Raw genomic sequence first — 72,089 nt, 5'->3', positions numbered from 1 at the left:
TCATGTTAATTTTTCTGTAGTCTAGGTTTTGCCTCCACTGCTTTTCACTGGTTTGAAAGGTAATACTGCTGATCATCAATATTCTGCCACTCCTTTCTATGTGACTTTTGAATAAGTTTGTGTTGATGTCCTTGGCTTCTTCCTTTCCCTCTATAGAAGAGAAATTAAGCATTTGCTAACTCAGGTGATTTCTGGGTTCTTTTGGCCTCTTCTTTGTGATGACTCATTTGCATTAGTTAAAATTCTGTAGGAAATAGTGGGCCTTTTTGATCAATATCTTCACGTTTTCCTTATCTTTTTCTGTTGCTTTGACAGCTCCTTTGAACAGGACAACTTAAATCAGTGTCTTCTCATCTTAACCTTTCTTCTAATTTGATGTTGATTTTAACCTTTGCTCTAATTAATTTACAACTTTATTTCACCCAGGCAGCTGCTTCTCATATGACTCCCACATTAGCAACTAATTTTGAATTTAAACACCAAAAAATTTTCATATACACAGCATAGCACAAAAGAAGATTGTATACGAAAGCATGAATATCCACGTTACACCACTTGCTTCCTTTTTTAAGAGTACACAATAAATTCCACACATGACTTTAAACACTGTTCTGCTTATCTGTGCATCCTTCTGAAGTTCCTTCAGTTCTCTTCTGCACATTTAAAAAATGTTTCAATAGCCCTTTTTTGGCCTTAGTATTGTGAAGTTTCTTTACTTCTCCCTAAGTTCCCCCACCACATTAAAAAAAAAACTGAGGGAAAGAAAAACAAAAAAACCTCTGTTACAAACAAGCATAATCAAGCAAAAGGAACCCACGCAGTGGCCATGCCCCAAAATGTTTATCTCTTTCTGTTCTTTGAGTCCATTAACTCTCTGTCAGAAGATAGGTAACATGCTTCATGATCAGTCCTCTGGAGATATGGTTGGTCATGATCAGAGTTCTTAAGTCTTTCAAAGTTGTTTTTCCTTTACAATGTTCTCTTTGTATAAATGGTTTTCATGATTCTGCTTACTTCACTTTGTACCAGTTCATACTACCCAGGATTCTCTGCAATCAGTAACTGGTTTTTAACTATCTATTTAGATATAGTCAATTCTAATTTTTGTTTAAATGTTGTTACAGTATTTTCCATGTACAGCATCTTCTGCCTAATTTTTGGAAGGAAATATTCAATATAGATAGATGAATGGATGGATAAATAGATATTGAGATTTTGAGTAACAAAAACCTTTTCTTAAACTTGGACCATCTTTCATCTGTATGTATATATATGCACATATATCCGTATATATATATATATATATATATATATATATATATATATATATATATATATATATATATATATACATCTATATCTCCATTCTCCCTTGTGCCCATCTTCCCACTGAGATCATCAACTATCAAAGCATATGCTCACTTGGTTTGGAGAGTCTAAATTCTTAACAAAATTTTCCACTTCATCATTCCAAACAGAAAATCTGCCATTATTTTCTCAGTGGTCTTTTTGTTTATACTTATCAAGAGCACTTGAAGACAAGATGACCAAGTCTCAATAAAATGATGCTTCCTGTCTTCGGCTACATGGTGAAACCAATTTTGTCAAACCCTTTGTTCCCTCAAAAGAAACTGGCGGTGCATTGAATAGAGTGCTGGGCCCAGAGTCAGGAAGACCTGAATTCAAATCCAGCTTCAGACACTTACTAGTTGTGTGACCCTGGCCAAGTCACTTAACTTCTGCTTGCCTCAGTTTCCTCAGTGTAATATGGGGGAAATGATAGCACCTATCTCCAGGGTTGTTGTCAGGATCAGATGAGATAATATTTTAAAAAGCACATAGTTGTTACCATATAAGTGGTTATTCCTTTCCCCCAAAGGAAGTCTTCCTTTTGTTTTCTGGTTATATTTATTATGGATAAGGATAGGGACTAGATCTGTGATTTCGTTAGTAGGAGAAACTCTTCTGTCAATAGAGAACTCTCCAACTTAGGGTCTCATAGAGTTGCCTATAGCATTGAGCATATAAGTGATTTGCTGAATATCACACAATTAGTATGTGTCAAAGATAGGACTAGAATTTTGAAGCCACTTGTCTATCCATTGTGCAATGCTGTTTCTCATTTGTGATGATAACAATGATGCAAATGAAGCTCAATTCATATAATAATATGCCAATTCACTGGTCATTGGGCAAAGATCTCCTATTTAGAATATCACACTTAAATTAATGATTAAGAAACATCTAAAAACTGTGATTCTTAACATTCTTTTAGCTACTCCACGAACATTGCTGTAGGAACAGAAATGGAGCCCTAGGACTAAGGGGCATTTAAGATTTTTATTTGTATAATGGGTTACCATGTTCAAAGAAAGCATTATTTAATAGTCAGCCTACTGGTGATATACTTCTCCATTTTATTTTAAAGCTAGACTGGTCATTGGGGAGCAAATGCACTCTCTTGCTAGGACTGTCCTTGAAGCTTTTTCAGCATGAGAATCTATCTGAGCTTGTTCTCTACTGCCATAACCTTAGAGAACTCTGGGTCATTTCCATGACATGGTAAAATATTGAAATAGAATTTTGTTGAAAGAAACCTTAAATCCTATACAATTGTGAGCCACTTTAGTTGAAAAGCAATCCTATATACTCAATAAATGGCCCCAGGTCAGCCCATTTCTTTCCCCTTCTCTCTATCTAATAAGACTTTCTAACTTTCTCCAAGTTCTCTGAGGCCTGAAATTAATTCCTATTATGCTAAAGTTTATAGACAAGACCGCCTAATATCCATCACCCCTATTTTGGCTTCACTTGCCTCCCTTCATAGTCTTGAACTCGTAATCAGTCATTTCATCAAGGTACTGTGCTCTACCCTTGAACCTCTGACTCTCATGTTCTTCCACTATTGCTGTCCTCCATTGCTGGGTGCCATCTACACCCAATGGTCCTATTCCTAAGTCACTGAATGTTGTTGGAGGATGTCAGAAGCCATGCTGCCTGGGCCTATTTCATTTTATGTTATTTAATTTCAATTGAACTCTCACTGCTGCACAACATTTTTATCATCTCTGATTAACTCCTATATCATTCTGTACAGTGGCTATTCCAAACCTTCTTCTGTCATCTGATTTTCTCCAACTTTATCCCCACCCTGTTGGCAGATGAATTTGTTCCCTCCTTTATCAAGAAAATTGGATCTATCCATTGTGAGTTCCTCTCCTCTATGCCTCAAAGCCTTGTTTTGTCTTTATTTATCTTTTTTTTACTCCCCTACAGAATTGCTGAATCTCAGAATAGGAAACAATAATCTAGGCTAGTCTAATCTGTAGCTGGGTAAGAATTCCCTCTAAAATCTTTGACAAGTAGTCATCTAGCTACTAATAACCTAGCATGCTATGGAGCTGTCCTTTGTACCTATCACAATCTACCTTGTAGCATACCTGTTTTTGTATGTCTTATACATAAGCTCCTCATATAATCTTACACATAAGCTTGAGGACAAATATTGTTCCCCTTTCATATTTGTATCCTCAACACCTAGCACAATGTCTTGTATACAGTAAGTATGTGATAATTATTTGTTGAATTGTTAAATGGAACCAGTGGTATTTAAATTTTTTTTAAAATTTTTAACTTGTTTTTAAAACTTTGGGTTACAAATTTTCTCCCTTCCTCCCTCCTCACGCACCCTCATTGAAAAGGCAAGCATCTCGATATAGGCTATAGATGTGTAGTCATGCAAAACACTTTCATAGTAGTCGTGTTGTGAAAAACTAAGTATATTTCCCTTCATCCTATCCTACCCCCAATTTATCCTGTTCTCTCTTTTGACCCTGTCCCTCCTCAGAAGTGTTTGCTTCTGATTATCTGCTTCCCCAATCTGCCCTCCTTTCTATCATCTGCCTGTTCTCTTGTCCCCTTCCCCCCTTATTCTCCCGTACGGTAAGATAGATTTCCATACCCCACTGTGTATGTTATTCCCTCCTTAAGCCAAATGAGAATAAGATTCACTCATTCTCTCTCACCTTCCCCCATTACCCCTCTACTGTAAAAGCCTTTTCTTGTCTGTTTCATGTGAGATAATTTACCTCATTCTACTTTTCCCTTTCTCCTTCTCCCAGTACAATCCTCTCTCACCCCTTAATGTTATTTTCCAGATATTACCCCTTCATCAACTCACTCTGTGCCATCTATCTATCATCTATCTATCTATCTATCTATCTATCTATCTATCTATCTATCTACATAATTTTTTCCCTACCACTACCCTAATACTGACAAAGGACTCATAAGTCACAAATATCCTCTTTCCATGCAGGAATGTAAACAATTCAACCTTAATAAGTCTCTTATGATTTCTCTTTCCTGTTTACCTCTTCCATGTTTCACTTGAATCTTGTATTTGAAAGTCAGATTTTCTATTCAGCTCTGGTCTTTTCCTCAGGAATGCTTCAAAGTCCCCTATTTCATTGACTGACCATTTTTTACCCTGAAGGATTATACTCAGTTTTGCTGGATAGGTGATTCTTGGTTGTAATCCTATCTCCTTTGCCTTTTGGAATATCATACTCCATGTCCTCCGGTCCCTTAATGTAGAAGCTGCTAAATCTTGTGTTATCCTGATTGTGTTTTCACAATACTTGAATTGTTTCTTTCTGGATGCTTGCAATATTTTCTCCTTGACCTGGGAAGTCTGGAATTTGGCTACAATATTTCTAGGAGTTTTCCTTTGGGGATCTCTTTCAGGAGGAGATTGGTGGATTCTTTCAATTTCTATTTTGCCCTCTGGTTCTAAAATAGGGCAGTTTTCCTTGATAATTTCTTGAAAAATGATGTCTAGGCTCTTTTTTTGATCATGGCTTTCAGATAGTCCAATAATTTTTAAATTCTCTCTCCTGGATCTATTTTCCAAGTCAGTTGTTTTTCCAATGAGATATTTCACATTCTTTTCTGTTTTTTCATTCTTTTGGATTAGTTTTACAGTGCCTCGATTTCTCATATAGTCACTAGCTTCCAATTGTTCCATTCTAATTTTTAAGGAAGTAATTTCTTCAGTAAGCTTTTGGACTTTCTTTTCCATCTGACCAATTTTGCTTTTTAGGGGATTTTTCTCCTCATTGGCTTTTTGGACCACTTTTGCCATTTGGGTTAGACTATTTTTAAGGTGTTATTTTCTTCAGTATTTTTTTGGGGTCTCTTTTAGCATCCCTCTCAGTTTTTCCTCCATTTCTCTTACTTGCTTCTCAAAATCCTTTTTGGGCTCTTCCATGGCCTGGGACCAATTCATATTTTCCTTGAAGGCTTTGGATGTAGAAGCTTTGGCTTCTTTGTCTTCTTTTGGTTGTATGTTTTAATCTTCTTTGTCACCAAAGTAAGATAATATAGTCTGACTCTTTTTGCTGCTTGCTCATGATCCCGGCCAATTACTTGAGTTATAAACTCTTTGTTGAGGTAAGGGTCTATTTCCAGTGTGGAGAACGTACTGTCCCAAGCTTCAGGGGTTTTATGCAGCTGTTTTCAGAGATACTTCTAGGGACCTGTAAATTTTCATTTCTTCCAAGGTGCTATGATCAAGGGCAAGGTGTTTACTCCTTTCTTGCCTGTGCTCTGCTCTATTAATGACCACAAGCACTCTTTTCTATCTTGGAACTGTGAGGAGGATTTTGTCTGTACAGCCACTACAAGCTCCACCACACCAGTGCTCCTCCTTGCCCTAGGATCACCACCCAGAACTGTGACCCAGACCCAAACGTGGGCAAAGTAAGAGAATCCTGCACCAGCAGAGAGGTCCCTGCAGTTTCCCTCTGATCAGCCACTTGATTCCCCCTCAGTCTGTGGTCTGGAAGCTCAGGAGGCAGCCGCCATCCTGGGGCCAAGCTTGGGGAACGGGGTTGGGACCCTGCACTTCTCTCTCACCACAGAAGCAGACTTTTCCCATTGACCTTCTAAGTTGTCTTTGGCATTCATGGGTTGAGAAGTCTGGAAACCACCACAGCTGCCCATTATTCAGTCCTCTGAGGCCTGCTCCAGGTTCACTGAGGCCTGTGCACCCAGGCCAAACTGTTCCTCTCCCAGCCTGGTGTGATACACCTTCCCAATCTACCATACAGGTTGTATTGGGCTGGAAATTTGTTTCACTTTGTCTTTTTGTGGGTTCTGCTGCCTTAGAATTTGCCCAGAGCCATTTTTTATACATATTTGGAGGGGCTTGGGGGAGAGCTCAAGCAAGTCATTGCTTTTACTCTGCCATTTTGGCTTTGTCCCCAACCAGTGGTATTTTTTTAAAGCACCACTGCTGTAAAGGAAACACCATGAGATCTGGAGCCAGAAGACCTGGGTTCGTGTCCTGAATATTCTGCTTATTGTCTATGACCTTGGGTAAGCAAGGTCACATAATCAGTCACCTCATGGCACTGCATCTCAATCTCCTCATCTGTAAAATCAATATAATCATTTTTGTTTTGCTTGCCTAATAGGATTGATTACTACTACCACTACTAGTAACCTTATTAATGTATTTTCTTTCTTACCTTCTTTTTTAACCTTCTTTCCTTTTCTTTCTTCTTTCATTCCATTCTTCCCTCCCTCTTCTCTCCCTCCCTTCTTCCCTCCATCCCTCTCTTCTTCCCTCCCTCCCTTCCCTTCCTTCCTTCCTTCCTTCCTTCCTTCCTTCCTTCCTTCCTCTCTTCATCCTCCATTCCTCCCTCCTTCTTTTCTCCTATACCTTGGAATATGATAAGATACCATCTTTCTTTCTAAGGTACCAGTGTTATGGCAGCCATCTCCATGTGGCTCTTCCTGAAGTGGTCCTTTTGGCCTCAGAGAGATGCACACCACTGCAGGGAATAGAAGATGTAGGAGAGGCTAGTCACTGAGCTTTCTTTTGGATAGGAATAAGCTTCTTTTTATGTCACCCAGGTTGGGCTGCTGGCTCTTAGCAGGAAGGCTCAGGGATGGAGATCTCTGTTAATCCTGCTCAGGGAGACGTCACATCACAAATCAAATAAACAATGGAACTAAGAGCAGCTGAAGGTAAATGTTCTCTAACTGGATAACGTGTCAGTTAAGGACTAAATGATTTTCCTTCTGTCACTTCTCTTTACCTGGATGGACTACATTATGGGCTGTTAGTGACAGAAAAGGGTAGGAGACGTACCCCTGGCCCTGGGATATGACAATTACCCAGGGAATGATCTATTTTGTGGAATGAACATGGAGAAGAAGAAGAGAAATTATTCTCCATGCCCCCTGTCTCTGAATATTCCCTTTCTACACACCCTTTGCCCCCAACCCCAGGCTAGGCAAGATGCCCAGAGAGAGAAACTTCAGCCAACTCAAGAAGAGGATATTTTTCTTCAGTTGGATGGTCCTTTTAAACTCTGTGGATTCTTTAGCCAGACCCCCCGATCTCACATAGGAGAATCACAATTTTATTTGTGAAATGTTCCTCAGGGTGGCCACTGAGAAGTGGTGCAACCCTATGCTCCCTCATCTTCATGCTCCTCTTCATCGCCATCCTTATTGTCATCTCCATGGTCCTCCCACCTCATGCTTTTGTTCATACTGTTATTTTTGCCTGCAATGTCCTCCTCTGAGAACCTGCTCTACCAATTTAATTCCTACTTGTTCTTCAGTCTTTACTTAAACACCAACCATCTCCAGGAATCCTTCCTTTATCTCCTCCTAAAAGAGAAGCAAACTTCTAAACTTCATAACACTTTGTACCTTTGTGCCTGTTTCCTTGTCTGTAAAATGCAGAAATATTCATACTCTCTACTTCACAGGGTTGTTGGGGAGGAAAGCACTTTGTAAACTTTAAGGTGCTATATAAAAATACTATTATTACTATTTTTAACACTCATTACCGTGTGCCTTGTCTTACAGTTGTTTGGATATATGCTTTATCTCCCTTACAAAACAGTAAGCTTTAGGAGGGCAGAGACTATCTTATTTACCTTTATATCCTCCTCAGTGCCTAACACAGAACACTGTGACACTGAATTGAATCAGAGTTGGAAGGTATTTCAGGAAATAGAATGTAAATTATTTGCCCTTCAACTTAAAAAAAATCAATCATTTTGATTTTATATTAGTTTCTTTTTAAAAAGTATACCTCGCTTCACTCCCCACTCAGCAAGCCATCTCTTGTAACAAGAAATCAGAAAGATGGGGAAAAAGCAGTTTAGCAAAAGAAACCAATATAGCAGCTTATTCAATGTTCCACACACTTGTATATCTCATCATTCAAAGAAAGGGGGGAAATTGCATTTTCTCATCTTTTCTTCAGGGGCAAACTTGATCATTACAATTATGCAGTATTCAGTTTTTCTTTTTTTTCCTTTTCATTCTTTCCACTTAAGTTACTATTCATTGTGCATGTCATTTTCCTGGTTCCTCTTACTAAACTTTGTTTCAGTTCAAATATCTTCCCATGTTTCTCTGAAAATTCCTCATATTTATTATTTCATATACTATCTGATTTCAGACTATTTTTCAACAACCTCTCTTCTTTGAAGTTCATAGTATCCTGTTATATTAAATTGTCTGGAGGCTTGTCTCTATCATCAATGAACTTCTTGGACTTTTCTACTTTTCACAATGATTTTCCCACCTAGATCCCACTATTTTATATTTCCACTGAGAATCGTCAGCCTCAGAGACAGAAAGTATCTTACAGACCATCTAGTCCTATATCTAGTGGCTAGACAAGGAAACTGAGGGCTTGAGAAAGTAAGCAATTTCCCAAGGTTAGAACCAGAATACAAAACCAGGTCTTAAGACCCTTGGCCTTGGTCCTTGGCTCTGCTACCATTTTCTGCTGCCTCTTTCCCTTACCATGATTCTCAAAGACTTCAATATCCATGTTGATAGCTAATCTAAAACTCTGTCACCATAGTTCCTTGAAATCCTATGATTACCATCTCTACCCTACTTAAACCAGCTATATGGGTGATCACACCTTAGTTTTTATCACTTAAAGCTATTCCACATCCAAAGACTTAAGCTGTGAAATCTCATGCTCTGAAAAAATGTTCTTGTCCTTCTCTCTTTTCCACTCCATTACACTTCTCATACCCGTTCTCCACGTTAATCATCACCTTCTGTCCCTTGATTTCTCCCCAGTCACCCAACTATTTACCCTGTTCTGGCCTCAATTCCCTCTTTCCCAGGTTTTGAACCATTTAGATAATTCCCTATTCTTCATCCCAGGATCATTTTCTCCTTTAATTAACCTTTCTCACTTCCCACCCAGCTATCATCTATCAACCTCTCCTCTCTCCCTCTGTTTGCTCTAAATATGTGCGTCTAGGTTTTGCACTATGCCCCACGTATAACAGGGATTTTTGCTGGGATCACCTATAGCAATTGTGGTGCAGGTGTGAGGGTGCTTGCTGATGCAAGGTGTTAACATGTTGAGCAAGATGAAAGTAACATCTCTATGGTGTTCTTGAGGACAAACACACCAAAACCCTGAATCTCAGTCTGCTACTTGATTTGTGACCTTATTAATTCTCTAATACAGATTTCAAAAGTAATCAAAGGATATGTCCTGATATTTCCTCATAAATTTTCCACAAATTAAAAGTTAGTTTATTAGAGAAGAGAATAAGCATTTATATACTACCTGCCATGCCCCAGGCACTGTGCTAAATGCTTTACAAATATTATCTCATTTGAACCTCACAACAATCTTTAGAGGTAGATGCTGTTATTATTTCAATTTTACAGCTGAGGAAGCTGAGACAAATGGAGGTTAAGTGACTTACCAGGGTCATATAACTAGTAAGTATCTGAGCCTAGATTTGAACTCAAGTCTTCCTCATGCCAGGGCCAGTGCCCTATCTGCTGTGCCACCTATCTGCCTTATTTGTTAATTTGCTTTGAATTCATATGAAAAGAATTTAGGTATTTTACCTAGCTGCAAACAATATGAGCCAACAGTTTATTATGACAACCAAAAAAGAGTAAGATTAAAGAGGCATGGTATCCAGAATAAGTGTCTCTGTACTTTGCCTTCATCAGACCATATTCAGGGGTATTGTTTTCAATTCTGGGCACTGTATTTTTTTTAAAAAAGATTTTCTTATTTTTATTTATGCCTTTTGTTATATCACATTTGTTTCTGAATACATATCTCAGTTCAGCAAACAAGCAACACATTCACTGTGTCTGACAATACAATCAGTATTCTATACTCAGAGTCCCCCCTCCCCCTTCCTTCCTCTGCAAATAAGGGAGGGAGGTGTATTTTCTCACTTCTCTCTGAGGCCAAGCTTTGTCATTATAATTTCATTACATCCAGTTTTGTTTTATGGTTCTTTTCATTTACATGGTTGTAGTCATCAAGCATAATGTTTCCCTGGTTCTGCTTATTTCATTCTGAATTAGTTCATATGTCTTCCCATGCTTCTCTGAATTTTCACATTCATCACTTCTTGCAGTGCAGTCATATTCCGTTACATTTAGGTACCACAATTTGTTTAGCCTTTCCCTAATGGATGGGCACCTACAAACAATTTCCATTCCTTTGCTACTGCTGACAGCACTGCTCTGAGTATTTTGGTGCAAATGGTGCCTGTCTTTCCTCTTTGGGATCATATGGTTACCAGTAGGATCTCAAGGTCAAAGGGTATGGACAACTGGGCATGTTATTAGATGAAGGGAATGGGGATGTTTAGCCTGGAGAAAGCTTAGGAGAAGAGATGAATGCTATTTTCAAGTACTTGAAAGGGTGTCTTGTGGAAGAGAGATTAGACTAATAATATTTGACCTCAGTGGATATAACAAAGAACAATGGGTCAGTGTTGTACAAAGGAAGATTTAAGATTTTGACTCCTGAAAAGGAAAAACTTCTTAACAATTAGAACTATTTCAGAATAGAATTCCCTGCCTTGGGATGTAGGAGGTTCATTTGTCCTGGCTCTCTTTCAAAGGAAAGTTGAATACCATTTTGTGATCTTTTATTCCTCTCTAGGATGCACTCCAGACTTTCTCTATCCTGCTCCAGAAACCTCTTCATTCTGGAAGCTCAATCCACCAGTCCTGGAATTCACATTTTGGAAATAACCCTCCAACCCTGCAGCCTCTCCCTCTGATTGGATGGCTGCTCTCAGAATTTCTATTGAAAAAGGGAACCCAAGTCAGCCATGTTTTCATTACTCTCCAGGCTATAATATGGACTTTCTCTACTATGTTCCCTCAGCAGGCACCTTCATCACTCTCTCCCCACCTTGCCTTTCAGTTTCTTTTTATGTGTTGTCTTCTCTCATTAGAGTTGTTGTTGTTTGTCCTTCCTTCTTGAAGAGGACCATGACATCAGGGAGGTGATGGGCAAGTGAATTGGATTTAAGTGAGGGAGGGGTGTGCAAAGTCACCAGCCCCTCCTTTCTCTTCTGAAGTCACCTGGGTTATAGATCTGGATGACTGGAGATGGCCCTGCCCCTCATTAGAGTATAATCTCCTTGAAGTCAAGGACTATCTTCTTTCTGCTTGTATTTATTTCCCTATACTTAGCAGGTGCCTAGAACATAGTAAGTGCTTAACAAATGCTTGTTGACTTACCACTTTGTGGACTCTGTTGCAGAGGGTACTTCTATTCAAGTATTGATGGGACTAAATGGTTTTTGAAGTCTTTTCCTACTCTGGTACTCTGTGATTCTGTAACCCAGCTTTTTATTTTCCTGAGATTGAACGTCTTAAAATCTCCTCTTCCACTCCTTTAAACCTCTTAATATTTTCACCTATTCTCTCTTTATTACCATCTTATTTTTAAATAGTATTTTTTTTCCAATTACATGTAAAGATAATTTTAACATTCTTTTTTATACATTTGGTTCCAAATTTTTCTCCCTCCATCTCTCTTCTCTCCTCTCCCTAAAATTGCAAACAGTTTGATATAGGTTATACATTTGCAATTATGTGAAACATATTTCCATAATAATCATGTTGTGAAAGAAGAAATAGACCAAAAGGAAAAAAAGCCATGAAAGAAATAAAATGAAAAATGGTATGCTTTGATCTGCATTCAGACTCCATTAGTTCTTTCACTGCATGTGGATAGCATTTTCCATCATGAGTCCTTGGAATGGTCTTGAATCATCGTATTGCTGAGAAGAGCTAAGTGGTTCATAGTTGACCCACACACAATGCTGCTGTTACTGTGTATGACATTCTCCTGGTTCTGTTCATTTTATTTTGCATCAGTTCATACATATCTTTCCAGGTTTTTCTGAAGCCACCTGCTCATCATTTCTTATAGCAAAATGATATTACATTACATTCATATACCAGAGCTTGTTCAGCCACTCCCTAATAGATGGGCATCCCCTCAACTTCCAGTTCTTTGACAAAAAGAACTGCTATATTTTTGTAGATGTGGGTCGTTTCCCCTTTTTTTATGATCTCATTGGGATACAGACTTAGTAGTGGTATTGCTAGATTAAAGGGTATGCGGTTTGGTCTCATCTCCAACTTCATAAGGAGGAAGGAGGAAGAAAAGAGCAAGAAAGGGCAAGAAAGAAGGCCATTCCCATAATCCTTCCATCTATACCTTTGATCACATCCCCTTCTATCCTGAGACCTTGATCAACCAATTATCCTCCCTCTGCCTCATGTACCATTAATGTCTGTCTCTTTAGCTTTGTCTCTGAGTTTCTCCATATTCCCCCTTTCTCCCTCATTTCTCTTGGCCTACAACATGTTCAAGTCTCCCATTATATTAAAAATCATATTACCTTGACTTTGCCACACCCAGAATTACTAGTTCTCACCTTCATTTATCATCAACCGCCTATAACTCATGCTTCCTCCATATTCTTATCACCACAATCACTGACCTACTTATCATCAAAATCTAATTTTCTGTCTTCGTTCTCTTTGACCTCTTTCCAACATTTGACTTGTTTGTTTATCCCCTTCTTCTAGGTAACTTTCTCTCCCTTGGCTACTGAAACACTGTTCTCTCATGGTTCTCCTGTGGTACTGACCTCTCATCATCAGTGCTGAATTCTCTTCTACCTCTTAGCCCTTGAAGTAGGATCTATCATCTTTCTTTTCTCTTTATACTTTCTTCACTGGTGAACACATTCACTTCAACTAAGCCATGGCTTCAATCATCATGTCTCTTCAAATGACTTTTTCATCTTCATCTCTACTTCCCTTTTCCTAGAATTTTAGTCCTTTATTTAAAATTGTGTGTTAGATATGTCTACCTGGATATACTATTGACACCTGAAACTCAACATGTGCCATAAAGAACTCATTATCTTATTGCAAAACTTACCCTTTACAGAGAACTGTAATTAGGGTGAGATAATTGGATATTTGCCCCAGGGAAAACATATATAGAGGATACTGATGATACCATCTCAAGAAGTGCTTTCCAGCTAAGTAACCTCATAAAGTCCTGAGGGAATGCTTCCTCCTTCCCCCCCTCACCCCAAATGAGTCAATTTCTCCATTCTAGGTGACCTTCTCACTCCCTACTTTGTTGCTTTGTTGTTCAGTTGTGGCAGACTCTTCATGGAGTTTTCATGGCAAAGATACTGGAGTGGTGTGCCATTTCTGTCTCTAGCTCATTTTATAGATCAGGAAACTGAGGCAAGCAGGGTTAAATGACTTGCCCAGGGATACATAGCTAGTAAGGATCCGAGGCCAGATTTGAACTCAGGTCTTCCTGACTCCAGGCCTGGCATTTATCCACTGTACCACCTTAGCTGCCCTTGCTTACACCTCCTACTTACTCCAAGTCAAAATAATGCTGAAATCATAATTCTGCTTTCCCCAAACTTCTCCTTGCCTGTTGATGGCACCCTTCTCTGTCAACTGGGCATATCACCTCACAATCATCTTTGACTCTTTTTCCTCAATTTTGAGATAAATCAGTTGCTGTCACAATGATTTTTTGCCTTGCCAATGTCTCTCACATCCACTCCATCCTTTCTGCTACCATTTCTACAACTCTAGTTCAAGGCTCTCTTTACCTCATGACTAACCACTTGTAATAGCTTCCTAACTGGACTTCCCACTTCCATTTTATCCCCTTCTCCAATCACTTATTCATACTGCCATTCAAGAAATCTTGTTAATATTCTCTTCCTATATACTTTGCTCCTCTATTCAGGAACCTTCCAATGCCTGCCCAGTGACTAATGAATAAAAGATAAATTCCTAAGTCTGTCAAAGAATTACAAATACGTAAAGTACCTTTGAAGTCACTGAGTCCAATCCTTTCATTTAATCGATGAGAAAACTGAGGTCTATGAGGGTTAAGTGACTTGCCCAAGGTGAGACAGGTAGAGCTGGTATAGGAATCCAGTCCTTTGACTCCTAGTCCAGAATTCTTTCCCCTGCACCACACTGTCTCCTCTATTTCATGTCTTTTACAATGTGTCCCAACTCACTTTTCAAACCTTAGCACATACTATTCCCCATCCAAATACTGTATGTTCTAGGCAAACTGGCCTGCTCTCATTCTATGTTCTACCATCTCTGAACTTCTATGCGACATATGCCTGAAATGGACAGTTTGGGGAAGGAACACTGGCCCTGGAATCACCAGTCTTGGCTCAAAATGCATCTCTGATGGTTACTATCCATCTGACATGGGGCAAGTCAAGTATCCTTCTTGCACCTCAGTTTCCTCATCTGCAAAATGAGACATAGAAGGCCTCTGAGGTCCCCTCCAGTCCTATGTCTATAATCTTATTATTTATGATTCCCCAGCCCAACCCCCTTACTGACTCTTGATTCTCTTGATTCAAGAATTCACCCACATGTCATCTCCAATCACTGACAACTGCACCCAGCTGAAAGTAATTTCTCTCTTTCTCTCTCTTATTGCTTATTGCAATTTTCCTGGACCTTTCTCATGTACATGTTATCCTTCCCCTTGTATCTCAGAAATTTATGTACATGCCTTTGCCCCATATTAAACATGAATTGCTGAATTGAAATTAATTTGAAGATAATCTTGGAGCCAGAAGAAGCCTTAGAGACTGTCTGGTTCAACCTCCTCACTTTTATAGTTGAGGGATTTGAAGCCTAGAAAAGGGGAATGAATGGTCCAAGGGCATCCGATGAGCTAGCTAGAACACAGTCTCCTGACTCTTTCTAGTGTACTGTGCTCATTCTCTTTTTGTTTCTCCAGAGATCCAAGGTGACACTGAGACCTCCATCCAGGCTTCACCAGAAGGTACAGAAGCATCTGGCCAAGTGCCAAGAAAGTCAAATCTATACCCTCTCCCAAATCAGCAAGCATTTATTAATTGTCTACTATGTACTAAGCACTCTGCTAGGAGCTAGGGGGGGGTTACAAAGCAACCTGAAACAATCCCTGATCTCCAGGAGATTACATTCTAACAGAGAAGCCCACACCTACATGTATAAATTCAGCTGCCTAGAAACCCAACCCCTGCTGCAGTCTTTGGTCTGACTTCACTTTTCCCATCTCAGTCAAACACTCAGGACTGCTCAGATCCCTCCCTCCTCCATGTTGATGGAGTAGAAATTATTCAAATCAATTTGGCAAATGAGGGACATGGCAGGAATGTTAAGCCTGTGCTAGGGCAGGCTCTAGTTGGCTCTAGCTCAACTCAACCACCCCAAACCCCATGACTGTCAACCTATAGGAGATATCACATCTCCTCTGTCCCAAGGGAAAGGAAGAGTGACAAGACCTTGTTTTCCTCCAGGAATAGGGGGGCATGACAATATAAAAATAAATAAAGACTAACCTTCCGGCCAATCGCAGTTTAGCTACCCTGCAATTAAACAAACCCACAAACCCGCAACACATATTTACATCTCATTAGCAGAAGCCAAATGCAACAACAGCATTAAAATTAAGAAATTAGGCACAATTATCCTGTCGGCAGCAGTTGGGGGAAGTTGTCAAGGGCTGGTTTATTCATTAGTTTGTACAGAAGTTCAGCGACTCCCTAATTGTGCGGTGCTATTTTTTCTCCCCTCCTCCTCTTTCCTTTTTAAAAAATCATTTGAGGTTTTCATATCTCCGCAGTGCAGCAGCCTGCCAGAGATAATGAGGCATGGCCCAGGGAAGGCTTTGGAGGGAGCCATGTGTCTCTCTGGATTCCTTTCCAGCCTGGACCCTCACACCAGGTCCTCCCACACTGACTTAAGGGCCAGCTGGTGCTTGGAAAAAGAACTAAGTTAACTCCTCAGCTGCTCTGCTCTCCTGCAGGTACTCCCTGAGGGCTTCATCTCTATCTTCACAACACCTCTCCCAACTCACTCAAATGAGGGGTCAGCCTAGAGGGTTTTGAGCCATATCTAACCTTGTTTCCTTGTAGTAAATTATGGACAGTAATACCCTCAAAGAAAACACCTTTACATTACTGCTAGCTTGAGAATTTAGAAAGGGATAGGCTACATGCAGGTAAACAATTGAAGTAGAGAGTAGATGAATATGACTTTAGAGGAAAATCACTACACTTAGAAATCTTTCTATTCATACTTACTAGCTGTGTGACCCTGGCCAAGTCACTTAACCCTGTTTGCTTCAGTTACCTCAACTGTAAAATGAGGTGGAAAAGAAAATGGTAAACCACTCCAATATATCTATCAAGAAAACCCCAAATGAGGTCACAAAGAGTGAGACACTATTGAAAATGTCTGAACAACAACTATTTCAGATGCTTTCTCTCTAGTCACTTGGGTCCTTCTCTCCCTGGTTCTCTAAATATGTTGTATTCTTTATTTTATTTTAATTATGAACTTAAAAATCAACAAATACGAACATTTAATATCCAAAGAAGAGTAGAAAATAGGGTTGTATGAGACACTATGGGCTACAATTATAAATAGTTTTTAAGTGAATATTAAATTTACTATCACAACAAAACTGACCTGCTTTTCTGTGTCCAACTCGAACTTCTGGCCTCTTCTCTCTCTCTCTCTCTCTCTCTCTCTCTCTCTCTCTCTCTCTTCTCTCTCTCTCTCTCTCTTTCTCTCCCTCTTTCTTTCCCTCTCTGTCTGTCTGTATGTGTGTGTATATATGCGCGCACACACACACATATATAGTGTTTCATTGATATACTTTCTTTCTTTGCTTCTTCTTCTTTTTTTGCATCAAGAAACTCTCACTAGATTCTATCATTACAACTAACTACCAACCTCCAACTCTCTGCCCTTTCTTTCTCAAACTCCTTTTAAAAGCCATCTACTCTTGCTATTTTAACTTCCTCTCTTCTCACTCTTTTCTAAACCCCTGCAATCTGTCTTTCCAGCTTATCAATCAATGCAAATTGGCCTCTCCAAAGTTACCAATGATGCCGTAACTGCCACATCTAATTGTCTCTTCTCAACCTTCATCCTCCTTGATCTATCTGTGGGATTTAACACTGTTGACTATCTTCTACTTCTGGATAGGCTCATTCTTCTATGTTTGTTTTTTGAACACTGCTTTCTCCTGGTTCTATTCTTATTTGTCCAAAGGCTCCTGCCTAGTCTCCTTTGTTGACTCAACATCCTTGTTGATAGCACTGTGGATGTCCTCTAATACTCCGTTCTTGGCACTTTTCTCTTTTTTTATCTATTCTCACTCTTTGTCTCTGTCTCTCTCTCTCTCTCTCTCTCTGTCTCTCTCTCTCACACACACACACACACCCACACACCACACACCCCACACCCACACCACACCCACACACACACACACCCCTCAACAGCTTCCTTGTGTTCAATTAGCATTTCTATGCAGATGATTCCCAGATCAGTGTATCCAGCCCTTGTATCTCTCTTCTCAACTGCAGTCATTTATTAAACACCTCAAATTGGATATTGGATATCCTGGAGTCATCTCAAACTCTTCATGTCCAAAAAAACCTCACTATCTCCCTTACCCCCAAACTCGTCTCTTTTTAAAAATTCCCAACTACTGTTGAGAATACCACTATTCTTCCATTTACCCATATTCTCACAATATTAGTATCATCCTCAATTCCTCGCTCTCATTCATCCCATACATCCAATAAATTGTGGAACTTTGTCTTTTCTATTTCCACAACATCCCTCGAATATGTTCCCTTCTCTCTATTTATGTGGCTACAACCCTAGATCAGGCACTCATCACCTCTTACCTAGACTATTTCAATTGTCTTCTAAATAGATTTCCTCCCTCAATCCTTTCCCCTCTCCAGTCCATCTTATACACAGTTGCCAAAGTGATAAATATTTTGCAAATTATTGGATATGTGGGGTGAGTGAGAGTGAGGGGTGAGGGGTAACACCAAAGTTTCAAAACTGGTATTATTTTTTATTATTAATATTCTTCATATTTATAATTTTTTACAATGTAGTAGTTAATTATTTTCATGTTGGCACCCACAAAGGATTTCTAATTCTTCAATACCACAAAAAAATCCTGCTATAATATGTCAATGTATTTGAGGTCTTTCTATCATTATCTTCCTTACAGTACTTGGCTAACACTGGGATCTCAAATGGTATAGAAACCAGGACACCCCATTTTAAGAAAAAACATTAATGAGCTGAATCACATTCACAGAACAATGACTAGGATGGTGAGGGACCTTGATATCATGCCATAGAGGAGTGAGTGAAGGAAGTGAAACTATTTAGCCTAGAGAAAGCCTAGGGAGGACATGAATGCTATCCTTGGTCTGCTTGACTGGGTGACTGGAGGGATGGTGGTATGGTCAACAATAATCTTAAAGTTCAGAAGAGGGGAGGGTTGGAGGGGATAATGAGTTCTATTTTGGATTTATTGTATCTAAAATGACTCTAGGGCATATGGTTTGAAATGTACAATAGGCAACTGATGATGCAGGAATGAAGCTCAGGAGAGAGACTATGAGAGTCATTTTCATAGAGATGATAATTAAACATACAGGAGTTTATGAGGTCACAAAGTGAGATAGTGTAAAGAAAGAAGAGAAAAGGGTCCAGGACAGAGCCTTAGGGTATATAGTCATAGTTAGTGATAAACAACATAGAGAATGATTCAACAAAAGAGACTTGAGAAGGAGCAGTCAGATTAGTTAGAGGAGAGTCAGAATCAGCAAGTGATCATCCCACCTCTGCTTGAACACCTGTAGTGATCAGGAAGCCACTGTCTCCTCCCCACTTCAGTCTTGCACAGTTGTGATTGTTAGGAGGCTCTTTTTTGAATCAAGGTGGAATCTGTCGCTCTTCAACTTCTACCGCTTGACCCTAGGTCTAGTCTCTGGGGCCATGCAGAAGTCTTATAGGAAAGCCCTTAAATACATGAAGACAATTACATATCTCCCCAAGACTTTTCTTCTCCAGGCTAGACAGTCTCCTGTTCTTCCAACCAATTTTCATATTGTATAGCTTCCAATCCCACTCATCATAATACTCACCTTCCTCTTGACATGCTCTAGTTTATCAATATTTTTTCTAAAATGTGCTTTCTGGAATTGTACATAATAATCCAGATGTGGTCTGAACAAAGCTCAGGATCACATTTCTAGAGTTTGAAGAGACCTTAGAATGAATTAAGTAAAAAAGTTCATTTAATTTTTTAAATTTAATTTTTATTTAAAGTAAAAAAATTATTATTATGTTTACTATGTGCAAAGTGTTGGGGGATATACATACAAAAACAAAGAAAAGCTCCGCTTTCAAGGAGTTTACATTCTAACTGGGGAAACAAAACACATAGGAGAGTGGTGGCCAAGTGGGAAGTCTTTGGTCTGTGAATTTGTAGGAATGGAGATTAAGGCCATTGGGGAGTAGATTGATATGCCCCATCCAGGAAAAATGGCAGAGATGATTTGATCATGGTTTATGATATCATAACTGCAGAAGGGAGGCAGGAAGGAAAGAGTACTTGCTGAATAATGTCAAGGTTCTTGTCAAGGAGAAATAGTGTTCTGGGAAAGACCAGTCACCCATCAATGGAATGAGGCCACAGGGTAGAAGTGCCTCCAGAGAATGCTCTCTGGAATAGGTGGCAAGACAGTTTGGAGAGGATAGGTTGGGGAGGTGGCCAGAGAGGAGGCTGGTCATTTAGTCCAACCATCTCACTTTAGAGATGAGGAAGCGGAGGCCTATCCAAGTGGGGTGACTTGCCAAAAGTTACATAGGAAGTGACAGAGCAGGAATTTGAACTCAGGTCCCTTGGCCCCAAATTCAACACCCCAAGCTCAGTGCTCTTCTTGTTCTCCTGGTACCCAAACTTCTAATCCCCACTTGGATGGAGCTGATTCATAGCCTTGGCTCAGCTCCTCTCACTTCTTATGTGACAGGAAAGCAGTTGGCCAAATCTCCTACACTGTACTCTCTCTACTCCTTTTTTCAGGTTCTTTGGTCAAAATTGATGGTTTCTCCTCTTCTTACCACTAGTATGGTAATATGCTAGCCAGCAATGGAGAGAAGACTCCCGGAAGGTCTAGGGGTATGTATGGGCTTTCCCTACCCATGTTAAATAGTATAGGGGAGAAATACTGTCCCAATTAACTTAAAGTCCCGTTTAGGGTTCTCCTAAGACTCTTCAAGGTGCATCTACTATAAAGGGACAATGAGGTAGAATGGGGACAATGTAATTCAAGACCTAATTCAGGGTATATATGGGAAGAAGACACTGGCTTATGTCAGTGGGCTACAGGAACCCTCAAACAGCTAAGATGCCCATTGAAACACAGTCCAACATGACCTATTATTGCAGAAAGAATGATATGCTCATTCAACACAACCATATTTTCCCCCAGTTCCTAACCCAGACTGCACAGCCTCGCCCCCACCCCTGCTCAGGGACATCTAGGTGGCACCATTGCGCACAGAATGCTGGGCCTGGAGTCAGGAAGACCTGAGATCAAATGCAGCCTTAGATTTTTATAGTCCAGAAACACACTGGGCAAGTTACTTAATCTTTGTCTGTTTCAGTTTCCTAAATTGTGGATGATAATAGCACCTACCTCCAAGGGTTGCAGTGAGGATCAAATGAGGCAATATTTGTAAAGTGCTTAGCACAGTGCCTGGTACACAGTAGGTGCTATATAAATGCTAATTATCATTATTAGCCCCACCTCCATCTATGGTCTATACCAGACACGGAAGCTAAGACTTTTGGTGTCAATTAAAGCCTTCTGAGTTCTTTTGAAGCACCTGTGGTGGCTAAGAGAGAGGTCAGAAAGAGCCAGAAAAGGGGGGGAAGTTGTCATTGTGTCAAAAAGTACCAAGCAGAACAAACTGAAGAAGCAGTGTGGTGTTGTTTGAAGGACCCTTGGCAGGCAACCAAATTTTTCTAAGATGATTCAGTTTCCTTTTCTGTAAAATGGGTATAATAAAACTTGTACTTATTTCATTTAGAGTTGCTATGAAAAGCAAATGAGATTGCTGTGCTGTGTAAATCTTAAAGCCTTTGTAAATGTTAGTGACATGCTCATTATCAAGAAACTCACAGAAAAATTCTCCTTTTCTTCCTCACACTCCTATTATGTTTTAGTTAAATACTTCCTAGTACTCATAATCCACCCTTAAAGCCTCCCCTGGAGGAGGGGGACTGAGAGCTGGGATGATTTCCTCTCTGGTGAAATGAGGCACTAGAAGAGAGAGTGATTTGCTGTAGGTTGAACAGCTGTTCAAACTCAGAACCAGCCGTGTGCTGGCTTTTGTTCCATATCTCTTTCTGCAAGAAGAGAAAAGGCATAGAGACTTCAAGTCAGGTCCAGGCAAGTCAGAGACCTCAGGCAAGAGTGGGAGGCCCAGAAGCCAGCATCTGTTCATCCGTCCTCTGGTGGGGCCTGCATTTGGCTCCCAGGGGCATGCTGAGCCCTGGCAGAAGAAAAGGAGGATTCATCCATCATTGTCTCCCTCCCTGCTGCCCTCACTTGCTCCTAGGGAAGCTTGAGCTGTTTAGTGTTGCAGTTCATTATTTGAGGACATTGCAAACTGGGCGAGAGGGTAGCAGAAACCATCCCAGTGATGGACTGACTCAGCCTCTTTCTTACCACATGTGAAGGTACAACACTTTAGAGAAGTGGTGACCAAGAGGGGAAGTGCTCTCAAGGTCAAGGGTGGAGTAGATGGAATTGGTGAGTGATGTCAGTGGATGAGGGGAACTGCTCTGAGGGCAAGGCTTGTCAGTTTGGGTCTGAGGGCAATGCTGGGGGAGATGTCATGAGTGGGAGCTTCTCTTTCAGAACAGAAGCTAAGAAATGGAAGAGATCAAGGCAGAGATAGGCAGTTTTCCTCCCACTGTCCTCAGATAAGGTGGCCCCAGGGGACTTTTTTTGTACACAGCACCCAGAATACACCTTCCCTCCCACTGAATGTGGTAAGTAAGTAAAGCCTGTGGCTTTGTCCTAGCTACTGTGGAGATTATGTATGTGTTATGTGTATGTGTATGTGTATGTGTATGTGTATGTGTATGTGTATGTGTATGTGTATGTATGTATGTGTATGTATATATGTATGTGCATACATACACACAAAACCACATATAATTATATAATATATATTTATATATATTATATAATTATATAATTATCTATAGTTAAGAATAATCATATGATATATGATTACATATATCATATGAAAATATAGATTATATAGCCATATAATATATAATATATAATATTATTGTATGTATATTATATACAATATGCAACCTATGTGTCATATCACATTGTATGTTATAGTATGCATATAATATAGAATATGATATATTGTTTATAGGGTTATAACATATATAATACAATATATTATTAGATATTACATGATGAGAGCATAATAGATAATGTATGATATATAATTATTAATTATATACCATAATATCAGTATCATAGATTTTAAAATTCTAATTATATATCACATAGCATATATAGTTCTATATTATAACAACAATATTATAGATATTATATAGATCAATGCATTTGGGCACAGTAGAATGCCTGGAGGCTGGGTTCCTCTGCTACATACTAAAAGTCCCAAGGCTCACTCATCAGCTTGTTGGAGAACATGTGAGAGGAAGAAAAGGAAGACAGGAACTGGGTCTTGTCTGGCTCCTTGAAGACTGAAATCTCAATACTACATCTATTTCTTTAAAAAAAAATTTCTTATTGATATCTTTCTTTGTATATCACTTCTATTTCCCAACAAGAGGCAGCAGGGCATAGTAGAGAGTCAACCTTGGAACCAGGAAGAAGGTTCAAGTTCTTCCTGTTACATACTGGTCATATACCCTGGGCAAGGTATTTAACCTCAGAGCATCCTAGGTAACTCTCTAGGACTTTAAGTTGCAAAGAAGGTGTTGACCTACATCGAGAGTTTCACTATGTCAATAAAATTATTTCCCAATCTATCTTTTCTCCTACCCCTTCCCAGAGAGTCATCTTTTATAGCAAAGGATTTTTTAAAAAAAGGGAAAAAAAGGCAATTTAGAAAACTAACCAACATCAAAAAATCTGACACTATTTTCAGTGTTCCATGCCTGTAGCCCACTACCTCTGTAAGGAATGTGGAGAGATGTCTTCATATCTCTCCTTCGGGGCCGAGTTTGGTTATTACAGATTCTGCCTTTTCAGGGTTGATTATTTTGTTGTCCTTTCTATTTATGTTGTTGTGGTCATTGTTTATATTGTTTTCCTAGTTCTGCTTACTTCACTTTGCTTTCGTTGCTATATAGCTTCCATATTTCTTTATATTCATCATATTCGTTGTTTATTTCTAGTCAGTGAGGGTGGCACAGTGGATAGAGTACTGGGCCTGGGCTCAGAAAGACCTGACTTCAAATTTGACCTCAGATACTTACTAGCTGGGTGACCCTGGATGAATCATTTAACCTGCTTGCCTCATTTCCTCATCTATAAAATGGGGATAATAATAGCACCTACCTCCTCGGGTTATGTTGAGGATCAAAATAGCTAACAATTGCAGAGTGCTTAGTGCAGCACCTGGCACCATAATAGCTGTTTAATAAATGCTTCCTTCCTTCTTTCAGCTCAATAATATTGCATTACAATTATGCACCATCCCTTGCTTGACCATTCCCCTGTTGATAGACATCTTCTTTGTTTCCAGTCACTTGTTACTACAAAAAGCCACTTATTTTGTCTTGGCTCTGCTGCTTGGAACAGAAATGGGTTGAAGTTTCGTTGGTCACTGTAGGATGGCATTTTATGCGAGGCGTAGGAGGTGGACTCAGGGCCCTTCTGGGAAGATGGCAATGTCAGGCTTGGCCCAGCCTCTTCTAGCTGCTGGCTGCTGCTGGAAGTCTTTTGTTTCTTACCTCTGAGAGAGGAGATATGCCCTGCTGTGCCCCAGGGTCCTCAAGTCCATTGATCACTCCTTCCAGAGGCGATGATAACGAGGTGATTTAAGGAGCACAGTGTTGTGGTGAGCATTTCGAAGAGATATGTTCTCTCCCTTGCTCTGATTCTGACCAGAAATGCCCCTCAGAGAAGTCCTGGCACCTTCCCTATTGGTCTTTCATTCACACACATTGCTTGCCTTGTTCCACCCACGACATTTACACTTGACATTGAAACTGTTTCATTTCCCACTTTACTTGCCTTATGGAATAGGAGTCTGGTGTATAGTGAGTTCCTTGTCTCTGAAGGTATTCAAGTGAAGCTGGATGACTTCTTACTTGCAACCCAGATGAATGAGTGCCAGGCGGATGGTAAAGAACCCTTCATTGGTATTTCTCCAGAGGGCAGGGCCAACTAGTTACCAAAAGTGACATGGGCATCTTGTGCTAATGGTCAAGATTAATCAGTGCCTACAGTATCTGTTGGCATAGATCTAGCAGAGGAAATTACACCATTGCAGAGAAAGGCTGTCTCTTAGCTGCATCTAGGACAAAATGCAGCTAGGTGGCACAGTAAATAGGGCACTGGCCCTGGAGTCAGGAGGACCTGCGTTCAAATGTGACCTCAGACGTTTACTAACTTACTTACTTACACACTTACTAGTGTGACCCTGGTCAAGTCATTCAACCCTGCTTGCCTCAGTTTCCTCATCTGTAAAATGAATTAGAGAAGGAAATTGCAAACCACTCTAGTATCTTTGCCAAGAAAGTCTCAAATGGGGCCATGAAGAGTCAGACATGACTGTAACAACACAAGAACAAGGATAAAATTCAAGCTGCAACCCCTTTGACTTAGAGGCACCTATACTCTGGCTCCCTCTTACCTTTCCAGACTTTCCTCACATTATTCTCTTTCCTGTATCTTGTGTTCTAGCCAGATAGGCCTGTGCCCCAAACTTAACCTGCTGTCTCCTACCGCTCAGCCTTGCACAGGCTGCACCTCATGTCTGAGATAAGCCCCCCTTTTGACCTCTGCCTTTTAGCATCTCAACTTCCTTCAAGGTTCAGCTTAGGCACTACATTCCACTGGAGGCCTTTCCTGCACATCCTAGTGGTTAGTGCTTTCTCTTTCCTGAATTACTTTACATTTACTTACAAAGATCCAAGGCATCCTTTGTAACCAGGATTTAAAAAAGAAAAGGGGAAATAGTAACAATGACTCAACACAGCAAACATGCCTTGACCACATTCGTGGTACTCCACACCCCAAATGCCCCATCTCAGTAGAATTCCTCCTTTACAAAATATCAAAATCAGTTAGAATCTCCTGTAGCCCCAGCAGCATTTATAGGCCATTCTTGGAAGATTTCAACCAAACAGAGCAGATAAAAGGCTCCTAGGAGCTCATCCTCCCACTGGAAACATGCAAGAAGGTCAGTTTTCTTCACCGGCCACCATGCCCATATTTGATTGTCCCAGGGCGGGTCTCAGCTTTTGATGCCTCCTTCTGGGCTAGTGGAGTCTGTCACTAAGCAGGGGCTCCATCTCTACCTTCACTCCTCCTTGAGAAGAAGCCTTTGGAGATAGGTTTCCAGGCCCCAGCAGCTGGGGAGAACATGGCACTCGAATTTAACGACAGAGTTAGCTCCTCAGTGGCTCTGCCAGCTGAATCAGAATTACCAAATTGAGCCCTTTTCTTCAGTGATTCAGCAGAAGAGCCATTTTAGCAGCTGAAATAACGCATTCAATTTCCCCCTGCAGTTTTTAGGTGACCATTTTCAGCTGGGTACCAGGTTTGATTTATTTTTGAAATGATTATTCTGCAGGCCCCGGTTGGAATACGGTGAAAGGAAACCCGGGCAATTTTCCCTCTGGCCAGTGCTTATCCATGGTCCCCAGTAGTGAGGCTGGTATAGCTGAATAATCAGGGAACCTGCCAAGGGAACCAGGGCCATGGCTTGGAGGCTGCATTGCTGAAAGACTACCCTTGGGGAAGTGAAAGACTAGGGGACAAGTGACAGAGTTAGAAGAGGGAGAGAAGGAATGCTATGAAGCAGGATAGAGAAAAATTCCCTGATAATTCATATCCAGGAAATGCTCCCTGTACAGATTCATTCATGGGACCAATGCCGTCATCATTTCAATCAATCAAAGACACAACTGTGCTAGGCACTGGGAATGTGAAGAGACAAAAACAAAACAGTGCCTGCCCCCAGGAAGCTTACATTCTATTGTGTAACTTATGTGTGATTAGAAACAAGAAAGGCTGTGTGTAGGTGCACTAAATTGTGAGTTTTGGGGAAGAAGGGTATTGTAAGGAGCTCTGTAGGACCTTGGGGAAGTCATTTAACCTCTGCTGCCTCCATTTCCTCAAGCATAAAATGGGAATAATAATAGCACCAACCTCCCTTGGTTATTGTGAGGATAAAATGAGATAAAATTTGCAAAATGTTTAGCACAGGACTTGGCACATATTAGGTACTATACACAGGTTTGTCATCATCATCATCATTATGTCACTGTTCCATCCTTGAGCCCTACTTTTGGGTCTATACCAAGGGTAATTGTTCACTCTTCTCCTTTTCACTTTTCTCCCTTTCTACAAGGAGAAATAGTGAGCAGGTAAAGGAACCAGGACCTCTCTGGTTTCCTTTTCAACAATAATCATTTTCTACTCAACAAATTACCCTAACAGAAGAGTCTTTCCTTGACCTCTCTATTTCCCCCTCTCCTCTCACCGTTAAGGAAGGGAATAAGCATTTATTTTTTATTTTCATTTTTTTAGGCAGTTGGAGTTAAATGACTTGCCCAGGGTCACACAGCTAGTATGTGTCAAGTGGTTGGTCTGAGGCCGGATTTGAACTCATCCTCCTGACTTCAGGGTCAGTGCACCCCTAGCTGCCCCTAGGAATAAGCGCTTATAATGCACCTACTATGTGCCAGGCACTCTGCTAAGTGCTTTTTACAAATATTTGTTCCTCCAATAAGCTTGTGAGGTACCTGTTGTTGTGATCCTCATTTTACAATTGAGGAAAGTGAGGCAAACAAAGGTCATGTGACTTACCGTGGGACATTCAGCAAGTAAGTGCCTGATGCTGAATTCAAACTCAGGGCTTTTTGACTCCAGATCCAGTGGTTTTTCCACTGCATCATGAACTACATCATAATTATCATTTGGAGGTTGGCAGCAGCTTCATGTCCAAAGTGTTTTCCCATCTGTTCCCTCATTTATCTTCTCAATGCCCCTGTGAGGCAGAAATGATGATGTCCAAGTTACAAATTGGGAAGCTGAAACCCAGAGTAATCACAACCTGGAAGTCACAGCAAAAATCATAACTTACCTTCATGTAGGCCTTTCAAGTTTACAAAGTGCTTTCATCCCAGCATTCCTGTGGGGCATGTAGGGCAAGTATTAGTACCCCAATTTTACAGACAAGAAAATAGTCTCCGACCAGTGAAGGGTCTGTGCCCGTGGTCACACAGCCACTGAACACCAGAGTAGGACCTGAAATCAGATCTTTAGACTCCAAGACCAGTTTTTTTTCTCCTGGTACCATGGACAGTATTTGTGATTCTTACGTGCCCTGGGAACCCAGGCTGTCAATTTTCTATGAGCACAGGGACATGGTATCTTTTTACTCACAGGACAATCTTGATGCTTAAGGTCCATAATATGGTGGGTGCTCCATCAATCAGGAATTCCGCTTTGAGGAGGACCACAAAGTTCCATCGATTGAATCAGAAGCCTTCTTCAAGGTTTACTCAGGCATTCTGACTTGGAGGTCATTTTCTGGAAGGTGGGGACAGCTCCTGGCCCAGTGGGTGGGATGCAGTAGTGAAGGGCAGAGGCTGTCTCTGTCGCAAAGGGAGGGAAAAATTCGTGAGGACAACAAATTAAAACTAATCTGATCTATGGAAATATTTGATTACACCAAGGTAATTTATTATGCAAAGTTGCCCTTTCAGATGTACAGAAGCTGCTTAGAAGAGTGGAATTGTAACAGAAGGGGTTTCTGCAGGCAAATAAAACCAGCTAGGAGCCTGCTCACAGAACAGCATGGGACTCTGTTAGGCAAAGATTTGGGGAGAATACCCAGAGGGAGAGTCAGGACCCCGTGTCCTCTCCTAGATCAGACTTTGGAGTATAACCTTGGGCAAGTCACTCCTGCTCTGTGGGTCTCCTTCCTTCTCCCCCCACCCCCCAACTCCATCTTTAAAACTATAGAAAGGTCCTGAGAGGCTTGATTCAACTCTCTCATTTTACATATAAGGAAACTGAGGTCCAGAGAAAGAAAAAAAAAGGATTTCTCTAATGTCACATAGCTGGAACCAGAATCAACTGAGTTTAGTGTTCATTATGTCATATTATCTCTTGCTTGTTGGTGAAGGCAGTTTGTAGGGGGTATTTGCCCAAAGCTCTTTCTATGGGAAGGACTTGTCTATTTGGAGGTGACCTGGGGAGGGTAGGAACAACTATGCTTTGAATCCTTAGAAAATCCTGCCTCCCTGCCTCCCTAGGAATCTGTCCATCCTGCTTTGGAAACGTCAACTTCCCTGTTAGTTTTTATTAGTGACCTTGCTATGAATGATACCCAGGCAGGGTTGTGCTGGTAAGTGTTTAACAACTGATTCTCCAGGGGGAAAAATGCATCCTTGACACACTTTAAAATTTAATGTGCATTATGAACATTTTCTTTATCACTTTCTTAAGTCTAGAAATCAGCAAAACGATAAAGAAAGTCTTGCTTTGTGTGAGGTACAGTTGCTTACACTGAAAATTTAGTAAGTTTGAGTGAGGCCCAACACATCCCGTACCCAGGTGTCCAGATGTTCTTTCCTTAAGAGAGCTCTCTCAGTAACCTCTCTAAAAATGCTAATATCTTGTGTTTTCATAGGCTTTTTAGACTTTTCAAAGAACTTTCATTTCTACTACTTGAAGTAGTAGAAATTCCTGTGAAGTCATTAGGCTAGCTATTATTATCACCACTGGACAAAGAACATGAGGCCTACAGAGTAACTACCTTGCTGAAGTTCACATAGCCGGTCACTGTTGGAATTGGAAGGTTTTCTAGGTCTCTGATTCCTAACATTCCTCTTCCTATGCCACATTCCCCATCTCGTTCAAGTTCAATGTCATTCCCCTTTAAAAGGACTCACCTTGCCCTCACCTCCAGAAGAGCAGAATTAGACAGAAGGTTTTAAGACTGAAGGAGAGGCAGAACTGAAATCTTTTTGAAGAAGCTGCACGTGATGGAAAGAGCAAGAGCTCAGCTGGCCTGTGGAGAGAAGGGGCACCAATGGTTATTGCTACTGCTCAGTGAGCCTGATACCATACACCTTTGAAGAGAGTGACTTGTGGCATTTAAAGCTGTGCACCATCTTTCACCAAAGCACCTCAAAGACACTTCTCTTCCCCTTCCCACCTTCTTCCTCTTCCTTTCATTCTTGGGCATTTAGATACTTGGGAGGAGGAATGGATAGCAGTCCTTAGAGAGTTATCTCTAGTCAGGGCAAGTTGCTGACCCTGTCAAAGGAAGCTCTGTGCAAGCAGCAGGTAGATGAGGGAGGGGATTTCCCCAGGGACCAAGCGACAGCAGCAGCAAATTTGTCATCAACTAGAAGGAAGGCAGGAAGAGGCTATACCAGGAAAGATTGACAGGCTTTTGGAACCTGTTACAATCCATTGACCTAATTGTTATTCTTTATCTTTGCCCTGTTGATGTTTATTATTCTGCTTGTTACCTGATGGTTATTTAATCTATATTTTGTAATTACTTCCCTTCTATCCAATGTTTATGCCTCTTCCTTGCTGCACTGAAGCCCTGACCTACATTATCCCAGATGCAGGAGTCAATTATGCTGTCTGTGATTTATTTAAAGTGGCATTGAGTGGGTAGACCTGGGCTTGGATTTCATGCCTCCAAGTCACTGTACCTGGGCACCTGTCAGAGATCTGGTTGCCCTATAGCCCCTCATTCCTACCTCCACATGGCTTATGTCTTGTTGGTAAAGCAGGAGAGAGCTCCCTCCCAAGGAGACCCTATTATCATGGGGGACAGGGTGTATGGTTTGGATATCAAAGGCTTGGGGGGAAGAGATGAGACTCTTACTTAGACTTTAGAAACTATTGACTTTGTCCCCAGGTCACTACAGTGAGGGTAGAGCAGGATTGTGCTGCTGCTGGTGTGGATAGAGGCAAAAAAGAAAGTTGGGGAGAAAACTGACAGGCAAGGAACTGCCAAGAAGGGGAAGGAAAGCACTACAATGTGAAACATTTCAGGGATCAAATGTTGGGGCAACCACACATTTTGTAGCAACTAGACAATTTTTACTTAGACAACTTAATTTGCCCTCATCACCTTTATTTGTGGAGTATGTACAAAAAGTCACCAGACATTCACTTTCAATTGTTCCTTCCCTCTGTCTCCTTCAGTGTTCTCTCTCTCTCCTCTTCTTTCCTCTTCCTTTTCTTTCTTCCTATTTTCTTTTCCCTTTCCTGGTGCCTCCAACTTTTCTCTTCCTCTTCCTTCTTGCCAGGAAATGAAAGGACCCATAGCTACCTCCACTTCTGCACAAATATGCACCAATATATACAGTACTCAGCTTTTCACTGGTCCCTTACCTCTACTGGTACTGGACAATATTTGTCCTCAAACTGGGGCACTGATCGTTGAATGGGCCTGATTTTGCCTATTTTGAAAAGAGCAGGCCTTGGTGAGGACTTCCTTTACCTACTTTTTCTTGAACTCCTCCTCCCCCATGCCATTAGAATATCCTTATTCCAAATCAATGGGGTTTTTTATTTTTAATAATAAAAGGGGATAATTGTGCAGGTCTTACTAAAATCTTCCATTCTGAAAACTAAATGAGATAAATAACCCTTGACAGAGTAGGGGAGGCAATCTCACCAAATTGAATCCAGTCAATTTTAACATTCATAGAGCTAGAGGCAATTTTAGACAAAGTGTAAACGTAATGGAAAAAAGCATATTCCTGATGCTGACTCACAGAACTCTGTATTTTGAGCCTTAATGATGATAAATCAATGATCTAGAAAATACAATCCCTTTCCTATTAACCAGATGGGCGCACAAATTCTCCCCAGACTTTAGGATGTAGGCACCAAAAATTTTCAATTAGCATTTCACATCCCACTAACTCATAATTATAAATAATTAGATTGGAACCCAGTGCATATACATGCACGCACACATGTTACATATAGAAGAGACATAGACATGTCTCCGTTCCCCCTCCCATCTGACACAAACACAAAAACGGATGTAATTCTGTCCTGCCTGGTGGAGAGCCACAGAAGCTGCAAGTCGAGTGGGGCAGTGGAGCAGAAAGAGGAAATTCAATTAGAGCCTTTGTGTAGGGCCAAGGTGTGGCAATGCTAACAAAGTCCCTCCAGTTACTGCTCAGGTCTGCTGAGGGTTCGGGTCTGCTAAGAGCTTTCCCTAACCTCTGCTCTTCTGGGGATGGACTTGTTGGGAACATGTGGTCCCTGTATTTTCTGACCTTCATTCTGCCAAGCAACAGCAGTGGATGCAGCAACCACAGAGTGTATCTTCCTCATTCTGGGAGCATATTTTGCATCAGGATGCTGGTCTTTAACAAACCATGAAGAGAGAAGCTTTTGTTCACTTGACTTACATTGGAAAAAACCATGTCCAGATTTTCTCCGTGGAGCTTTATAGGAAATAAAATGGAAGGATTGAACCAGATGACCTGTAAGGTTTGTCCTATCTGTAGACCCTATGATTCTATGAACTCTGTACAAGGTTGGTGGGTGGCAAAAAGCTTGGAGACAAGCATATCGCAATAAAAATAATGAACACTTATATAGTGCGTTAAAGTTTTCAGGGAACTTTGTACATTTTATCTTATTTGAGCTTCACAACAGCCTCGTGAGGTAGATATTCCAAGCTTAACTATCCCTACTTTATGAATGCAAGTGAAAGAGAGATTCAGAGAGGTAAGTGACTTACCTATGGTCCTATGTATAGAAAATGTCAGAGGTAGGATCTGGACCTAGTTCTTTACTGACTCCAAGGCCAGCATACTTATCACCATATCATGTGAAAGGATGCTGGGTGGGCACAGCAGAAAAATCATAGGTAAAACAGACGGTTTGATAGACCGGATAATGTGGGATTACAAATTGCCAACTGAAAGGACAAAAATTTGTTGGGGCAAATGCCCCAATGACTTAACTATTTTGATAAAGACAGAAGTAGTGAAGATGAGAGTATCCATTCTGGAATGTGACACATCTGCACCCCTATCCTACAAGGGCTAGACAGAACCAAATGTGAATGAAAATGCTTGTTGATACATATCTACCACTGTGAACAAGAAATCAGGACACAACCTTAAGCTTTAATTTTGCCCCTGAAAGACTTAATGAAATACACAGCTCTTGACTTAAAGTTTATAATACATAAATTGCTTCTGGCAGCACAAGGCAAGTTGTACACAATACATAGCTGGGTGGAGAACTCTCTAGCCAGTACTAGGGGTGTTAGAGTCTTGGAGGTTTACATCACTTCTCTTGATTGTTTATATCACTTCCCTTGGTTGAACAAAGAGAAGAACTAAATCAGGCAGGAGTTGGACAGCCTTGCTCAGTAGAACACAGTTATCCCTTCCACCCCCTCCCCCCACCAACTCCACCAGGGATTAGAGGCACAGAGACACAGTGGCCCCAGGATCTAGAAAATCTCTGATGAAGGGATGACCTTTCTCATCACCAAGGCCAAACTCTCCACCTCTACCCTTGATTACTCCACAATAATCACCTTCCTCTCTTTAAACTCTAGAATAATTTATTTACTGACCTCATTCAACTATACTTACAAACATCTCCAAGTCTCCTCCATTCTTCTTCTTTTTTTTTTTTTTGGTGAGATGATTGGGGTTAAGTGACTTGTCCAGGGTCACACAGCTAATAAGTATAAGTGTCTGAGGCTGGATTTGAACTCAGTTCCTCCTGACTCCAAGGCCAGAGCTCTAGTCACTGCTCCATCTAGCTGCCCAGTCTTCTCCATTCTTAAAACAAAACACAACCAAAAACTCTCATGTGTTTCTACCATCCCCTGAAGCTATTGTCCTATATCTCTTCTCCATTTCATAGACAAATTCCTAGAAAAAGCTGTCTAGACTCATTTCATTTATTTCCTCTCATCTTATTTACTTCTCATCACTCAGTGGAAACTGCTCTCTCCAAACTTACTGATGTTCTCTTACTTGCCAAATGTGATGGCCTTTTCTCAATCCTCATCCTTTCAGGTCTTCCTGAAGTATTTGCCGCTGTCAACTAGCCTATTCTTCTGAAGATTCTCTTTTCTAGAGGTTTTTGTGATGCCACTCTCTCTTGGTTCTCCTCTTCTCCATCTGCAGATCATTCTCAGTCTCTCTTGATGGTGATAATCATCCATATCATATCCTACCCCTTGCCTGTGAGTCTAAGCCAAGGATCTATCTTGGGCCTTCTTTTCTCTCTCTCTCTCTCTCTCTCTCTCTCTCTCTCTCTCTCTCTCTCTCTCTCTTCTTCTAGTTGGATTTGATTATCATCTCTATTAAGATGACTCCCAGATCTGTAAGTCATCAAGTCTGTGTTTCTTACCTAAACTTTAGTCTTACATCATGAATTTCTTTATTGGATGTTCTACAGTCACCTCAATGTCCAAAATCCACCTCTCTTCTGAACTTCCTTATTCTATCAAGAGGGCGTGTTCATCCTTTAAATCACTCAGGTTCTTGGCCTCTGAGTCATCTCACACTTATCACTCTTATTCAATCCATATATCCAGTTATCAAGGCTTGTGATTCTATGTCCACAACATTTTTCATATGTACCCTCTTCTCTGAATCACACAGTCACCCACCCATAGGTCAGGTCCCCACTGGCTCTAGTCTGGATTGTTGCAATAAGTATTTTCATACACACGTGGGCCCCTTCTCTTTGCCTTTGATCTCTTTGGAGACTTAAGCCTAGCAATGATATTGTTGGCTCAAAAGGCATACAAAGTTTAATGACATTTGAGATATTGTTCCCAAGTGTTCTCCTAGATGGCTAGACTAATTAATAACTTCACCAAGAGCTTGCCCTCTCAGTGCTCTTCCAACAATCATTCTTTACAACCCTTTTGTAATGTTTTCCAGTCTGATGGAGGTGAGGTGGTACCTCAAAGTTGTTATCATTTGCATTTCTGTTATTATTAGTTATTTGTTTCATTTTTAATGCATTTATTGAGAGCTTGCATGTTTTCCTTCAAGAATTACTTGTTTACTGTTTTCAGAGGAAGAAATCAAAGTTATATCTTCTGAAAAAATATTCTAAATCACTAATAATTAAAGAAATGTGACTTAAAACAGCTCTGAAGTATCACTGCACACTCATCAGATTGGCTAAAATGACAGAAAGATAAAATGACAGATGTTGGAGAGGGTGTGAGAAAATATATACATTGGTGTTCTGTTGATAAAGCTGTGAACTAATCTAACCACTCTGGAAAGCAATTTGGAACTATGATCCCAAAGCTATAAAACTGGGCATACCCCCTCCACATGGGTGGGGGAAGAGACATAATTTGGATCCAACAATACTACTACTAAATCTACACCCCAAAGAAATCAAAGAAAAAGGAAAAGGATTCATATGTAGGGAAAAATTTATAGCAATCCTTTTTGTGGTTGTGAAAAATTAGAAACTGAGGAGATGCCCGTCAATTGGGGAATGGCTAAACATGTTACGGTATGTGAATGTGATGGAATACTGTTGTACTATAAGAAATGATGAGGGAGATGGTTTCAGGAAAACACCTGGGAAGACTTATATGAACTGATGCAAAGTGAACTGAGCAGAACCGAGAGAACAGTTCACACAGTAACAGCAATATTGTAAAGATATTATAAACTAGGAAGTATTTAGTAACTCTGATCAACACAATGACCAATTACAATTCCAAAGAACTTATAATGAAACATACTATCCACCTCCAGTTAGAGAACTGATGGAGTGGGAGTTCAGATTGAATCATCATTTTTTCTTCTTGTCTTCCTTTCTCCCTTCCTTTTCCTTCTTCCTTTCCTTTTCCTTCTTCCTTTCCTTTTCCTTTCCTTTCCTTTCCTTTCCTTTCCTTTCCTTTCCTTTCCTTTCCTTTCCTTTCCTTTCCTTTCCTTTCCTTTCCTTTCCTTTCCTTTCCTTTCCTTTCCTTTCCTTTCCTTTCCTTTCCTTTCCTTTCCTTTCCTTTCCTTTCCTTTCCTTTCCTTTCCTTTCCTTTCCTTTCCTTTCCTTTCCTCATGGGTGGGGAAGGGACATAATTTGGAACTGAAAATAAAAACAAAATTTAAGAAAATAAAAGAATTACCTGTTCAAATACTTTGACCATTTTTCTTTTGTGGAAGGCTTTTGTTATTATATGTTTATATAATTTCATGTATATGAGGACTTTATCAGGGAAATTTGCTATAAAGATTTTACCCAGTTGACAATTCTCCTAATTCTAACTGTATTGATCTTGTTTGTTCAAAACCTTTTCAGTTTTAATTCAAATGAACCATTTTATCTTCTGTGATTCTCTATCATTTGCCTGTCCAAAAACTTTTCCCTCATCCATAGTTGTGAAAAGTATAACTTTCCCTGCTCCTCCAATTTATTTATGATAGGAACTTTTATATCTAGGTCATAATTCCATTTGAAGCTTATTGTAGTATATGGTGTGAGATGTTTGTCTAAGTCTAATTTTTGACAAGCTATTTTCCAATTTCCCCAGCAGTTTTTGTCAAATAATGAATCCTTATTGCAGTAGTCGGTACCTTTGGGTTTGTTGAATACTACGCTATTATGTTCGATTGCTTCTGGATCTTGTCTATTTAATCATACTCCTTCAATACTATCCCCTTCTCTAATCCCCTCTAATCTTGAGTCTTACTTTATCTAATGTTTATTTCCCTGCTGCCTACAAATATATCCATGTCTCCTACATCTTTCAAAAACCCTCTCTTGATTCATCCAGTCCCCCACTCCCATGACCCCACCTGGCTGTTGTCCTAAATTCTTTCTCCCATTTTTGACTAAACTCCTTGAGAAAGCTATCTTTACTAGGTAATTCCATTTCTTCTCTTCTTGCTTGCTTCTAAACCCTATGTCATTTGTCTGCCAATGTCATCACTCAACTGAAACTACCTTTCTCAATTTATCAATGATCTCTTAATTGTCCAATCTAATGGTCTTTTCTCAATCTTCATTATTCTTTACCTCTCTGCAGGGAGAGAGAGAGAGGGAGAGAGAGGGAGGGAGAGAAGGAGGAAGAGAGAAGGAGGGAGAGAAGGAAGGAGAGAGAGGGAGGGAAGAGAGAGAGGGAGGGAGAGGGGTGGAGAGGAGGACAAGGGGGAGAGAAGGGGAGGGAGGGGAGGAAGGGAGAGAGAGAAGGGGAGAGAGAGAGAGAGAGAGAGAGAGAGAGAGAGAGAGAGAGAGAGAGAGAGAGAGAGAGAGAGAGAGAGAGAGAGAGAGAGAGAGAGAGAGAGAGAGAGGAGAAACACTCTTCTCTCTAGGTTTTTATGACAAAGATTTCACCTTGTCACTGCCCTACTCAATTAACTCCAGTGGTTTCCTATTACCTCCAGGATCAAATATAAAATGCTCTATTTGGTATTAAAAGCCCTTTACCACATGGCCTCTTCATCTTCACTTCCTTCCACATACTCTACAATCCAGCTCTTCTGGCCTTTTTGCTGTCATTCACACTCTCTGTGCCTTCTCTATGGCTGTTCCTCTTGTCTATACTGCCCTCCTTCCTCACTTTCTCTTCTTAGTTTCCTTCAAGACAGTTCAAATTCCACTTTCTGCAGGAGACTTTTCTCAGTCCTCCTCCCCCTCGTCCTTCCCTTCTCAATTACTTTTCATTTATACCTTATATATCTTTTATGTACATAGTTATTTACATATCGTTTCCTCCAGTAGAATTTGAATTCCTTGAAGAACTGTTTTTGCCTTTATTTGTATCCCCAACGCTTAGCACAGTGCCTGATACAAAGTGAGCACTTAATTAATGTCAGCTAACTGGCCAACTTGTTCTAAAGATCAACTTTTCTATTTTTTAATCAGTACCACATTGTTTTGAGGATTGCTGTTTTATAGTGTACTTTGAAATCTGGTCTTCTCTACTCCCTTCCTTCCCACTTTTTTTTCTTCATGATTTCTCTTGAAACATTAGTCTTTTGTTACAATTTTGTCTAATTCTATAAAACAATCATTTCATAATGTGATTGACATGAAACTGAATAAGCAAGTTCATTTAGATACCCTTGACATTTTTATTATGAGTATGAGCAATTAATTCTTGTTCAATTATTTGTCTTCTTTTATTTCTTTATGGAGTGTTTCATAGTTATAAACATTTGATTTTTTTGTGTAGATAGATTTCCAGATATTTTATACATACCATTGTCATTTTGAATGGAATTTATTTTTAATTTATTTCTTCTGTGCTTTGTTGGAGTTATTAAAAAAAAAGGATTATTTTTGAAGGTTTATTTTATATTCTGCTACTTTACTGAGGTTGTGAATCATTAATTGACTTTCTAGGATTCTCTAAGCAAAACATTATATTTTCCACACAAAATACTAATTTTGTTTCTCCTTTCCTTTTTTTTTGACTATGCTTATTCTCCCAAATTCTTTTTCTTTTCTTATGACTGTAGTTAGCATTTCTATAACTCTATCAAATGTTAATGGATGTTCTTGCTTTACCCCTGATCATCCTAGAGATTGCTTGGACTATTACAATATCCTCTTAATTAGTCTCCCTGTCCATCTTAGGTACAACTGAGAAAATTATATTCCTAAAGCAGAGATCTGCTTATATCACTACCTTGAACAGTATGCTTTTTATTGTTTCCTACTACCTCTAAGATCAAATACAAAAATCCTAGTTTTGGCATTTAAAACTCTTTACAACCAAACTTTAATTTATCTCCCCAGGATTATTATGCCTCATTCCCAAACATGCACTCTTTAAACTGGCCAGGCTGGCTTCCTTAATCATCCTTTTACACACCTTTTTGAATGTTTTCTTTCATGCTTAGAATGTACCTCTACTCACCTCCACCTCTTAGGATTTCTAATTTCTTTCACAGCTCAGCTCAATTTCAAAACACAATTTCCTACATGAGGATTTTCCTGCTCTCTTCCTCTCTTCCTGCTAGTGACCCCCCTTCCCTTGCCAAATTGTATTTATTGTATTTATTTTAAAAACACTCCATATATATATATAATTATAACTGTAAAGGTTTTCTTCTTCTATTGAATATGAGGCCTTTGAAGGCAGGGAATGTTTCATTTTGGTCTTTGTATCTCTCTAGACAAGTGTGGTGCTTGGCAGATAGCATGTAAATGATTGTTAATTGACTGACTGATAACGTTGTTCTGCTTTTCTTTCAGTCTTCCAAGATAAGTAAGCAATAAGCATTTATTAAGCACCTACTAGGTATCAGGTACCATACTAAGTGCAGAGATGCAGATAAAATCAAAAAGAAAGACATTCCCTGCCTTCAAAGAGCTTACATTCTAATGGGAGAAAGAAAACTCCTGAAAGGGAAGCTGAAAACTAGGAAGTGGTGAGGGAAGATAGCCTTGCAGAGGCATGTTGATGAAGGGTGAGAAAGTTAGCAACATAGCTGGGGAGTTAATGAAACATGGCTAGCCTGGACCTCTCCCCAAAATGGAGGGTCAGAAGGAAAAACCAAAAGGAGAAAGGGCCTTACAGTTGAAGGGACCCCAAGGTCATGGGGTCAAAATACAAAACAAAATAAAAATCTCTATTTTATATCCTAATCTGCAGTTGTTGTGAGGAATGTGCTGTATAAACTACAAAGCTTTCTATAAATAAATATGAGCTGTAATTGAGCATTACAACAACTCAATGAAATAGTGCAAGTACTGTGATCTCCATTTTAGAGATAAAGAAACTGAGATTCAGAGACGTTATGGGATGCCCTGGGTCACATAGAACTTAGCACAGTGCTTGGCACAAAGGATCAGCTTAATAAATCCTTGTTAACTGACTGAGAAATAGTAAGCAATGGTAGAGTTATGACTTAAATATTATTCTTCTGCCAGTAAACTCAGTCCTTTTTTGATTTCTTGAGTCTCTACTTCCAGTTAATCTTCCAATTTCTAGAGGTGGCAATCTTTCATGAGATACCTCTATTCTCTGATTGTAACATTGGCCCAAGGAAACACAGAAAAGTAACTCTGATTCTAAACACTGGCCTAAGGAAACACAGAATGGTAATTACTTTACAGAATACATTACTTCACAGAAACCAAGTAGAAAATATTTGAACATTAAGATGTCATAGCACTCGAGCTGGAATGGATCAAAGGATCTTGGCAGTCATTTAATCCAAACTCCTTACCTTACAAGTGGGGAAAATGAGGCCCAGTGAAGTCAAGTGATGACTAAGGTCTTGAGGGTAGTAAGGGCCAGAAGCAGGAATCAAAGCCAGGGCTGTGATTTCAAATTCAGTACTCTTTCCACCATACACGAGGCCATATCCTCTTTGGGATCAGTCATTTATTTAATGTCTCCAAGTCTGTTTCCTCACGTATGCAGTCAGTGGGGTTGAACTAGATGTTTTCTTCAGCCTCCTTTCAGCGCAAACATTCTGTGACTGTACTCCGCTCTGGCTCTATGACTCACTGTTACCCTCAGTTGCTGGGAATAATGAAGACAAGCTCACTGTCTGTTTGTGTTGCTGATGAGTAGGCTCCTAGAGTAGGTTAGAGTCAGGCTTCTCTGGATTTTATTTGAGGATGAATGGGATTTAGTGCACCTGCCCCCATTTAGTTGGCTCTGTGTCTGTTTGACCTCTCAAGTGGCTGGTGAATGTGGCTATCTTACTGAAGAAACATTTCCCTGTGGGAAGCCATTGTCACAGAGATGGCCCAGCTCGTGTATGGTGCCTCCCTCAGGTCTGCAGGCTCCTTGAGGATTTGGAGAGACCCAACTCTACATGGGTCACACATGGGACAGCATCTACTAGGACTGGATTGTCTCAGGACGTGATAGAGACTGAAGGTAATTTGAATTCTTTCTCTTTGTGGAATTGGGACTGAGAGAGCTGGGAAGGGGGCATCAGTGACTTAAGCCCCTGGAATGTAGTCTAGAACAGAGATTCTTAACCTTTTCTGTGTCATGGACCCCTTCAGCAGTCTGAGGAAGCTTATGGTCCCCTTCTCAGAAAATATTTTTATATGTATGCAATAAAGTACATAAGGTGCAAAATAAACCAATCATATTGAAAAAGTTGTCAAAATACTAAAAAGTCAAGTTCACAGAAACCAGTTTAAGAATGCCAGACTTGGAAACTCTAATCCCAGAGGAACTGCCCAACCTACTTTGGGCATTTTGACAATGACACTCCACCACACACACACACACACACACAATCACCATGTGTCCTTTTATAGGTCCTGTCTGTAATGTCCCTGACTACTGCTTTCTAATTCAATATTCAATTCAACAAAATCTGAGAACTTTCTATGTGCTAGGTGCTAAAAGTACACTTGCAAATATCGACAGATAGGACTAGACTGTGTGACTTAAATGTTTTCCCCTCTTTGTTGTTGCTAAGAATACTCACTGAGTTGGACACGAGGAACCTTAGGTTCTAATCCCTATTGCACATTAGTCAAATTGCTTCTTTTCCTCTTTGGGTCTTGACTTCCTCATCTGAAAATGGGGGTGGGTGGGTAAGGGGGGACCATCATAGAATGATGAAACTTTAGGCTTGGAAGGAACCTTAATAGACATATAATCTAGCCTATACCTAAAAAAGCAGAATCGTCATTACAACATACATTCAACAAGACATCAACAGACACCATTTTTAGGCCCTAGGGATATGCAAAGACAAACATTAAACATACTTGCCCGAAGACCACCACTGAGGGGGAACCAACCACCCCTCCTGAGATATCCTATCCCACTTTTGGACAACTCTCATTGTTAGGAAGTTTCCCTCCCTCCCTCCACCCCCAGCCTCAAGCCTCAACTTGACTATTGCCTCTTCTGTCATTCTTCCTAGTTCTGCCTTTGGGGCCAAACAGAATCAAGGCTAATCTCTCCTCCACGTCAATCTCTTCCGGGAGAGGACCTCCGAGGCCCTGTCCAGCTTAAATATCTGATTACGTATGTAGACCAAAAATAGGGACAGCAGAAAAAAAACCAATTTGGACTCCAAGAATACTATAGGGCAGATAAACCAGTATCACATGGCTGAGCCTTCCCTTGATCTATTATCCTGTGACCCAGTGACTTCTATGACCTCAGCTTGGTGGGAGGCAGGGTCTCAGTGAAGAAAGGGTGCCGGACTCCTTCCTCCTTAAAATCCTCTGCCTATTCTCTTTCCTTCACCCTTCTCTGCAGATGAATTAATATTCTAAGAATGTTTTCATTCATGAGTCCCACTTTCTCTCTTAACAGAGACTAAATGCAAGGCAAGAAAGGCTTGACAATACCCCACAAACAATATCTCTATTGTGACTCTCTGTGTCCACCCATTAAGCAAAATGATTCTCTTTTCTAAGCCTCCAGAATTCTTTTTCAATGGCCATCAATTTTTTTGGGGGGGAAGTTTGGGGTGATGAGGGAGGAGGAGGGGGGAGGATGGTATTTTTCTTTACCTTTCATTCTTTACTGAACAGAATGTTCCTCTATGTTTCTCTTTGTATCCTACAATCCACACCAGGGGAGAGCTATTTCTGGCCCACTCCCTGACTAAGGGAGCAGGAACCTCAGCATTATTACTCTTGTGATCATTAAGTATTTTAGCAACGTTTTGTAGCAGCAAAGCCAATTGCAATCAATGTTGTTAGTCACTCCTCAGGAGAGCTCAGGGAGTGACCCAGGGATCGTTATCCCTATTTTACTGACAAGGAAGCAGTTCACTCAAAGCTGCAGAGCCAGGGTGTGGACAATGGGAATGTGCCTATTGTCCCCCGTGGCCTCTTTTTAGCTGGACAATGCTCTACGGGTACTGTGTCTCCCCAGATGTGCCCAAGTGAATGGAAAGGAATAAGGCATAACTAACTCCAAGTACATTTATATTTCCTGTTATAATTTACATAGTTTATATGACACAACTGGCTAGATTGTAAGCTTCATGGAGCAAAATTCTCCTGTAGATGAATTTTATATCTCCCTTGGCATAACTCTTTAGAAAGGAGAGGTGCTTAATAAAAATTTGTTGCATTAAATTGGATTTCCCTCAGATGATCTCTTTAGATCCTATAACAATCCCATCAAATAGGCAGTGTATCTCCATTTTATGGATGAACAAACTGACGTTTGGAGAGGTCAAAAACGCTTGCCCAAGGTTAACCGGTGGCTTGGCTGAGAATGGAAGTTCTTGTCTCTCAGCTCTGTCCTTCATGCAGGGCATGGCCTTTATCCCCACCAATAAGTAGAGAGCCCCATAACAATGGGCTTTGGGACGGGGATTACACCAGTTATCAGATATTAGACTCAGACTCACAAGTTGCAGAGGAGTAGATTCTGTCGTGTTATATGAGACAACTTCATAAGAATTAAAGGAAGCCTACATTGAAGTGTGGTGCCTCGGTGGTATTGGAGGCCTTCAAGCAAAAGCTGTAGGACATTGTCTGGAATTTTGTGTAGGGGATTCTTGCTCTGAAGAATGAATGAGCGAAAAAGCACTGACTATATGCTAGACACCATGCTAAATGACAGGAATATAAATACAAAAAGATAAAGTGACTGTCTTTAAGAAACTTACGTTCTTGTATGGAAATGTACACATGTACATACAAAAAGGGAGCAGTGATCGATGAAGGAATTTGTCCCCCCCCCCAGCATCACAGAGTTAGTGGGGTGATGTATATGACATACCTTGTGCAGAAGTAATGGTACTATGGAATTGATTACTGTGCCCAAAGGAAGAGAGAAGAAAGGAATAAGTATTTATTTGGTGTTTTTTTTTTTGGGGGGTGAGGCAATTGGGGTTGTGATCCACAGTTTTATGTGTCCGATGCCAGATTCAAACTCAGGTCCTCCTGACTCTAGGGCCAGTGTTCTATCCACTGCACCACCTAGCTGCCCTGGGAATAAGTATTTATTAAACACCTACTATGTGTTAGGCACTGTATTAAGTGCTAACAGGTATTGTCTCATTTGATTCTCACAACAACTCTGGGAAGTAGGTGCTATTATCATCTCCATTTTACGGTTGAGGAAACTGAGACAGACATGGTTAAGGGACTTGCCCAGAGACACACAGTGAGTATGTGTCTGAGGCTGGATTTGAACTCAAGTTTTTTTAACTCCAGGGCCAACACTCTATCCACTGTGCCACCAGGTTGTTTAGCTGAAAAGGGGGTTGAAGGGAAGGGGTAGATAGAGAGATGGCCCAACTGGATGGCTGTATGGGATTGGAAGGTGAAGCATACACTGATGCTAGGATAACTTTTGTAGGCAGAGAAGGGTCCCTTTCAGATGACTGGAGCTCTTCCATTCTGTTCATAGGAGAATCAGAACAAACGTTATAAGGTATGAAAGAAGATTTGGGGGCCAAAGCAGAGAAGGGCTTATTAAGTGAAAATTTACCCTGAGGCAATGGGGTACATGAAAGACCTGAAGACAGACTTGAATTCCAGTGGTATAGGCATTGAATAATGTTATTGAGTTGTTTCAGTCCTGTCCAACCCTTTGTGACCCCATTTGGGGTTTTCTTGGCAAAGATATTGGAGTGGCTTGCCGTTTCCTTCTCTAGCTCATTTTACAGATGAGGGAACTGAGGCAAGCAGGTTTAAGTGACTTGCCCAGGGTCACACAGCTAGTAAGTGTCTGAGGCTGGATTTGAACTCAAGTCTTCCTAACTCCAGGGCTGGTACTCTATCCATTGAGCCACCTACCCGCCGCCCCCTCCCCCATGGCTTAGATGTTATTTTTATCCCCATTTGACAGGTGAGAAAACAGGCTGATATTATTCCCATTTGACAAATAAAGAAACAGTTTGATAGAGGCTAAGTAACTTATTCAAGGTCAAATAGCTACTAAATATTTTAAGGTGAATTCAAACTCAGATCTTCCCAACTCTGATGGCAGCACCACATCTACTATACCATTTAGCTGTTGACTTTGGACATCACTTGTTTCTAAGTTTCAGCTACAAAACCTATTTTGCAGCTCTGAGCTACTTGGCTCATCTCACAGATTCTCTAATTCAAGTATTGTGGGCTGTGAATCTATTTCTGTACTACTAGTTCTAATCAATCAATCAATCAATCAATCAATCCACCAATTATTAAGCATTTACTGTGTTCCAGGCGTTGTGCTTGGTTTCAGCAATACAAAGACAAAAATGAAACAATATCTGCCTTGGAGAAGATTATATTCTATCGGAGGAAACAGGATGTACACACACATACACATGCATATGTAGATATATTAAATACACACACATATATGTATATAGGATATATTAAATACATAAAAAGGAAAAACAGAAATTAAGAGTGGGGAGAAATTCTAGCAGCTAGGGGTGGGGTGGGGCAAGGATCAGAAAAAGATTTTTTTCCCTCTAAAATTGAGTTTCCGTTTCATTCTAAGTGACCAATACTAATCAAAATTTACCAGTAACAAACCAGAACAGCATCTTCCCAAGTCTCTCCCACCAGAACTAAATCAGTGGCATCCCAATCACTTCCCTCATTCCTGAACACATTTGAATGTGAGATCATTGACGCTATGAGACAACAGTTGGATAAGCCCCCTAATGCTCTCTGGGCTCCTTTAATGAGCTCTTGGGATAGCTTTCCCTTTCTCCAGGCTCTCAGCTCCATGGGGGAGGGGGAGAAAAGGAGATGGGCTGAGTAAAAAGAATTTCATTTCATCTTCTCTCACCTCTCCCCACCTCAAAGCTTGGAAGGAGTAGAGCAGATTAGTCAGATGTGGAAATGTAGCCAGAGGTTTCTGTGGCTGGTTCCTTGCTATTAATGAATAGCATGAAAAGGTTGGGCTAGTGGGAAGTTAAGAGCCTGGGTTGTGACTGGAAGGTGGGGAACTTCCAAGAAGAGAAGGAGCCCAAGTAGATAATTTGGAGGAAGATTCTTAATGACAGAATGTTAGAGCTGAAGGGGGCCTTAGAGCTTATCATCAAATAAGTTGCATGATAATATTATCATTAATTGCGGTTTGGAAACAGATCAACCAAAGTTGTCTCCTCTGTAAAAAGAGTAGATTGGTCCTGATCCAACCCTAAGCTTCTATGACATTGTGATTGTTTTCTTCACTGGACTTGGCCAGAATCTTTTATTCTCATATGCTACTTTGCTCTACTGAGCTCTAAGCACCCTAATAGATATTATCTAACTGATCTGTACTATCAAAATTTGCAAATGTAGGAACTGAGGCCCTGAGAGATGAGGATATATGAGCTTGCCCATGGACATGCAATAAGTCATTAGCCAATGTCAGGACTCAAGCCCAGGTTTACCACCTGGGCTTAGTAAAGATCAGTGACTGAGCTTGGAAGAGGCCTTAAAGAATATCTTGTTCAAATCTCTCATTTTATAGATGTTTCTTCTAAATATCCTCCTTCTCCTCTTCCCCTTCTCCCCCTTCCCCAATCATTAGAGCTCATACTCAGTGAAGAACCTTCAAAGTTTAAGGCGGAGCAGACAGATGAGGAAATTCCCTCCTCATTAAGTTAGCCATGTTAGTCTCACCAGCATACCCATTTATATTGACAGTGATCAGGATGATGAAGGATCTCAGATCATTCTATATGTCTCCAATTGATAAATGGCCAAAGGATATGAACAGGAAATTTTCAGATGTAGAAATTAAATTTCTTTTTTTTGGTGAGGCAATTGGGGTTAAGTGACTTGCCCAGGGTCACACAGCTAGTAAGTGTCAAGTGCCTGAGGTCAGATTTGAACTCAGGTCTTCCTGACTCCAAGACTAGAGTTTTATCTACTGTGCCACCTAGCTTTCCCAGATGAAGAAATTAAAGCTATCTATAGTCATATGAAAAATGCTCTAGATCACTATTGATTAGAGAAAAATTAAAACAACTCTAAGCCACTACTTCATACGTATCAGATTGGCCAATATGACAGAAAAGAAAAATGAGTGTTGGAGAAGATGTGCGAAAATTGGAACACTCATGCATTTAGTGGAGTTGTGAACTGATCCAACTGTTCTGGAGAGCAATTTGGAACTATGGCCAAAGAGCTATAAAATTTTGCATACCCCTTGATCCAGCAATAACAGATCATAATAAAGAAATCATAAAAAGGGAAAAAGACCCACATGTGCAAAAATATTTATAGCAGCTCTTTTTGTGGTGCAAAGAATTGGAAATTGAGGGGATGCCCATCAGTTGGAGAATGGCAGAACAAGCTGTGGTATATGAATGTAATGGAATACTATTGTGCTATAAGAAATGATGAGCAGGCAGATTTCAGAAAAACTTGGAAAGATTTACATGAACTGATGCTGAGTGAAGTGAGCAGAACCAGGAGAACACTGTATGCAGTAACAGCAACATTGTGCAATGATCAACTTTGACAGACTTAGCTCTTCTCAGCAATACAATGCTCTTAGACAGTTCCAAAAGACTCGTGATGGAAAATACTATCCACATCCAGAGAAAGAACTATGGCATCTGAATGCAAATGAAAGCATAATATTTTCACTTTTTTTCCTTTCTCTTGGTTTTTTCCTTTTGTTCTGGTTTCTTTTTCACAACATGACTAACGTGGAAATGTTTAATATGATTGTACATGTATAACCTCTATCAGATTGCTTGCCATCTTGGGGAGGAGGGAGGAGAAGGGAAAGGAAAGGGAGGGAGAAAAAAGTTGGGAACTCTATCTTATAAAAGTGAATATTTGGGGCAGCTAGGTGGCGCAGTGGATAGAGCACCAGCCCTGGATTCAGGGGGACCTGAGTTCAAATCCAGCCTCAGACACATAACACTTATTAGCTGTGTGACTCTGGGCGAGTCGCTTAACCCCATTGCCTAGCCAAATATGTACATATATAAAATAAAAGTGAATATTGAAAACTTTCTTTACATATAGTTGGATAAAACCAAAATACTATAAAAAAAGAATAACCCTTAAGGGCCAAAAAGAGTAAAACTTCAAATGTTTGGAAGATGAAACTTCTGAAAAGATAAAAACAGTCATTCGGTATGACAATTGATGAAGGAAAGTGGACACATTGAGCCAGGAGAAGGGAAGATTTGGAAGAAGGTGGGGCATGATACTGTCTTTGAGTGTTTGATAGGCTATCTTTCAGAAGAGAGATTCTTTTTATTCTTCTTGACCTCAACAAACAGAACCAGGACCAATGGGTAGAAGTTGCAGAAAGACAGAGCTAGACTGGATACATCAAAAAAGCATCCTAATGTTGGAGTTATCCAAAAGTTGAATGGGTTGCCTTGGTAGGTTATGAGCATCCTTTTATTGGGGGGTTTCCAGCAAAGACCATATGATCACTTCTCGAATATCAGTAATCAATCAACAAGCATTTAAGGACCAACCATGTGCTAGGCACTGTGTGGGACTAGGAAGATAAAAATATGATAAATTTTTTTAAATCTCTATTCTTAAGGAGTTTACATTCTAATGAGGGAGACAACACCTATAGGGAATCCTTGATCAAGTATATTTGGACTAGGAGACCTCTAGATACAATAGTAGTTGGCTCAGTTTCACAGTATCCAGTTAACAATTCATATAAACCCTTCCTTCTTCAAAACTTCTCTATTTCTGCCAAAGGTAGCACCATCCTTCAAGTGTCTCAGGCTCCTAATCTTGGCATTATCCCAGGCTCCTCAATTCCCCTCACCTCACATATCCAATCAGTTGCCAAATCTTACTGTTTCTAACTTTATAACATCTCTCTAATCTGACATCTTCTCATCAGTCACACAGCTCTCACCTTGGTCCAGGCTCTCATAACCTCTTGCCTAGATTATTGAAATAGCCACCTGATTGTTCTCTCTGCCTCAAGACTCTCATCATTACAGTCTATTGCTTCCAGAGTAATTTTCCTTAAGTGAAGTTCCGACCATGTGACTCCTCTCCTCAGCCAAATCCAGTCGCTTCCTATAGACTCTGGGATCAAATATGTATTTCTCTGTTTAGCTTTTAAAGCCCTACACAGCCTGGCTCCAACATATCTTTCCTGCCTCTTTGAACATCACTCCGCTCCTGCATTCTATAACCTAGCCAACCTGACCTTCCCTCTATTCCTCACATATAACACTCCATCACCTATCTTGGACCTTTTCACTGGCTTTCTCCCATTCCTCGTAGGTGGTGCAGTGGATAGAGTGCCAGGACTGGAGTCAGGAAGACCTGAGTTCAAATCCAGCCTCCAATACTCACTAGTTGTCTGACCATGGGCAAGTTATTTAATCCTGTTTGCCTAAGTTTTCTCATCTGCAAGATAAGTGGGAGAAGAAAATGACAAACCACTCTGGTATCTTTCTTTGTCAAGAAAACTAGAAATAGGGTTATGAAGAATTGGACATGACTGAAATGACCGACTAACAAAAAATGAACACTTACTGAATGTTCAACTGCAGTAGAGACTCTTTTTTGGGGGGGGAGCTAGGTTGCTCAGTGTATAGGGAGCCATGCTTAGAGTCAGGAAGACTCATCTTCCTGAGTCTAAATCCAGCCTCAGACACTCACTAGCTGTGTGATCCTGGGCAAGTCATTTAACCCTGCTTGCCTCAGTTTCCTCATCTACAAAATGAGCTAGAGAAGGAAATGGCAAACCACTCCAGTATCTCTGCCAAGAGAACCCCAAATGGCATCGTAAAGGGTTGGACATGACTGCATAACAATTGAAAAACAACAAAACAAAACAATTTCTTTACCTCCACCTGCCAGAGTCTGTCTCTTTCTTTAAGATACACCTCCAGTATCATCTTCTGCATGAAACCTTCTCAACTGCTAGTGCTCAAGCTCCCTTATATATAACTATAACTAACTACCCTGTATAGCTATTTTATGTATATTTGTATTTTTATTTATTAATATTATGTGTATTCTATATATATATATATATATTTCTACATTTGCTTGTTGTCTCACTCATTAGAATCTAAGTTTGCAGTGACTAGGGATCTATTCATTCTTTGTTCTTGTATCTCCAGGACCTAGGACAGTTCCTGACTTGTAGTAGCTACCTAACACATACTTACTGATTGATATGCAACTTCATAATTTACAAACCTTTATCACAATTGTCCTGTGAGATAGGTACATAAATATTCCTATTGTAGAGATAAAGAAACAGAGAAGTTAAGTGACTGGCACATGGTCTTGTAGATTGTAAACTCCTCAAGGGCAGGGACTCTCTTTTTGCCTCTTTTTGAAGCATTTAGCACAGTGCCTGGCACATAGAAGGCATTTAATACAAATGTTTATTGATTGATTGATTGGCAGTCAGAACCTAAAGCCAAGCCTTTTGATTCCAAGGATAGCGTGTGTTTCACTATACTGCTTCTCCTTGCTGCTTTCTGGGCCAGGGATTTTTTCCATGACCCCTCACTCTTCTTTTCTGCCTCACTTCCCTAAATATTCAAATATTCAACATTCTACCTTCTGACCAGCTCCTTAGATCTCTTATTTTTTTTTTTTGAGGCAATTGGCATTAAGTGACTTGCCCAGGATTACACAGTCTGAGCCTGAATTTGAACTCAGGTCCTCCTTACTCCAAGGCTGATGGCTCTATCTGCTGTACTACCTAGTTGCCCCATGTTCTCTTATCATTGCCTCTGTCTCTCCTGCTTCTGCCAGTGGTGTGGGAGAGGACATTTAGGATGGGTTTTAGGATGGGGCTCTGGGAGCTGGCTGGTTAGCCTGAGGGATTAGGAATCAAGAGTCCGATTCTTTGCCCTGTTTTATCTTGATCTTTTTGTGGGTCACTGGTTTCTTATTTCTTAGCATTTAACTCATATCTTTTTTTGTTGTTGTTGTTTTAGGCAATTGGGGTTAAGTGACTTGCCCAGGGTCACACAGCTAGTTAAGTGTCTAGTGTTTGGTCTGAGGCTGAATTTGAACTCAGGTCCTCCTGACTTCAGGGCCAGTGCTCTATCCACTGTGCCACCTAGCTGCCCCCAACTCATATCTTTTTAATATTCATTGTGTCAGATTCTCCCTGACTTATTAAACTTCTCCTTGAGAGAAAGGGAGGTACTTTAAATAACAAACAAACTTAACCCTTCCAGGCTACTATGGCTACTGTTTAGTTGACCTACAGGCATTCTCTTGCTTAATAGAATCAATAGTTCAACACAAAAGTAGCTATAAAGCTATTTTCTGTTAAGTGAATTCAAGTTTTCCCTTGACCTTTTAAAAATAAGGGATGTGGCCCCATATGTGACCCTTGATATAATTTTGTCATATATTTAAAAGGAATAGCAAGTTGTACATATTTGTAGTTTCATGTGCAATTGACTTTTTTTTTTATTATACTATGTTATGGAAATGCTTTTTTTATTCCATAAATTAAAAATAAAATAAATTTTTAAAAATTAAAAAAATTAAGTATGTGGCCCCATATGTGATCCCTGGATAGAACTTTTTTTCTATTTCCTAATATACTTTTATTTTTTTATAAATTTATTTATTTTCAGTTTTCAATATTTACTTCCACAAGATTTGGAGTTCCAAATTTTCATTCCATCTCACCGCTACCCCCACCCCAAGATGGCATGCATTCTGAATATCCTTTCCCCTAGTCTGCCCTCTCTTCTATCTCCTCCCCCCTTCTCTTGTCCCCCTCCCCTTCTATTTTCTTGTAGGGCAGGACAGACTTCTGTACCCCATTTCCTGTATTTCTTATTTCCTAGTAGCATGTGAAAAAAAAATTTTAAACATATTTTTTAAAACCTTAGGTTTCAAATCTTCTCCCTTCCTCCCTCCCCACCCACCCTCATTGAAAAGGCAAGCAACTCAATATAGGTTATACATGTGCAGTTATGCAAAACACTTCCATAGTAGACATGTTGTGAAAAACTAACTCTATTTCCCTTAATCCTATCCTGCCCTCCCATTTATTCTATTCTTTCTTTTGACCCTGTCCCTCTTCAGAAGTATTTGCTTCTGATTACCCGCTTTCCCAATCTGCCCTCCTCTCTACTATCCCCCTGTTCTCTTGTCCTCTTCTCCCCCTATTTTCCCATAGGGTAAGACAGATTTCCTTACCTGGATAGAATTTTTTTAAAAACCCACAAGAATGAAACAAACCTATTCTAATTCCATGGTCAAAAAATTCAAATGGATCTATGATCTCAATTTTCCTTCTATGATGCAGATATTCAAATAACATTTTGAATCTGCTTCTCTTCAAATAGTGATAATAATACCCAAATAAAGATTGATCGAATAGTTTAGAGTGTGTGTGTGTGGGGACTTAAAGTTCATTTGATCCTGTTATCATCAATAAATACAATAAAATAAATGACATTTATAGAGATAGGTTTGTAATATGCTTTACATACATTGTTACACAAAAACCCTGAAAGGTAGCTGCTTTTTTTATACCCATTTTATAGATGTAGAGACCAAGGGTTAGTGAAGTTAGGTAGTTTTGCTAGGATCTCACAACTAGAAAGAATATGAAGCATGATTTAAAGGCAGGTCTTCCTTATTCCTGGTCTAGCACTCTATTTCACTATATCATGATGCCTTTTGAATGCCATTCAAAATTATGTAATGCATGAGTTATGGTGTGCTGTGTTCTTTAATGGGGACAAGATGATGGCCATAGAGGTTTCTCTGGACTCCAAAATCCTGTAAAGTTGAAGTGTGCTATACCCTCAGATTTAACTGGTGACAATTGATGCATTTCTTAAGGTAGGAATTCTGTTTAATGAGGATTTACTTGTAAAAGTAAAGCTCATTTATTCATGTGAACAAAAGGAAAGGATTTTAAATTTTGTTGGCTGTGAGAAGTATCAAGAGGCAGATACACAGATAAGCATATCATACCTTCCTTTGTACCTGGCCCTCTCAATACAGAATTGCCTTGCCAGCAACCTGGGAGAACCAAGTCCTGGCTAATGAAAAAAAGTACTTGATTTATTATGGCATAATGCAGAGGTGTTCTTTCACATGCAAGAAACATATGAAGACAAAACAGACTTCCTTTCTTCAATACTTGAAGAGTGAGAGCTCTTTTTTTGTGGTGATAGACTTGGAAACAGAACCTTTTCTTTTATTGAATATACCTGTCTTCTTTGTAAATCTATTCAATACAGTTCAATTCAACTAGCATTTTTAAGTGATCAAAGTATGTAAACAGATAGTTCTTGACAGAAGATACACAAACTATTACTAATCACATGAAGAAATATTCAAAATCTTTAACAAACAGATAAAGTAAATTAGGGTAACTTTGAGTTGCTAGCTAACTTACATCAAATTGGCAAAGATATTAAAGACAGAAAAAATTTAATGCTGGCTTAGCTGTGGAAAAACAGGCACAACATTATACCACTGGTAAGATTTTGAATTAGTTCAATCTTTTTGGAAAGAGATTTGGAATCATATGATGAGCTGGAAAATGTGCATATCTTTTTAACCCACAGAGACCGTTACTAATTTTGTACCCTAAAGAGTTTATACATAGTGGAAGAAGAAATGTCTATTTGTGTGAAAATATTCCTAGCAGAGCAATTTGAAATAACATCAGCAACAAAACTGGAAACAGATTGGAAACCATCTGAACAAATTATGGTCCATGAATATAATGGAATATTATTGTTACAATATAAAGATGAAAATGAAGACTTCAAAGAAATATGGGAAGACTCACATGAAGTTGATGCCGAGTAAAGAAAGCAGATCCAAAAGAATGATATATACAAGCACTACATCCATGTAAATAAAGACAACTATAACAAAAACATAGGCAAGAAGCTCAGAAGCAGTTTCAGGAATAAACAGAATGATTTTATTATTACTTTGCTAAAATTATTATGCCCATCCTTTATTTTATTGTGTTTACCTTTTCCCTTTTGAACCACCTGCAAACAAGCTTATGGATACATTTCCAGTCACTTTTCTTTGTCTTGTTTTATTTTGCATAAATACATTGCCCTGGTTTTTATAGTTCAACTAATGTGTTTCTTGTTCTGATATTGATGATGTTTCCTTAACTATGAAGTCCCATTGATATGAGCTCTTAAAGAGAGGTTTTATGAATGCTTTTAGTTTTTACATCCTAGTAATTTCTGGATATCTCCTCTCTCCTTGGAATCCTCTTCTATAAAGAAGGAAAACAATTAAACAAAACCAACACACAATATTCTGATCTTATAGCCCCCTGTCTCTCTGCCAAGAAGAAGGAAGTATGTTTCATTATTTGATGCAAAGTCCTCTTGCCCTGGATACACTGAACATAAGACATGCAACTCCTATTAGGTGTTGCTGTGGAGCCTAAGAAGGGTTGTTGGGTGACCCAACACCCCTCCTACCCAGGAAAGAGCTTGAAAGACTCTTCTCTTCATCCAGGGATTTTGCTTGGGCTGAGACTTTCCTGCCTAGCCACCTCTGTCTCTCCTTCTCTCTCCTCCCCTTCCTCCTCCTCCTCCTCCTTCTCTCTCCTCCCCTTCCTCCTTCTTCTTCCTTCTCCTCCTCTCCTCCTCCTCTCTTCTCTCTCTCTCTCTCTCTCTCTCTCTCTCTCTCTCTCTCTCTCTCTCTCTCTCTCTCTCTCTCTCTCTCTCTCTCCCCTCTCTCCCCCCTAGTCTCTCTAGAACTTGGGTAAACACTTAGCTTCAGAGGCATGTTGTACTCTTTTAGGGATCCACATAGTAATTACAACAAACAGAAATGAAGCTGAGGTTCATGTGGTTGGAAGGGTAGACAGAATGAAACCTCCAAGCTTTGTTTCAATAGTACTCTTGAGATTTTATAAATCTATGAAAACATATAGAATAAGTAAACAAGTAAATATGCCCTCTTAACCATCAAGCTGGGAGTGGGGTCCTAGAATATGTGTGTATATATCTATGTGTGTATACATGTATGTGTAGGTCTATGCACATGTATGCATAGGTGTACATATATACAGATAAGTACATATGTGTGTATATGCAATGTATATTTACATACATATGTATGAACACATGCATGTACATAACACATAATATATGATACATGCATGCATGCATACATATCTTCTTCAAAATTGTGTGCCCCCATCTCCTTACCACATTACAATGGTACTTATGGTCATGCTTAGCAAAACACCAGAGAGCACACTCTTTAAATAAATCAAGCTCAGCAAAACCAATAAGTCTCAATCTCCAGGGCTTGAAAGTGAGGAAAGAGGAGAGTAGAAAGAAGATACTTTCAGCTACTTCATAATAAAGTGGAAAATTTATTAAGGGTCCACTCTTCCACTCTGGTTACTGGTGACTTATCTGCTTCTATTAGACCTCTCAATGACCTGGTATTCAAAAATTTGAAGTGGTAAGTTCCTAAGAGCTGGGCTAGCAGTGCAGGATGGGAAATGGGATGGGTATAGGAGCACAAGATAACTAATTTACAGTTTGAAGAGACCTTAAAAGTCAACAAGTCTAATCCTTTCATTTTGTAGATAAGGAAGCAGGACCAAGAGCCACATTCACACAGATGGTCAGTGGTTGAGCCAAGAGTAGAATCGGATCCTTCAGCTCCATCTTCAGTTCTTTCTACTATACTAGACCCTGGGTTAATGATTGGTTATTGATGATTCATAGCTAGTTCATATACCTGTGCTACCCGTTGATTTTAAAAGGAGGTCCAGACTCTTGGGGCTGAAGAGCTGGAGACTGAATTGCCCAAAGATCAGAAAGACATAGACTCATACCCTTAAAGGGAAACCTATGTATTTATAGCATATCTCCAGGGAGCCATGGAATTGTGATTTGAAGGAACCAGGTCCAGGTTGAAGAGCAGTGAACAGCAGAGTTCCTGGTGACACTGGCCTCCTGACTGTCCCTCAAACAAGATACTCCTTCTCCCAACTCTGGGCTGTTTCTCATGTTTGGAATTCCCTCCCTCCTCACCTCCACCTCTTGGCTTTCTTCAAATTCTATTTTTACATGAAGCCTTTTCTGATCTCCCTGGATGGCAGTCCCTTTTCCCTGCTGATTACTTCCAATTTATCCTATACAAATCTTGTTTGTACACATTGTTTTCATGTCATCTTCCTTAGTAAACTGTGAAGACTTTCCGAGCAGGGATTATCTTTTCACTTTATATTGCTATCACTTAGTACAGTGTCTAGGAAAGAGTAAGCACTTAATAAGTGTTTACTGATCAGCTGGACCACTTGGAGTTCTTGATCCAAATGGAGAAGTACTGGATCCAGTACTGGAATTAGGGAAAGGAATAACAAGGAACAGAGTCAATAATATAACAGAACAAACCTGGACCTTGCCCTTCACTGGTACTGTGAGGTGTATGGAAGTTATAGGGCCCAGGAAGGAGGATTTATTCTCAGTCAACCTCAAGCACTTTCTTTGGGCACCCCCTTCCCAAAACCACTTAAAGGTTAAGTGACTTGTCCAAGCTTACACAGGTAGAAAATGGCAGAGCTGAATTCAAATGGTGTTCCTCTGATTCCCAAGATTCAAAGCTACTATACCAAACTGTAACCCACCAAAGAGTTATACAGTGTGAGACAGACCCTCAGATGATTAAAGTAGGACTAGAACTCAGATCTTTGGCTTCCAAGTCCTTCATCCTATTTCAACTACACAAAAGTAGCACTATAAATCTTAAAATTTAAGTTCTGAAGGAGTTAGGGTTCACCAGATGGGATGATTCCTCAACATTATAAAAACCCCTAGTCTTTTCCTCTTTCATAGAATGAGGGGTCTTTTCAGGATGTTACTACATACTTAGAAGATTGTATTGGCTATTGGGAAATGGAGACATGCAAGAAAAGAGTTGTGTTAACTATTTTCAGGCTCGGATATGAATTTCTCCTTTTTTTCCTCTCTCAGGTTAAATAAAACCTCACCTTAATTTTTCCCCCATTAGCCTGAATGCTTATACAAGAGCTAGAAGTCATTTTCCTTTTAGCAGAGATGAAGATACGAGTGAATTCTCATATTCCCAGGGAAAACCCTAGACAAGGACAAAACAATATAAATTCTGATGCATCCAAAGAAACCCTGCGTTAGAGACAAAAATAATGTGAAGCCCCCAACACTGAATAGGATCTGTGTGAGCCCAGAGCTTTGGTTGGAGCCAGGGGTTACATAGTTTTTCTTATTATTTTCTTGTTTCTTCTTGTTTAGATATTTGACTGGTTATTCTCTTCACTGGAAATTGAAAGAAAACTTTGAAAAAAAAATCGTAAGGAGCTATAGAAATAGATTGCTTTTGTTATGATGTCTTCTGGTGCCTTGGTTCTGCTAAGCTAAAAAAACCTTTTCTTTTTAGCTTAGTTCTCTCTATCTCTGGCCTCAAGCCTGGCTTCCCTTTTGATCTATTGTTCTCTCTGGGTCCAAAACCTCCGGAGAAGTCACAGAGGCCCGCTTGTTTTCACCTCAATAATGAACTCAATTGCTAGCTCTTCACTGCAGCATGGGATGGTAGGAAGAGCACTGGATTCATATCCTGGCTAGCTCTGCTACTTATTAGCTGTGTGACCTCAAGCTAGTGAGTTCACCTCTCTGGGTCTCAGTTTCCTCATCAGTGAAACGCAAGGGTTGGAATAAACAGTCTCTGGGGCCCCCTCATGCTAACAGCCAGAGTGCTTACATACAGCTTTCTAGTTTATAAAGTGCTTTGCCCACAACAGCCCTGTGAGGCAGGTAGTGCAAATACTATTATTACTCCAAGTTTACACATGAGACTCTGAGAGGTCATAGGATCATAGATCTGAAGCTTGAAGGGACCAGAGAAGTCATCTATTTCTATCCCTTCAAGTGACCGCCTGAGCTCATACAGGTAGAAAGTGACAGAGCTGGAATTCAAACCAAGCTCTTCCAACTTCCAAGATACAAAACTACCATACTAAGTTATAATCCATCCAAGAATTAAAGTTTGAGACAGACTCCCCCTGCCCCCAGGTCCTAAATGGTAAAAGCAGGACTTGAACCCAGGTCTTTGGCTTCTAAGTCCTTCATTCTATTTCCACTACACAAAACATATCAGTGGCATTGAGACACGAGTCACAGCAGGTAATTCATCACAGCACAAATAGTTCCTCTGGGTTTGAAAGAGTCCATGAATCTTCCTCCCCTCTTCCCTAAACCCCTCCCTTATTATCCTCCAAGAATCATTTGTGATCTCTGATGAGACTAGAAAGCAGAACCAGCCCTCTTACTCCCTAGCTTAGCTGGGTTTTATCCACATAGATGGTAAGCATCTTTCCAGGGACCACTTTATAGAGAGGGGGCCCTTTTCTAGGAGATGGCATGAGCTCCGTATTAACAGTCAGTCAGAATGGAAGACAGAATGGTGGAAATGTACAAAAGTCTCAGGTGGGGAGATTCAAAGCAAGTTGGGGTGTGTGTGTGTGTGTGTGTGTGTGTGTGTGTGTGTGTGTGTGTGTAAGAGAGAGAGAGACAGGGAGATGGAAAGAGAAAGACAGAGATAGACAAAGACAGGCACAGAGACAGAGAAACAACACTTGGAGCTAAATAGAAATTTTGGAAAGGTGAGAACCCCTCCAGGAGAAAATAACCCTCTCCTGGGAGAATGACAGAGTTAGTAAGTCCTGGGACAAATTTGGTAGAAAGAAGAGACCTTAATGTATTAAATTCCCACCTGTTTGTTGCAAGCCTGTGCTGGCTCAGTTTTGTGTGTGTGTGTGTGTGTGTGTGTGTATACACATTTGAGGAAGGAAAGAAAAATGGGCCATTTTTAACATTCTTCAGAAAATTATCTTCCCCAAAGCCTGCTCTGCTTTTAGACTCCAAGCTTCAGAATCCTCAGCTGCTGAGAGTACGTGCACAAAATATGCCCTGCTTTGAGTAGTGTCTCATTCCATCTCTGGAGAGGCAATCCTCACTAAAGAAATATTATCTTTCAGGGGACAGCCCGCTTACCTGGAGAGGCCCAGAAGCTCCCTGGAACACCCCCCCACACATACACCCTCTTAAAAGTTGAGCTATTGATTTCTTCCTGACCTGTCAGAACTGGTAGCTTGATCAAGAAAAGTTATTCCTGAGTTGGAAGACAAAAAAAAAACTCACAACAAAAAACTCTTCTTCAAATGCCTCTAATAATTCTGCTTGACCTGATCAGAGAAAAAATAAAATAAAATAAAATGAGAGGGGGAATTGAATTGTGGATCTACTAATTGATAGTTGGATGATGGAAACTTTAGAATATACATACCCCTGAGATGAGGTAACTCGTTCTCTTTCTCTTTTCTCTTTCTAATATTTTCCCCTTATCTTCATCTTCTTTTTTTTTTTACCTAGAGAAAGGATTTCTTATTATCTAGGCACTCTGAGGAGCTGTAATGGTCTTCCATCTATTCTGAGCAGGAGGGACAAGTCTTCACCATCTGGAATAAAATTGGAAAATGGTATTTAAGTGAAAAATAAAATATAGTTTGCAGCCAAAGTGAGAATAGATGGTCTGTTCCACTTTCTTCAAGAGAAACATCACACCCAGGTGTCTGCACACCTTCCAGATCCTACCAGTCCGGAGCCTCAGTTTTATAATCTATAAAGATAATTTAGTGCTGAGGATGCTGTGAAGTTGGAATGGAGAACAGAGGAGCTGTGGCTTTGAAGGCAGAGGTGCTGCAGACAAATCGTGATTTGCAACTTTATTTCTGCAGGTAGCTCAAAGGGGGAGATTTCACTGCAATCTTTTCCAACCCCAGATATTTTTCCACGTGAATTTTTTGTAATTAATAAAAATGAAACCATCACTGATTCTATAGGTACAATGGCTAAAAGAAATGCTCCTAATAATAGCTAGCTTTTACAAGGCTCTTTAAAACTCTAGGAGGCACTTGATGGTATAGTGGAGAACACTGAGCCTAGAGTCAGGAAGACCTGGGTTCAAATCTAACCTCAGATTCTAGTTATGTCACCCTAGGCAAGTCACTTAACCTCTATTTGCCTCAGTTTCTTTAATTGTAAAATGGGGATAATAATAGTACACACCTCACAGAGTTGTTGTGAGGATCAAATGAGACAATATTTTTAAAAATTAATTTAATTACAATGAGTTATTTTAAAAAATATTTTTAAAAGCATAGCACCTGGCACCTTAGTAGATGCTTAACCAGTACTTGCTTCCTTCCCTTCCCTATGAAAAGCTTGCCTCACAACACACTTGTGAAATTGATGGAACAAGTGTCTTAATCTCAGTTTTATAGATGGGAAATGGAGGTAGAGAAAAGGTGAATAATTTAGCCAAGATGTCAAACCATCTCCTGTCTCAATGCTCCAGATATACAGTCTCTTCTATTAGGATTATGAAATGTCTAGCTTCTAATTTTTTACATAGTCTATTACCAACAATGAGAGGTAGTTTAGCATAGTGAATAGAGCTGATGTTGGAATCAGGTAGGCCTGGGTTCAAGTCTCAGTTTCCAAGGTGGGACTTGGTGACCATAGGTATGTCAAGGCTCTAAACAATTCTCTAAGACTATGAGATGAAGAGAAGGTGCCACCCTGCAGTGGTAGAGAGAGTTTCCTTATCTGGGAGTTCTCTATAGCAATGAAATTGCAACTCCAGTGATCCACCTGTCCTATAACCAAAAATGACTTGCAAACAAGCAGAGTTCACTCAGGAAATTTGTCATTGGAAATAGATCTGGGCTACATATATATACACACAGATAGATAGATAGATAGATAGATAGATAGATAGATAGATAGATAGATAGATAGATAGATAGATCTGGGCAAGAAGAAAGAATGACAGGCAGACAGCCCCAGGGTTGCCCTGGTTCCATGGAATGTCAAAGACTTAGAGCAAGAGTTCCTAACTTTTTATGCATCACGGACCCTTTTGGCAGACTGGTGAATCCGATGACCCCTTCTCAGAGTAATGTTTTCAAATGCATAAAATAAAACACATAGGATTATAAAAAACTGAAATTATATCAAAATAAGATTATCAAGATATATATATATATATATATATATATATATCTCAAGTTAATGGACCATCAGTTAAGCATCCCTAACTTAGAGGAAGATTTCCATCTACCTGAGTGGATCATTTTATGTAAAATTGTTGGGGGCACAGACAGGAGTTCATATGATGGTGTACTGGAAAGAACACTGAATTTGGAGTCAGAGGACCTCAATTTGATTTCTCATTCTCCTGTTTATTAGCTATGTGATCTAGGGCAAATGATTTAGCTTCTCTGCACCTTCATGTCCCCATCTGTAAAATGAACTCTGAATTTGTGATCTCATAAAGATGGGTGTTGGTTACATGCAGTACCATTGCAGGCAATACCTACGTCGATAATATCATATGACCACGGAAAGGTATGAGGTGCTTTACATCAGTGGTGTCAAACTCAAATAAAAATGGAACCACTAAATAGTACACAAGCATCCCTGCAGGCTGCAGATTGACTTACAAGATGGAATGCTAGCTATATTTTACTATATTTTCTTTTTCTATGTAAACAGTCCCCAATTACATTTTAATCTGGTTTGGGCTGTACTTGGGAGTGTTGCAGCCTCGTGAACCTCATGTTTGACACCTCTGCTTTACATGCACCATCGCATTAAGTTCAATCCCCAGACTAGACCAATAAAGTAGTAGGTGAAAATTTTCAACTTTATGGAGGAGGAAATTGAGGCTCATAGTGGGAAAGTAATTTGCCCAGGGTCTGGCAACTAATAAGTAGTACAAGTGGACTAAACGCTCGGATCTGTGAGAGTCAGTCCTCTTGTGTCATACTGACCCCTTATGAGGTTTCTCTTGGAGGGCAGAGGCCATCTATAAGTCTTCCTATTCATCTCTGTATTTTTCATTTCTTATAACAAAGTAATATTCTATTACATTTACGTACCACAATTTGTTTCATAATTCCCCAAAAGATGAACATCTACTTTTGCTACAGCAAAAAAGATATGCTTTAAATATCTTGGTGCATATTGGCTCTTTTTTTGTCACTGACTTCCTGTGGTTTTGTGCCTAACAGTGGAATCTCCAGATTATAGAGCAAACATATTACAGTCAATCTCTATTTGCATAATTTCAAATTGCTTTCCAGAAAGGTTGTACCAATTCACAGATACACCAACAATGCGTTTGTGTGCCTATTTTCCTTTATTTCCTCCACCATTGATTATTTCCATCTTTTCTCATCTTTGTCAATTTTCTGGGTATGGAGAGAAACCTCAGAATTGTTTTGATTTGCATTTCTCTTACTAGAGATTAAAAACATCTTTCATGGCTGCTAATAATTTGCAGCTCTTTTGAAAATTGTTCATATCCTTTAACCACATATTTATTGACATCAATAAATGTTTGTTAAATTTGTTTAATTTCATTAAAAGAATTAGAGCCCAAAGTTACTCTTGTTCTGATGTTCAGTAACTCTTTGAATCAGGCAGTATTTTTAGGTCTAACCACAATTCTTTCTGCTATCATTGTAGCCTATTTTCCTTTATGCAGTCCTTCGGGGATTGAAGAGATAAGTGGTTTCTTTCTGTTTGGGTACTTGGAAACATTTCCCTCTTCACATCCCAATTAGCTCCAGGCCCATTATTCTTTGTGCTCCAGATCTTCCAAAGTGGGTGGGAGACTGTGAGCAATCCGCTGATTAACCTTCCATGGCTAAACCTTTCTTAATGCAACCTTCATTGATTTTTACCATGGAGTCCTCCCGCGGCTTTCTTTGCTCACCAACTGGACAGAGCCCTGGAGTTACTATTATCTCAATAACTGGCCTGACTTTCTCAGACAACTGAATGAAAAAAAAAAATAGAAATTTGGGCCTGGATTAGCCAGTTACTTTTTCCTTGGTACAGTGTATACCTGTACCTGGAGTCAGAGCATCTTGTTTTTAACCTCTTGTTGGGTTTTGCTTACCTAGCAATGTGACCATTCCCACTTTCATTGGTGAGGTGGGTGGATCCAACAATTCAACCAACAAACATTTAATACTACATAACTATATAACATAGGCATGGTCTAGAGAAAAGAAAGTGAGTTCAAATCTCAAAATGAGGGAGTTGGACTAGATGGTATCTCTTAGAGGCAGCTGGTGGCAGAGATGTTGTGAGCATCAAATAAGATAATTTTGGCTAAAAAAATATGCTTAGCAGAGTGTCTGGAACATCATTGGTGCTGTAGAAAAGCTTATTTCCTTATTTCCCCTCTCTGAGGTTTCCTCCAATTTAAATCTATGATCCTGCTATGTACTATCCTAGGTATTATAGGAAAGTTTGGCTGAAGATTTGGTCCCTCCCTTCATGGAGCTTACAGTCTAGGCAGGGGATAAGACTCATACAGAAAGCTATGATAATCAGTTCTGTTGTTGTTGTTTAATCATTTCAGTCATGTCTGAATCTTTGTGACCTCATTTGGGGTTTTACTGGCAAAGATACTGGAGTGGTTTGCCATTTCCTTCTCCAGCTCATTTTACAGATGAGAAATTGAGGCAAACAAGGTTAAGTGACTTGCCCAGGATGACACAGCTAGTAAGTGTCTGAAGCCAGATGTGAAATCAGGAAGATGAGTCTTCTTGACTTCAGGCCAGGCACTCTATCCATTGTTTCACCTAGTTGCCCCTATACACTATATATACCAGAAGACAATGAAGGCAAATGTATCAGCAAGGTACGAGGAAACCTAGTCCTCTAGCTTTTCTTTAGTGCTTTCTGAATCCAGTCTCACTGACCTGCCAAGATCTTCCCCAAACATGTCAGTGCTGTACTTGACCTAGCCTCCTGCCTGCCTTAAGCTTTAGCTTAAGGCTCTGAAAGGAACATTTTGGAACTTCAGGAAGGCTTGTTTGTAGCTTAGCAATTGCTAACTTTGTGTCTCTCCTGCTTTTTCCAGCATCCTTCCAGGCTAGGAGGTAGGGAACATGGGATCACTCTACCTCTGTGGTCTTAGCTTTCTCCTCTGCAAAATGAGGACTTTAGACTAAATGGCCTTTTAAGTAACTTCTAGCTCTAAATCTATCATCCAAGATGTGTGGGTGGGGAAGGTGGGGCAAAAGGATCTGAAGGGGGAACCCAAAACTCAGAGTAGGATGATCTAATAGACTTGGCTTTGGGCTTGAAATGAGGACATTGGCCATTGAATGGGAAGAGCCAATGATTCAATAGAACTTTTAAAAGGGGTAAGGAGAAGAAGTATTTTTAACTACCTACTACATGCTCAGAACAAGGCTAAGAGTTTTACAATTATTATCTTCTCTGATACTCAAAATAGCCCTATGAGGTAGGTGCTACTATGACCCTCATTTTGCAGCTGAGGAAACTGAGGCAGGTAGGTTAGGTGACTTGCCCAGCATCTCACAGCTAGGAAGTTCTGAGTCTGGATTTAAACTCAGGTCTCTTGATTCCAGCTCCAGAGTTGTGTTTATCTTAAACTGTCCTATTATGGCAAGTACCTCTCTCCTTTATGAAGGAGTAGAGATGGAGCAGAGTTCTTTATTTTACCTCTGCATCTTGGTAGCTGAATAGTGAGCCCATTTGTTAAATGAGGAATAAGAACAACAATAATAACAATAAGCATTAAATGGGGATGAGAATCCTCTTTTATCTCATGCTATGAGATGTGCAGGAAGTTATGAATGCAGTAGTGTGTTGTGTTATTATGATTAGTTTTATTATTACTGCTGCTGCTGCTGCTGCCAAGGTCCTAGATTAATTCAGTGAGAGAGTGACTCCAGGGAACAGAGATGGGGCAGAATTCTCTTTCACTCTTGCATCATGGTGAATGTACCCATATGGTAGCTAGGTCAGGGGATCCAAGCTGGTACTTGAACCTCTGACTGCTTCCTTCTCTTTGTAATTCCTTTCCTGAGTAGGTGACTGAGCGTCAACCTTCACATAGATTTATTTGTCCAGGCTTGGTAGTGACCTTGTGAGTCTAAAAGGTTGGGAGATCTTGGGTCCTTTGGGCAGAGCTGACTGGTGGTAAGGGGAGTCTCTTCTTAACACAGAAGGATGAATTCAAGTCCTGACCTGGATTAGAAGAAGATATCGGCAAGGACTTATTCAGATAGTGCAGAGCCACAGGGAAATCTAATGCCTATTTGGCAGTCCTACAAACTGCTTTTATGTTTTGATGAAGTTTAAGTATCAGCCTCTTGGGAGAGTATAACTATAGTTATGACTGTTACAAAATCCTGTTTAAGTCTCTCCATCAATGCACATTTGTATATTTTGTGTTTAGTCTTTTATCTCTGGGAAATAAATATCTGTCCCATAGCTGATTCATGTTGCATATTGAATACCTTTCTACTCCTCTTAGAGTGAATTTGGTCCGACTTTGACCATGGGACAAGAGCGAGCACCCCTTTGTGGAAAGGGAGAGGGTGATTGCCCCGGCAATCTTCCTCTAAGGCTCCTAATAACTTTGTGAGGTAGGCAGTATAGGTCACAGCAACAGAGATTTATAACTAGAAGAGACTCCAGAAGTAATCTACTTCAACCTCCTCATTTTGCAGATGAGGGTCAAGTATTTTTCCTCCCATTTTACGGAAGAATAAATTCAGACTCACAGAAGTTGAGGCCTACCTAAATTAACACAACTATTAAGAGACATTATAGATGTCATTATCATAATTTTACAGATGAAGAAACTGAGGCACATGAAGGTTAAGGAGTTTGCTCATTGTCACAAAGCAAAAAAAATTCAGAGGAGAGGCCTGAACTCTTGTCTTCCTAACTCAAATTCCGAAATTCTGACCACTATGTTTTGAATGTTGCCCTTCTCCCTCTTTTTTCTCTCTCAGGCAAATGGACTTCCCCTTCCACTCCTCTCCTTCAGCTAATACTGTTCATTAATTCTTAATTTTTTTTTGTTTGTTTTTAGGCAATTGGGGTTAAGTGACTTGCTCAGGGTCACACAGCTAGGAAGTGTCAAGTGTTTGGTCTGAGGCCGGATTTGAACTCAGGTCCTCCTGACTTCAGGGCCAGTGCACCATCCACTGCTCCACCTAGCTGCCCCACTATTCATTAATTCTTAAAATTTCATTTTTGTGCTCCTTTCCCCAAAAAAAGATTTCTTTCTTTTTTCATTATCCATCTTCTCTTTCTATTTACTATAGGTTTTCATTTTCTGTTTCATGGTCTTTATAATCATCTGTTTCATGGTCTTTATAATCATCTGGTCTTTCTCCTTTCCCTATATTCTTCATACAATCAAAGCTCCCAAGGTATCTGTTCTAGGCTCTCCCCTCTGAATGTTTCCTGCAATTGTCTTATAGGACTTACCCATCAATTTCCCTTTTCCGTTGTGCCTCTCAGAACAATGCCAACAATTATTGGTATAGGAGACTCCCTACTCTATCACTGATCTATACCCTCTCTTGTTGACTTTGTTTTCTACATTTGCCTAGAAATCTTCTCCCTGTGTTCATGCTCTCCTACTCCTTCAAGTACCAATTGCCTCCAGGAGTTCCAACTCCACCCTTCCCAGGACAAGTAGGCTTTTCAAGCATGAAATTCCCCAGGTTGTAGTTATCATCCCTCTTCATACATAGCAGCTTTCAGAGGAACCCTTCCCACCTCTAAAATAAGGCCTCATTCCTTCCCCCTCTTTTTTTTATCTTTTCCACCTGCTCCTCACCCATTCTCCTGGGGGCTCTTCTCTTTCTGAGACCACAGAGGTCACCTTGTCCTCATTGATAGCCCTTGACTTTACCTCTGGGCATCAAAGACCCCTTTCTATTCCCCTGTTCCCCTCCCTGCCTTTTATGTACCCTCCCATGTTGTAATGTAGTCCCACAAAAGAATAATTAATTCCCCTTTAGGCAAAGTCATCAGGTTCTGTCCACAAAGCCCTGGGTCTGCCTCTTCACTGTTATCTCTACCAGGTTTCCACCTTCACCCTTGACTCCTTGTGTACTTTTAGAAAGAAGTCTCTTCTTACTGGTCTTTCTAATGTCAGCTTGTTTCTGCCTGCTTCATTTATTCAACCTTGTTGCGTTTCATTTAGAACAGAATCTCTTCAGTTCTAATATTCTTCCTAAAAATGTTTCAAACTCTTCTTTATTATTGCACATCCATCTTTGGTTCTGTCTAGTTAAGCTCAAATTTGTGGGATAGCTCATCCTGGGCTACATCCTGAGCTCCAATGCTCTTCATAACACATTATTCCATTCCTTCCTCCTTTTCTGGTGGATGTGGAATAGTCATGTGTTATTCAAATGTCTTTTTCTTTGCATTTGAAAGTTTTTCTCCTGATGGCTGCAGAACTTGTTGTTTCTGAGTTTAGTTATTAAATTTAACTACTATGTGTTTTGGAATTTGTAGCGTTGGGCTTTTTTTCCCCTAGGGGTGACTTGTGAATTCTATCAATTGAAATTTCATTTTCTATGTTCAGAATTTCTGGACAATTCTCTTCTATTATTTCCCTTATTATGGCGTTATGGTTTTTTATCCTGTAGTGTTCTTCTGGGAGACCTATGATCCTTAGGGTGTCTCTACTCATCTTGTCTTTGAGGTCAGTATGTTTTGCTTGCATAGTGAGCATATTTCCTTTTAATATTATTGGTTTTTTGCTTCATTTCTTCTAGGTCGTCTACTTTTATGTATTTGAATTCCCAATCTATTGTTCTCTTTTGTTTCTTTGGTGAAACTTGCCACTGCAGATTCTAGTTTTTTTATTCTGCTCATTATTTTTGCAGTGCAAAACAGAAATTGTACTCTCATAATTATAATCTCTCTTTTAAACCACTCAGGAATAGTGTGGTGGTTCCATGTTCTCCTCAAATTCCACAGGGCCTTCTGTCTCATCAAGTGCTAGATCATTATCCTTTATTTTGCAGTATTTATTCATAAATGCCTGAATTTATTTACTAAATCCGGAGGCCATATTTCCTTCTGTTGTTAGTTTTTCCTATTGATTTATCTGTTTATGTTCAAGGTCTTTGAATTTTCTACTTCCTGAAATCTTTGGTACTTAAAGTCTCTCACCCTCCCCCTTATTTTCCATAGCACTTAACTTCCTGATTCCCTCACCTCTAATTGTGGTTTCCTTAGGGGCTGGATCTCAGCCTCCTTCTACACTGGACAATTCGTGGTTTGCCAGCCTCGGTCTCTGTGCCAAATCACTCTTGCGTGGTCAGAAATGGCCCCAGTCGGGTGCTGGGCTCTTTCCCTCACTCTTGGCATAGTATGACACAGCCCCTCACATGTCCTGCCATGGTGACCTGTCTCATTCTCCTTCTATTACTCAGTTTTCTGACCCAGTGCTGACAGTTTAGAACTTTGCAACATTTCTCCTTTCTCCTCTGAAGGGCTATGGCCAAGCTAACTATTGAGACCTAAGCAAACTTCTGCAGCCTGGAGCTGTAGTCTCCATGGTACAAGAAAGAGGGAGGGAGTACCAGGGTGTGGAAGGGAGTTTTAATGTAGGTCTGTGTCATATCCCTGGGTCTGATAGTGCAACTTTGCTGCTGGTAGCGTAGGTGGTGGAGGAGGAGTGCAGTTGGGTGTGCATCAGTTCCTGGGTTGTTGTTGTTGTTGTTGTTTAACTTCTTTTGGATTCTTGCTGTCCTAGACCAAGAAAACAGCTAAATTTGCTTTATCTTTGGTGCATAATTTCTGTTTTGGTTAGGTTTGAGAAGTGGTGGGGATCAGAGAAAATCAATCTTGTTCACCCAGAAGTCTCTCTCTTCATTTTAATCTAATTTTACCTGGATACAAATTTAGGAACGGGGATTATGCACAAAGTAATCAAGGGAAGGATAGCTACATGGCACAGTGGATAGAGCACTGGGCCTGGGGTCAGGAAGACCCATCTTCATGAGTTCAAATCTAGCCTCAGATGTTTACTAGTTATGTGATCCTGAGCAAGTCACTTAATCCTGTTTGCCTCAGTTTCCTCATCTGTAAAATGAGCTAGAGAAGGAAATGGCAAAACATTACAGTATCTTTGCCAAGAAAACCTCAAATGGGGTCTCAAAGAGTTGGACATGACTGAACAATAATAGCAGATTATTTAATAAAATATCCTCCACTCTTTAAAAAATCAAAAACAGAAAAGGTAATCAAGGGAGTGACCACATATCCCAAAACTTAGACACCTAGAGCCTTGGAGGCTGAGACTGTCCTGCTGAAAAAAGAAAAATATAACGGGATCTCAGGAATTCTTCCTTTCTAGGCCACTGAGTCTAAGGGGTTCCCCAAGATTGGATTCAAAACTGGAAGTTCAAATCCCTCCTTTTAAACACGTAGGAATGGAAGATGAAAGTTATGAAGAATCACATAGGCAGGAAATGGTGGAGTCAAGATTGAATCCCAGTCTTTCTCAGAACAGGTCCCAGCATTGAATGGTCGAGCCCCATTCTGATTATCCACAAGACCAAGCCCCATAATGCAGGCTGGAAAAGCCTGTTTCCAGACTCTCACACCTCTGATGATCTTTGTGTCTTCCACTTTTTCCTTCCTGACCTCCATCAGCTTCTAGCTTAAAAAAAAAAAAGTTCATCCTAACCTTCTGATATAGTGAAAAGGGTGCTGGAATAGGAGGGGAACACCTGTATTCTAAACCCATCTCTGACCCTAACTATGTGACCTGGGCAAGCTCCTTATTTTTTATTTTTTGAGACTGGAATTCCAAACCTGATCACATTGTTGATCAGTGTAGAAGCTCTGACCTACTCCTTTTCTGACCTAGGCCATTTCAGCCCATCTTTGGCAGGCTGGTGGCCCTCCAGGTGTGTGAGGCTTACCACACTGGTATTGATAGGGCAGACAATGCTTGAGTTGTATTATAGCTCAGAATTCCGAAGCTTGAGTGTTCCACTGATTAGTCAATAAACAGCTATTAAGTACCTACTATGTGCCAGGCACCCTGCTAAGCACTGGGGATACAAAAAAAGGCAAAAGACAGTCCCTGCTCTCAAGGAGCTCACAATTTAATGGAGAAAACAAGTTTTATATAGAATAAATGGGAATATATCAACAGAAAAAGACACTAAAATTAAGGAAGATTGGGAAAGGCTTTTTTAGGTGGAATTTAACCTGAGATGTGAAGAAAGCCAGAGAAACCAGGAGGCAGAGTTGAGGAAAGAGAGCATTCCAGGCATGAGAGAGTCAGTGAAAATGCCCAGAGTTGGGAAAAGGAGTGTCTCAGTCTCAGCCTTCCCCAATAGTAATGGTTATAAAAGTGTGGACCCTAAATCTCTTATTTCTTTGAACTGGGCAAGTCTTTAACCTCTTAGCCTCACTTTCTTTATCTGTAAAATATGAATAATAATAACATGTACCTCACAGAATAATCATGAGGGCCAAGTTAGTTAACAGATAGAAAGCACTTTGCAAACCTTATAGTATGATATAAATATAAGCTTATATTATTATTAATTGCTGGGGCCTTCAATTTCCTTTTCTATAAAATGAAGGTTGAAGAGATAGATGATAGTTAATTTATCTTCTGACTTTCTAACTTTAAAACCTTGGGCCCAGAGGGATACCAAGAATGCCTTAGTGAATTATGGAAAGCAAATTCAAAAGAGAAAAGTTCCCATTTTAAAGAAGTCTCTTCTTTTCCTTCTCCTTTCCTTCCATGGCCATTTTTCAGAAGAATAGTTTCTAAGTCCTTCCCCAGCCAGAGGATCACCCATCTTAGGAAGGGAATGGGAGAGGCTGAGCAGTTTCCAGGAATTGAATCTTTCTGTCAAAGGGATCATGGGGGTTCTTTGTAGTGAAACCACCCCTAGAACAGAGTGAGAGAGAGAGCATGAAGGAGGTAGAGAAAGCAGCAGGGGGAGAGATTGACTAGAAGGTCATATCCACATAGAAGGCTAGCAAGGCTTAGATAAAAATCAAATCCAATTGCAAAGCAGAAAGCTCTTAATTAACATAACTCCTTTGGGGGAAAGAGTAAACTTTTAACTGAAAGGGAATAAAAGTTATTTTCTTTGTCATTCTTTTCTAGGGCCCTGGCTCTTTACTGATTAAAGTGTGTGGGCTTTCTCCTTTGCTGAAAGCTTAGCCTAGCCCTGCCCAGATCCTCTGTTTCCTATTCATCAGTAGGACCAAGAAAGGTGAAATCCTGAGGAACAGGCAGCTAATTAGTGCCAGTATTCAGGTTCCTGATTTTGAAGTCCTTCAGTGACAGACTTTTAACCAGGGCTCTGGGTAGGAGTAGTGCTATTTCTAACAGTAGCCCTTAGCTGCTTTTGAAAAAAAAAATGCCTCCAGTTCCTTCCTGGAAGGGAACTTGGAGACCACAGATAGAACAGCCAACTAAGAATGGAGGGGAAGGTTGGGGAGACCTTGGTGGTGGCAGAGGTGAGAGGGATGGAGAGGCAAGGTTTGATTTCCTGCCAAGCAGTCTAGTTTTTTTTAAAATTTGTTCTCTTTGATTCTCCTTGGGAAATTAATCGGTGAAGTTTGAGAAGATTATAATTTTACACATTCCTAGAATGCACTCCCTCTTCATCCCTGCCCCTCAGAATCCTTGTTTTCCTTCAAGGTTCAACTCAGGTACCATTTTCTCCATTAAGCCAAGTCTGATCCCTTCAATTTTCCTGAATTGAATCCTGAATGAAGGGATGAATGATCCCTTCATAGGATCATAGTATAAGGTATTTTCTTTTCCTAGGCTGACATTTTCTTCATTATATTGGGGCAGAAGGGACATTTGCATTAGAAAACTCATAAAAAAGCAGTTTGAAGAAACCCTGAATACTTGAGAGAAATGTAATCAGGCAAATGTACTGAGAACACCTATTTGAAAGCAACTCAGAGACAAGAGGACTGACTGATGTAAAAATGGCTGAGCTGATCTAGTGGTAGAGGGTAGCTGATTTTGTTGCTGGGAGCTGATTGGATGAATGTTCTGATATTGAGAGGCGATTGAAAGAATCTTCTGTTATGGATGAAGAGATGATGGCTAGGGCTAGTTGGCTTTGCTCTTTAGTGACATCTACAGCTTGAGGTCTGACTGCAGAAAGACAGACTTTGCAGCTGCTCTGGGGGCTGATTTAATCAGAAGAGAGTTCTAGTGCTGGGAGTTGATTGGAGGAAAACAGAATTTTCTGTAGTTTGAAGAGCTGGCTAGGCATGTCTGCCATGCTTTTTTTTTGTGTCATCTCTAGTTTGAGAAGGGAAAAGTGCTGTAGGGCCATGACTGTGTTGTCCTCTACTGCCCTCTCTGAATTAAAAGGGAGAAAGCCCACAGGGTCCAGAGAGCTGACCTGCATAGCTCTGCAAAATTCCAGGCTTAAGGGACATGCTTGCCACTGAAAGAGTATAATGCAGCTATTTTACTAAAAGAGCTTATCACTGCTTCTGCAGTCTGAGAATAGCCAAGAAATGCCTTTGTCCAGTAGCAGAGTGGAGAGTCTCAGAAGAAAAATGGCACAGCCCAGCAGGTCATGCATAGTTCAGACTTATCTGGGCTTATAATAGAGCTCAACTCTATACTCTGACCCCTATCTTCTTCAAGTGGAGACTTCAACTCCAAACAGCAGAAATTTGCTTAGGCTGTGATAACAGCTGCATGGCTGTACTGTGTATTAGTGGATCAGAGAGCTGAGGAACCAAGGGCAGGATATTTCATATGGGGGAACCACGTGGACCTCCATTAAATATGAGGGAAAGAGTCCAGCATCAAGTTGGGACCAGTTCTATCTCTCCAAAAGTCACTTGGGGCAAA

This window comes from Phascolarctos cinereus, unplaced genomic scaffold, assembly GCF_003287225.1.
Source record: "Phascolarctos cinereus isolate Bilbo 61053 unplaced genomic scaffold, phaCin_HiC Scaffold_726;HRSCAF=1367, whole genome shotgun sequence".
NCBI classification, from domain to species: Eukaryota; Metazoa; Chordata; class Mammalia; order Diprotodontia; family Phascolarctidae; genus Phascolarctos; species Phascolarctos cinereus.
This window is presented reverse-complemented; position numbering follows the sequence as displayed.